A 72,089-nucleotide genomic window follows, 5' to 3' on the forward strand; every position below is an offset into this window, starting at 1 on the left:
ATTAACCAATCCTATATCTACACTAAATTTATAGCCCCCCCTCACACACACAAACAAACAAGCCCTCATCTTGTCAACCACATTTCAGGTGACACCTTATCATTGCTTTTTTTGAAGGATGTATCTAGCAGGGACCAAAGATTTGTCAATTTCCTTTTCATAAAACCACATTGGCTCTGCCTAATCAAGTTAGCACTTCCTTAATAATGAATGGGTTCCACCATTTTCCCTACTACTTATGTCAGGTTAACTAGCCGGTAAGTGACCTATTTTTTTTCTCTCTCCTTTCTAGACTAGCATCTTTACATTTGCCATCTAGTTCACTGACTGTTCCAGTATCTAGGAAATTTTGAAAGATCAGAAAGAGTGTATCAACCGTCTCCCTATAGCTACCTTTTAGAATCCTAGGATGTGGGCTTTCAGGTTCAGGGTATTTGTCAGCTTTCAGTGCTATTAGTTTTTCCAGTATTCTTTACCATTATTTACTTTAAAAGTTCCTTACTCCCAATAGACCCTTAGTTTTCCACCATTTTTTAAAAATGTCTTCTACTGTGAAGGCAGTTAGAACATTTAACATCTTTGCCATTTCCTAGTCCCATAATTTCTCCTGTCTCAGCCCCCAAAGGACCAATGTTTACTTTCGCTACTTACTTTGTAACAACTCCTACAACCTTTTATATTTCTAGCTAGTTTAATCAATTTTTTGGTCAATGTGTAAAAGGGAGAAATCATTTTTTCCATAAGTTGAACTTCCACAGATAGAAATTCCTTTCATTCCACACTGGAAAAGTGGATGGGGAGCAGTAGGGAAGTAAGCAATGCGAGACCTATCAACTCAATCTTCTTTCACCATTGACTCAGTTTTCTCCCAATTTCACTTTGCTTGACCTCATGGCCATTTTTAAAAATTGCACCTCTGATGTGCTTTGGGACATTTTTATACACAAAAGGCAACAAATTTGAGGGAGATCTTTTGGCAATGGAAGGGCCAACTCTTTCCCAATACATATGTCGCATGGGAAATTTGATAGAGGATGCCAGACTGCAAATGGACAGCAATACAACTGTAAAATGCTCAACCTTCTTGACTGAAAATAGTTGGCCAATGAGACATAAGGAACTCTAAATATTTAAAATAAAATTTGTGCCCAAGTAGCAATAATATAATGATAACTAAGATCAATACATTTGGTTCCAAAGGCAGTTTTACAGGAAAAATGCAAAACATGCTTTTTGCCCAATATATTCCTTATTACCCCAAATGTTATTTTGCATAAGATTACAGCTAAATATTCAAAACTAAAATATTCCTTTACAATGTCAGGCTTAACTCCAGAACCTGAGGAATCTGCTTTGAAAGATTATACTCAAATCAAATTACACTGACTAAAATACATGCAACACCACATCAATTAACCACTTTGACCAATGTATCTTTACTAAGATGACACTGCATACAGGTAAATTGTACATTTAATTGACAGTTATTAAATACAGATTTAGGCTAGTCAAAGGGATAGTGTCTGCAAACATTTAAGTATTCACATACAGTACTAAAGATACTCATGATGAAAGAGTAAGGCAGTTGTGGTTCTACAGATATTCATAGAATGCAAGTAACACTTGAGGTTTTTAATCAGTTTCCCCAGCATCAGAATTCTCTTCCAAATTTTAGTTCAGAATGCATCAATCAGATCTTTTGGGTCTGGAGAACTAAGTTTACACAACTGGCATTGTATGCCAGTATACTTGATAAGAACAGTTTTAAGAGTTTGGAGGCAACTAGGAAACATTAAATCTGAGGTGGTGCACTGCTGTTGATAAGTCATATCTAGACATTAGAAAACAGTATACATTCAACATTTAAGATACTGTAACCAGTTTTACTGATCAAAAACTCAAGCATGATGATTGTAGATTTCCCAACAAGTTGAAACTCCAAGGTGTCTGTAAATATTTTTCACATCCAGACTCATTAAAATATTTGGATCACAAAACAGTCATTTTTTTTTTACAAAAATATATAACTGAATTTCATTTACAATGAAAATGTAAACTGAAATGAAATTCATTTCAAATAAAAATGTACTCAAGTCAACATAATCACATCAAGTTTTAAAAACTGTTTAATTTAATGCACCTGTTTTTTTTTCCAGGGCCCAATGCCCATCAAATCTTAATTTGAAGTTGTAAATTATAAATTCTCCATTTTGCAAAATATTCCCTGAATAACTTCACTGCAAAATATTTTGTTGCACCATAGTTTATTTTCACAGCTTGCCTATATTTTAATTTTAGCAGTGATTCATTTTTATTGCTTAACTGCCAAATCTATCAATAGCTTCAGCATATAAAAATGCACAGTTGACTCCCATTTAATCAAGCTGCACACATTTAAAGTCAAATTTCCAGTATGTAACTGTACAGTTTGTGTTAACCAGATGCACAGATTCTCCCAATCCAAATGGAAATCATCCACACTGAACAAAATTGTAGCCAAGGCAAAATACTAAACTGACCATTACAAAACAAAATTAGGCACTATGAACAGACCTTCTCTGCATCTATTACTAGATGCATTACTGTTGAGTATTTAATTTAATCCAGTTAGCAGTGTAATTACCATTAAAAAAGGTTTAAGTGGTTTTGTCAAACAACTGTAAACATGGTCTAGACATCCAAGACAATAGATTTTTACCTTAGTATTTTAGTATTGAAAAGCTAAATGGTGACAAAAAGCCTCCTTAACATTGTCTATTGCTATTAAAGGCAGTGGCTTTCAACAAAAGTGCAATGATATAGATTTCACTCTTGAATAGTGAAATGGCAGTATTAACAGGCAGACATCAACACCAGGCTTTGGTCAGTGCAGACTTTAGCTGCATGCAAGGAGTTAAGAAAGCAGCCAATTTATATCTCCCACTGAAAATTAAAGCACACAATTTGGAAATCAGATCAATGTCCAAACCATGCTGTCTTACAATGTTGTACAGATCTAATATTGCTTTATTACTCTCATTAAATGCATTCCAAATAAACAGCAGTTTTTCACAAACTTTAAGGCATTTTTCTTTCAAACACTCACAAAGCCCAAATTCCAATCATCTTTGTCATGCTCTGCTCCATTCTTGCGTTTGATAGGCTTCTTACGAGAAGGCGACAACCTGTGCTCCTTCCCAAAAGGCTCTAGTTCATGAGCCAAAAGCAAGCTTTCTGTGCTATGAGCTGAAGGCATTGGCTTTATGAATTCTATTGTAGGAGACAGCCTTGAGGTAGAAGGTAATGATTGTCTAGTGTTTGTTAATGGGGAGCTATCACTGGTCACAGACGAATATCCTGAGCTAAGCTCCCCTCGAGCTTTTAGAACACACAATGCTGCAGATTCACTTGTGTCAAAATAAGCCTCATTTTTTGCTTTAGAAGGTCTCCATGATCCTGGCAGGAACTGATCATCCATCAATCTGTCATCTTCACTCTCTTCACTTGTAGCTTCACAACAGTGTTCGTAACTCCCATTGACAGTAGCCATATTCTCAACTTCACTGATCCCACTAACTGCAACAAAACATTTTCATGGTTTTCAGTCAGACTTCTTGTAAATAGCTGAAGTTAATTGCTTTAAACAAAATGACTCAAATAGCAGGCCTCATGTGGCTAACTACTGATCTGTTTAGCTAGACATGAGCTTCATTTACCAATTATGTTGTTATTTTACCTCTTTTCCCCTGCAAAATAAATTTCTGTGCACAAGGAAGGAAATTTGTAACGGGCCATATTGAATTCTTTATTGCAGAGGTCTACTGATTTACTACACTGACAGCAAAAGAAATCTTCCTCTGGATTTGTTATTCCTTCAAAATTAATCTGTACAGACATGACAATGCAAAATTGAGAAACAATGTTTTTCTTGGTAAATGCTCAAATACTCCTAGATTGTCCTCCTATATTACACCACAATTCAGGTTTAACTTAGGTGTTTAGCCTTCCCATGAAATTCTTGGAGTACAGTACAAGAATAATATCAGTGTCCATAGTTCCATTTCCCCATTGCTGATCTCAAGCAACATTCAGGCTCTGAAGAGAAGGCCTAAGTGTTCTAGAATGACAGTGCCTTGCAGAATTCTGTACCACCATCATTATTTACACATTTGTGGGGTGTGGGTGAAGAGTAATTCTCCAGGCATTCTCACTCAAATGTATAGAACAGTGAACGCTCTTTCAAGATATTGGAGTAATTCCACAAAATTGCAATCTGACCTGAAGCAGCTGAATGCAGAAAAATTAGAAGAGTGAAGTACCTAGTTAAGAGAACATGCACACATTAAACAGCAAACAAAAGCATGTTTTCATGGGACAGCCAAGAATGAAAGTCCACCCATTGCCATAATAACACAAACTTAAGAGCCCAGAAGTAAAATCAGTTGCATCAACAGTGTTCAGGGACAGGGCTGGAGCAGTGGGAACATAAGTAACATGTCCATGAAAGTAGACCTTAGACAGAGATCCCACAGGTAAGAGAGCATGAGAGTCAGGGAGGGAGATCGAACACACCTAAAAATAACAACAGAATGAGGGAAGGAGCTGATTGGCAAGTATTTGGCAAGTGATTTTTGATTGTTCAGACCTGCATCAAATCTTCAGTTTATTTCAGGTAAGCTTAGATAGTCTAAATAAATACAGACAGGGCAGGGCACTTCAACCCTGTCAAATACACATCCAGTGTCATGCACAACCACATATGCACAAGATGTCATGAGCTAGAGGAACTCTAGCAGCAGCTGGCATCACTGCAGTGCATCTGAAAGGCTGGAAACTAAATGGATAGCACATTGTCACCTTGTAGCTTAAGATTGTGTAGGCAGAGAGAACTGGGTGACAGCCAGGCAGGAGTCTTGGAGTGTGTCATGCTCTCTAACCAGTATTCAACTCTTAATATTTGAGAGGACAATGGTTCCCTCGCAGAGTACAACCAATGGCAAGTCCATGGTACTATAGGTAACTCAGCAGTACAGGGAGAGGGGAAGGCCATTAAAGCAATAGTGCTCGGGGATCCAACAGACAGTGGAACAGGCAGGCACTTCTACTGCTTCAAATGTGGTTCCAAGCTGGTATTTTGCCTTCCTAGAACCACGCCCAAGGATGGTCATAGAGTAGCTGCAAAACACTGAGGTGGGAGGATGAACTGCACGAGGTCATAGTCCATTTAGTTCTGTAGACATAGATAGAAAGGAGGATGAGGTTCTCCTGACAGGTTTCAGGGACCTAGCAAAGAAATTAATAAGCAGAGCCTCAGAATGGTAGTAATCTTCAGATAACTTCTAGTGCCATGTCCTAGTGAGCACAGAAATAAGAGGAAGCTGCAGATGAATGTGTGGCTGGAAAGATAATGAGGGAGGGATAGCTTTAGATTCCAAAGGCACTAGACTGGTAAAAGCTGAAACCAACAGTCACAGGGAGGTTTGCTAGTGCTATTGGGATGGCAGAGAGATAGGAACTTGAGCTTGGTTTCGGAAAGAAAAGCAGCAAATCTGAAAATGTAAGGCAAAAAATTAGTTAACAAGTGTGGAAGGCAGAGGAAACAAAATCTTGACTAGAAAACTGACCAAGGAGTTTGCCAGTGCTCAATGGTATACACTCCAATGCAAGGAGTTTAGTAAAAATAGCAAATGAGCTAAGGGCACTGACATTTGGAAGTACGACAGAGTCAGAGTCATTATAGGACAGGAAGCCTTTCAGCCCAATACCAGCTCTCTGTAAGCAACCCTGTCAGTCCCCAACCCCCTCCTCTATCTTCATAATCCTGTGTTTATTTCCCTCAAGTGCCCATCCAATTTCTTTTTTTAAATCATTCATGGTCTCTGCTTCCAGCAGCCTGGTAGACAATGAGTTCCATGTCATTACCATTTGCTGTACAAAAAAGTTCCTCCTCACATCCCCTCTGTATCTCTTGTCCAAAACATTAATTCTATGGCCCCTCGTCCTTATACCAGCCTTTTTGCCCACTTTATCTAAACCTGTAATAATCTAGTACACCTCTATCAAATCTCCCCTCAACCTCCTTCACTCCAAGGAGAAACCCAGCTTCTCCAGCTTATCCTTGTAGCTAAATTCCCTCACTCCCTGGAATCACTCCTCTGCATTATCTCAAATGCCCTCACATCCTTAACTGTGGTGACCAGAACTAGATGCAACACTTTAGTTCTGACCTAAGCAGAGCCTTATATATAAAAAAAAGTTTATCATAAATAAAGGTATTGACTACAAAAGCAGGGAAGTTATGAAGCCAAGATCCCATATGCTTTTAAAGTGGTAGGGTGTATTGAGTGGGTAACTAGTAAAAACTTAGGCACAAATCACCCAGGTCCCTCTGCCCTTACATAGAATTGTGCCATTAAGTCTATCCCTTCTGCCAAAATACATCACCTCTCTCTTCTCTGTTAAATTCCATCAGCGACCTGTCTGCCCATTAAGCTAAACTACCTATGCCCCATTGCAAGCATCTACTGGTATCACCCCTTTTGATTGCCACTCCAAGGGTCATCAGCAAATTTTACTCTGTATTCCAATGTCCAAGTTATTCATTATTCATATAGATTTAAAAAAAAGTAATGTCCTAGCACTGACCCTTCAGGAACAGCACCATCTACCTCCAAATCTGAAAAACAACCATTTAGCTCCAACTCTTTTTCTGGTCTTAAGCCAATATTTTATTCAAATTTACCCTCCTCTTCCATGAGGGGGGAAGAGACGACAATGGGCATCACAATATTATTTAAGGAAGCAATTGCAGCTTAAGGAGAGATGATATGTTAGATGGATCAAATAGGGTATATGGGCTTAACTGAGGGACAAAAGATATGGGAATCACACTAATGAGAGTACTATTGTAACTCAAGCAAATCGATCAGAAGGAGACAAAAGAACAAATATGTAGGCAAATTTCTGAGAAGCACAAAATCACATCAGACAGTAATCGTGGGGGATTTCAACTACCCTGCTATTAATAGGGATAGAAGGCAGAGAATTCTTAACACACATTCAGGAGAACATTAGCCAGTATGTAACAAGCCCACAAGTGAAGAGGGCTTAATTTTAGGGAACGAAGCTGAGTAGATGGAAGGGATATCTATGAGAGCACAGATGAAGCCATTCGGCCCAACAACCCCATGCTGGTTCTCTGCAAGGGCAATTTAAACTAGTTTCACACCCTGCACTTTCCCTATATGGATGCAACTCCTTATCAAATTCCTTTTGAAAGCTACAATTAAATCTGATTCCAAAACACTCAGGTAGTACATCCAGATCACAACCACTTGCTGCATTAAAAAGTTCTCTCTCATCTTGCCTTTGGCTCTTTTGCCAATCACTTGAAATCTGTGCTCTCTGATTCTCTACACTTATGTCAAAGGGAACAGTTTAATTCTATCTGTTCTGTCTAAACCACTCAATTTTGAAAACCTCATTCAAATCTCCTTTCAAACTTCTCTAAGGAGAGCAACCCTGACTTGACATAAGAAATAAGAGGAAACCGCATGGCTCCTTGAGCCTGCTCTGCCATCAATATCGATCATGGCTGACTTTCTGTCTCAGCTCCATTTTCCTGGAGTGTAGTGTATACCATCTACAAGATCCACTGCAGCAGCTCACTAAGACTACTATGACAGTACCTTCCAAATCCATGACATCTACCACCTAGAAGGGCAAAGGCAGTAGATGCATGGGACCACCACCACCTGCAAGTTCTCTTGCAAGTCACACAACATCCTGACTTGGAACTATATTGTCAATCTTTCACTGTTACTGAGTCAAAATCCTGGAACTCCCTTCCTAAAAGCTCTGTGGGTGTTCCTACAAATCATGGACTGGCTGCAGTGGTTCAAGAAGGCAGTTCACCAGCACCTTCTCAAGGACAATTAGGGATGGGTAATAAATGCTGGCCTAGCCAGCAACATCTTTATCTACCACAAATTATCCAAAATCTCATCCTTTAAACTGCTTTTTCAACCTGCCCTGCCACCTTCAACAATTTGTGCACATCTACCCTCAGGTCCGTCTGTCCTGCATTCCCTTTAGAATTGTACACTTTAGTTTACAGTATTTTGGTGACAGTGATCACAAGTCAGTCGAATTTAGCATAGTTAAGGAAAATGACAAAATCAGAAAATAGTTTTAAATTGGAGAAAGGAAAAGTTGGGATGTGATTTGGCAAAAGTGGATTGGAAACAACTACTTAAAAGGTAAGTCACTGCCAGACAATAGGAGTCATTCAAGGATGAGATAGAGAGAGTTCAGAACAAATGTTTACAAAAGGGGTTTTTCCAAACTAGAATCCCCTGAATCTTGAGGAGCACAGGGTAGGGTAAGGCAAGGCAAAAAAAAAGCTTATATTGGATGCTAAGTGCTCGATATTACAGGAAGCCCAGGAGCATAGGAAGTGCAGGGGAGAAATTAAAAAGGAACTTATGAAATCAAGGAGAGAGTATGTAAAAGATTGACAAGTAGTATCAAGGAATACTCAAAGGTGTTTTATGAATTATATAAAGAGCAAGAGGGTAACTAAGGCTTGAAGATTGTAGCACATTTTACATAGTCTACATGGATAATAGCAAGGCTTTTGACTTTGATATTAGCAAGTCTCATCGCCAAGAGTTAGCTGAAGCCAAGCATGACAGCAAAATGAGCACGTGGCAACCTGGGCACCTCATCCACTCTTTCCCCCACCACTATTTGACCTGCCTGTGACAGAGACTGTAGGTCGTGCATTGGACTCGTCAGTTGCCTGAGAACTCAATTTTAGTGTGGAAGCAAGTCATCCTCGACCCCCAAGGGACTGCCTAAGAGGAGAAGACAAGGCAAACTGGTCAGAAAAGTAAAAGCCCATGCGATCCAAGGGAAAGTGGCAAGTTGGATCCAAAATTGGCAGGAAACAAATGGTAATGCTCAACCAGATGTCTTTGTGACTAGATGACTGTTTCCTGTGGGGTTCCACAGAGCTCATGATCAGCTCCCTTGCTTTTTATAGAATAAATCAAATGATTTAGGTTAAAAGTAGGGGGTATGAGTAAGAAGTTATCAGGTGATCAGATTTTGGCGATATGGCTGATAGTGAGGGAAGCTGTTGCCTACAAGAAGGTATCGGGTTGGCAGAAAAATGACAAATGGAATTCAATTCAGAGAAATGTGATGTAATACATTTGAGGAAGACAAAAAAGGCAACGTAACACACAATAAATGGTGTAAAGGAAAGAGGGTTCTTGGATTACATGCTCAGAGATTCCTGAAGAAAGCAGCACAGGTAGGTGGTTGAAAAGACATTCATGAAAAAAGTTCTACGCCATGTCTAATAAACTGAGAACATGGAGGGTATACTGGAATTGAATAAAACACTAGTAAGGCCACAGCTAGAGTACTGGTCACCTGACATTACAGGAATGATGTGATCACAGAGGAGAGGATTCAGAAGAGATTTACAAGGATGATGTCAAGACTTCAAAATTGTAGCTAAGAGGAAAGATTGGATACAGTTTGTTTTCTTTGGAACAATGGAGTCTGAGTGAGATTTAATTGAAATGTATAAAGTTATGAGGGGCCTAGAAAGAGTGGATAAGGAGGACATTTCCCTTAGCAGAGAGGTAAATGGCCAGGGGTACAGATTTGAAGTAACTTGTAGAAGGCTTAGAGATTGATGGTTCTTTTTTCATCCAGAAGGTGGGAGCTCTGGAACACACCACTGCAGTGAGGGAGAAGTACTGAATATGCACTTGAAATTCTGTAAACTAAGGTTACAGGCCAAGATTTGAAAAGTAGGATTAGATTGGATAGCTCTTTCTCTACTGGCACAGAAATGATGAGCCTTCTGGTCCATCATTTTCAATGATTCTATCTTGGACTATTCATTCCAAGACAGTTATTTTTGAAGGTGGAGAGAAACAGGGAGCAGGGTAGGTGGAGGGGAGGAAGGAAAGGAACATGCTGCAGAGTTAGGCTCATTTACTCCCTTCAGGTTAACTAGGGTAACTAGATCAGATTGAAAAAAAACCTTGCATTTATAATCCTTTAACCTAGTAAAATATCCCAATGTGTCTAACAGGAGTGTTACCAAACAAAAGTCAAACCCAAATGGATGTGTTGCCTGGCTGGGGGGGTGGGGGGGAGATCATCCAAGTGAATAGCTTTGTAAGCAGTTTTGGTCCAGTCGTAACTTCTCCTTCCTATCAGTAAAATTCGTTATTCGGCATGCTCCAGTAACTGGAATTCTGGGGTCAGGTCTGTTTTTTTGACTGGAGATGTCTCTCAGCCCTCAGAAATCAGTGCTAATACTTGTTTCCCGTCAGTTCCATCCTCACACAACCACTAATAATTGTCAAACTCACTGGTAGTTATCATCGGCAGCCTGCCCTCACTCTGGTCTCAGCCTCCCACTGTTCTGCAGAACCATGTTCCCTTGACACCGCTCACTAGATTCACACTCCCACACCGTGGGACCTCAACACCTGCATCACCACAAGATCCCCAGGAGCTCTAATTGGATGAAAACGCAGAACTCACCTTACATCTTAGTTAACCAACATTTTTGAAGTAACCAGCATCTCTCATTCCCAGAGCATGCCAGATAACAGAAATGTTACTTTTTTGTTTTCTGAATAATGTGATTCATAATTAGGCAGTTCTCCAGTAATTCTTCCAAATAGACGTTATTCAGGTAGAAGGTAAGACAATAAGCATTAGCTGACTAATTTGCTCAAAGTGTCATAGTTGAAGCTGATCTATCCTCCGCCAACATCAGATAGCCACTTCCGAGCAGAGAGCACTAGATTGGGAAAAGGATCAGGAGCAGGAATCACAATTGATTTCACACTTCATCCCGAGCACCCAGACATATGGAGCAAGAAGCCAATTGTTGCTTCCTCGCTACCATGAACCCAGCAAGGGGCCACCAAAAAGTTGATAAAAAACAAAAAATTAAAATGAGTAAACTAGCCAGAAATATAAAGTTTGCAAGAACTTAAATAAGTATATAAAAAGGAAGATGGTAGCTCAGGTAAACATTGGTCCCTTAGAAGCAGAGACAGGAGAAACCATCATGGGAATGAGGAAATGGCAGACATTAAACAAATATTGTGTGTCTGTCTTCAAAGTAGAAGAACCAGATTTATACCAGAAATAAACAGTAACCTAGGGGTTAAAAAGAGTGAGAAAATTAGAGAAATTAATATTAGTAGAGAGAAAGTATTGCAGAAATTTAAGGGCCTAAAACCTGACAAATCCCCAGGACCTGACGGCCTACACCCTAGGGTTTTAAAAGCAGTAGCTGCAGAGAAATTGGGTACGCTATGATTTTCCACAATTCCTTAGATTTGGGAACTGTCCCATGAGATTGGAAGTTAGCAAATGTTACCCTCCTTTCTTAAAAAGCAGTGCAAATGAAAACAGTGAACTACAGGCCTTACATCAGCTTGTTGGGAAAATGTTGGAATCATTAAGGAAGTCTTAATGCACTTGGAAAAGCATAACCTGATTAGAACAAGTCAGCATAGTTTTACTAAAGGGAAATTCTGAGCGACAAATGTATTAATTTTTTGAGGATTTAACTAGTGGGGTAGATAAAAGGGGAACCAATGGATGTTGTATACCTGGATTGTCAAAAGGCATTTGATAAAACACCACACAAAACATTAATAGGTAAAGTAAGGGTTCATGGAGTTGCAGGTAATATTTTAGCATGGATAAGGATTGGTTAACAGATAGAAAACAGATAGTGGACATAAACAGTGCTTTTTCAAGTTGACAGGCAGTGAATAGTGGAGCACTGAAAGGATCAGTGCTGGGGCCTCAGTTATTAACAATCTACATTACACTGTTTCTTCATTTAAGTCATTAATGTATCGAAGTTTGCTGATGATGCCAAGCGAGGTGGAAAGGTAAGCTGTGCGGAGGGCAGAGGGTGCAAAGAGATATAGACAGGTTAAGTGAGTTGGGCAACAAGATGGCAGACAGAGTAGAATATAGGGAAGTGTGTAGTTATTAACGTTGGTCATAATAGGAAAGCATATTTTGTTTTAAAAAAAGATGTAAAACTTGTAAGTGTTGATGCTCAAAGAGACTTGGGTGCACTCAGAAAGAACAAAGTTACATGCAGGTGCAGCAATAATTAGGAAGACAAATGGCTTGTTGGCCTTTATTGCAAGGGGATTGAAGTACAAGAATAAAGAAGCTTGGCCTAAATAGCCAAGTGGTTATGGTACTGGGTTTGTAACCCTAAGCTCAAGAGTTCAAATCTCACAATGGCAAACTATGAAACAATGTAACTTCATCTGAAACAGATGGAAACGTGTTTGTACTCGAAAGAGTTACAAAGATACGTTAATTATTGCTTGGCCTAAATAGCCAAGTGGTTATGGTACTGGGTTTGTAACCCCAAGATCAAGAGTTCAAATCTCACAATGGCAAACTATGAAACAATGTAACTTCATCTGAAACAGATGGAAACAGGTTTACTCAAAAGAGTATCAAGAGTTCAAATCTCACAATGGCAAACTATGAAACTATGTAACTTCATCTGAAACAGATGGAAACGGGTTTGTACTTGAAAGAGTTACAAGAATAAAGAGGGCTTGGCCTAAATAGCCAAGTGGTTATGGTACTGGGTTTGTAACCCCAAGATCAAGAGTGCAAATCTCACAATGGCAAACTATGAAACAATGTAACTTCATCTGAATAGGAACAGATGGAAACATGTTTGTACTTGAAAGAGTTACAAGAATAAAGAGGTCTTGCTATAATTGCATAGAGTTTTGGCAAGACCACATCTAGAAAACTGTGTGCAGTTTTGGTCTCCACATTTAAGGTTAAGCTTACATTGCAGGCAGAACAAAAGTTCACTAAATTGGTCTCTGGATGAGGGGGTTTATCCAATGTTGAGAGGCTGAGTAAATTGGGCTTATATTCTTGAGTTTAGAAGAATGAGAGGTGATCTCATTGAAACCTACAAAATTCTGAAGCAGCTTGATAGGGTAGGTGCTGAGAGATTGTTTCCACTGGTCGGGGAAATCTAAAACACTGGGTCTTAAGGCAAGGGGTTGATCATTTAGGGCCGAAATTACTTCATTCAAAGGCTTGTGAATCTTTGGAATTCTCATCCCCAGAGGGCTGTGGATGGTCCATCATTGAATACATTTAAGGCTGGGATAGACAGACTTTTGACCTCTCAGAAAACTAAAGGATACAGGAAGCAGTAGTAAAATTGAACTGAAGCCAGGATCAGCCATGGTTGTATATAATGGTGGAGCAGGCTCGATGGGCCATACACGGGTCTACTCCTATTTCTTGTGTCCTTGCGTAGCTGGGATCACCAACAAATCAGATCAGGGATTGAAGCTGAGAGTGTCTCATACCACACCAAGCAGTAGATTTTATCCACTGAGTCTGCTGTTTTTTCTTCCTGAATTTGAACATTTCAAATCAGCAGTTGGTTCACAACAATTGCATTTGTGGATCATGGGCAATATGATGGCACAGACACACACCTGTCCTGCCCAAGTAACTGGATGGAAACAGCTGCACTTGGACCATAGTCAAGAACATCAGAGATTTAGGTCAGCATTTTTTGGGGGCTCAGGAAGCAATTCATTAGCTTCACAAAAGCCATTTTCCCATTAATGTTCTGTAATAACAAAAAAATAAACTTACCATCAGCATTTTTCTCCCCTTCACTTTCCTGGTCTCCTTCATACCCGGTGCAGGATAAGTCTAAACTCCAATCTAGGAAATCCCCCAGAAGTGTATCCTCATGGTTAGATAATTCAACAATTGGAGTCGCCACAAAGTTGCCTCTATCTTCTCGAAAACTATCCTCTCTTCGTCTAAATAGAAAGGACAAAAATTCTCAGACTAATTGGTAATAAGATTCACCTGTATCAGATCCTTTATTCTAGAAGATTCTTCTAAACCAGTGCAGGTCTGGTGCACTCAAGCCTCACTACAAACTTAAACAACTAATCTAATCTAGCAGTTCAGCACGATTGGCAACGTTGTCTGCTTCTCTCCCCATCACTGCCCCAGAATGCACAAGTCACATTGTAACACTTTAAAAGGAGACACTGAAAATCTTATCCATGCTTAATTCAATTTAAAACGACAAAAATAGTAAAATAACACTGTAATTATACTTTTAATATTTCATTCATGCATGCACCAGATTTAAAAAAGATAAAACACTCAAGTACATTAGTACCTCTTTTGCCAAACAAAAGGCAACCCATGCATCAACGGCTAAAGACACTGGATACAGCAAAGGCAATGGGCTCTGACACCATCCTGGCTGTAATACTGAAAACTTGTGCTCCAGAACAAGTCATGCCCCTAGTCAAGCTGTTCTAGTACAGTTAGAAAACTGGCATCTACCTGACAATGTGAAAAACTGTCTAGGTATGTTCTGTTAATAAAAAGCAGGACAAATCCAACCTGGTCAATTACCATCCTAACAGTCTACCTCAAACATCAACAAACAGATAGAAGGAGTTGTAAACAGCGCTATCAAGCAGCACTTACTCAAAAACAATCTGCTCACTGATGCTCAGTTTGGGTTTTGCCAGGGTCACTCAGCTCCTGACCACTTGCCTTGGTCCGAACATGGACAGAGTTGAATTACTGACATGAGGAAAGAGTGACTACCTTTGACATCAAGGCAGCATTAGACCGAGTGTGGCATTGGGAATCAGGGAAAAACTCTCTACTGGTTAGAGTCATACCTAGCACAAAAGGAAGATAGCTGTGGTTGTTGGAGGTCAATTAACTCAGCCCCAGGACATCACTGTAGGACTCCTCAAGGCAATGAACTAAGCCCAACCAATTTCAGCAGCTTAAATGACCTTCCCTCCATAAGGTTAGAAGTGGGGATGTTTGCTGAGATTGCAGTGTTTTGTACCATTCCTGATTCCTCAGATACTGAAGTAGTCCATACCTATATGCAACAAGACCTGGACAACAGTCTCAAGCAAATACCTAATAAAATATGACATTTGCAGCCATCTGGGGAATTCACATATCCCTTTGTTTAAGGATGGATCATCAACAAAACTAGAATTCTAGCTGGTCCATCTCTTTTTCACCATGATAAAAAGGAAACATCGAAACTCAATACGTGTAAGACAAATGTGAATTAACAATTCACCATTGCCACTACTAATTTAATAGATTCCCTCATTCAAACTAGGCTGGATGAATCTCAAGGTGTCAAACAACAACATAAGACGATTGGAATCAACAGACACATCACCCTCTATTTGGAAATAGCAGAGAAACTGCCTGCAGGCAGACAGAATTACACTGAAAGCCAAACAACCATTTGCAAGTCATCTATGCCGCAAAGGTAATAAACAGCAATATCCTGAAAGTGGAAGGACCTCCACCTCTACCAACCTGTTCCAACTTCAAGTTCACGTGAGCACCCGGGAAATTCAGCAAGAAACTTCAGTTTACTCAACCCTTCACTTTACAAGACTTTCACCTCAACTTTAAAGTGTCACGTTCATCTAAGAAACTATAAGCCTGCCACAAAAGAGACTGAGATAATTATAAATTGCAACCGTGTTGTTATATCTTCATCTGTATCTAATCTGTGTGCGTGAGAGGGCAAGTGAGAGATAAAAAATAAACCTTTATTTTAAAACTTACAAAAAGCTTGCTGCTGGAATTACTTAATTGGGACATTTACTGAGGCCAAGAAAAAACACACTTTTTATCCCTGCCAACATACTGATCATGGGCAGTAAAAAGAAACACATCAATTGTGTCCCATGACACTTCACTGGATCAAAATCCTGGAACCCTTTCCTAACAGCACTGTAGGCATACCTACACTGTGTGAATTGCAGTGATTCAAATGTGGCAGCCCAATACTACCTTCTCAAGGATAATTAGGGATGAGCACAGCCATTACAGCAAATGCTCGTATCCCATGAAAGAGAAAAAAAAAAAATCACCATTTTCCCCACAATCACAGTTATGAATCTGTGTAGCAGTGTTCTTCAGTAACCCTACTACATACTCCTGCAAGTCAACGCAAGTAAAGAGTGAGGAACCCATCTGCCCTAGGCATAATCGGGATCCAAACAAAATGACATCTACCCACCCTCCTCTCAAAGGTTAGGGAGACCCTGTGCACTACTGCTGTCCAGACAGCCACATACAAACACCTGTTTCAAACCATGTAGCCAACACACCCTTACCTCTTTATATATGGTGTTCAAAAAATGTAAACCAGTGGATGCTCTTAAAGATCCATGTAGATCGTACTCTTAGGAATTTCCCAAATAGCTTAATTTCTTAAAGAATGTCAACAGATTTATGGCCACAGCTTCTTGGATCAAAATGCATTTCATTACATTCCAGTTCCCTGATTAACCAACTTCTCCAAAGAAAACCCACTGAATAATCAAAGTTGACAGGAATAGTAGGCTATGTTGTTAACAGTTTGAAACTCTGGACGATTATGAAAATCAGGACAGACAAGGACAAATTGCAACAGAAGGGAGGTCTGATCAGCAAAATTTATTTGCATTTCAAAGCAAGGGAGACAGTCATTCGCAAGAAATTCAAAAGCTTGGAATATTCCTGTCATGCAAGGTAACTTGGATTTAATATTTCTTTAGCACCATTGAAACCTGTTCTAAGGAACATAAATCAGAAGATAAAAGGCTATGTTAAAAGTGACTGAATGCATGTTCTCTTACCTATAAGGAGAAGGGCAGAAGTCATTGTATCCAGCCACTGGTTTACAAGAGGAAGACAGTGGAGAGGAAAAGCAGAAGTTTCCAGAGCATATACTAAGTGCCTCAAGGACACAAATTTTGGGGCAAATGCACAAGAGATCAGAATAAGAGGGATTGTAGTATTAGAGGTGGTTAGAGAGCTAGGGAGAGGTCATGCCACAAATGAGATTATGTGAACACTGTGGATTTTAAATCTAAGATATTGGAATCCCATCCTTGCTAGTTTTGATAAAGTTTTGCATGAGCTGAAGTTCACAGAAAGGGAAGGATGGCTGGTTTCCCAAGAGAACATCGTCACCTCCGGACTCTATTCAAAAGACATGAATAATGCTTTCAGCAACAGGTAGTTAGGTGGGATGAAGGCTGGTGACAGTAGGGAAATGGAAGGCAGCTGTCCTTATGGCCGACAAAATAAGAGGTCAGAAGATCTGTGGGGTTACAGAAATTCCAATTCAAAGATGGCAGGTAAGGAATGGGATGGCACCAGTGACATTCTGTGAAGGCAATGGCTTCAAATCTTCCCAAATAAATAGGAAGGAGAACTTGCATTCTATGGCATGTTATAACTTCAGGGCACCCCAAAGCAATTTAGCACTATTTAAGTGTAGACACGAGTCTAATGTATGAAATACAGCAGTCCATTTACACACAAACATGTGCAAGCTGATCAGACATCTATCAATAATGCAGACACAAGGCAGGAAGTAGATGAGGAATAGGGAGCAGTCTGTGGACTCTGAAGGCAACAGTGAGGGAAAAGAATGCTGGAGATGCTCTGACTACAAATGACTAAAAGAGGTAGATACAAGACATCAAATCACATTAAACTACAAACCAGTTTTAGTTACAATGAGAATTTCCCCATGTAAATTAATTAGAACATTTTAACCATGCAAAATTTAAACTGGAATGCTCAGTTCGAGAAATTTACCCTAGTTTGTTGAAGCATTCCTGACAACACCCGACCCACTTACCCCATCAATTTCCTTCAATTTTCTTTATGCTGCAAACTCCAAGCTCTACTTTTGAGTCCCCAGGTATCTTAGATTTTAAAAGTCACTGAATTTTCAAACTTGTAAGCACCCTTTGTTTATTTCAATGCACTATACATTCTCAATTGCTGCACGGCTGCAGATCTTGGAGGGAACACTACCCCAGGGGGAATCTTTAGCTTAGGTTTACAAGTGGATTTCATTTCTTACCGTTTTGTTTTGTTGCCTGAAGGAGACGTCAAAAAAGTTTGAATCTCAGGATGAGTGTGAGCAGAAATTAGTGAAGATTCCTTTTCCTCTTTTATTCCAAGCAGACTACAGAGCTCACTGTAATCCATCACCTAACATCCACCACAATGTAAGGTTAATAGAAAAGAAATGCAATAGTCATATTTCAACTTCAACATACCATGAACTTGAACACTTAGCCTGAATTCAGTTAGCAGTTTACTGTTAAAGTGCATTCAGAAGAACTTCTAATATTTCCTGCCCCACAAAAAAGAAAGCATCGTTGGAGTGAATCCTGGGGACTGAAGTGGGTCAAGTGGAGAACGTCAGTGGGGAAACATCTCATGAAGTGGTCATGGTATTGTAAAGTGTAGTTATAGAGTGTGATAGATTAATCTAGAATAAAAATCCTGAACTGGAGGGCTAACTTCAGCAAACTGAGACGTGATCTGGCCCCGGTAAAATGGAGTCAGACTGGAAGGTAGAGATGTAATGGAGCAAAGGTAGAAGGCATAGTTTGGTACAATCCCACAAAGGGAAATGGGAGGGCAACCAAAGCCAGAGCTCCCTGGATAACAATAGAATTAGAATGTAGGATTAAGTGGAAAAAAGGGGTTTTACAGATTGACAGCGTTCAGCCTGAAAATAAAAAGCAGAGAGAAGTAAAAAAAGGAAATAAGAGGGACAAAGAGACCATGAGAATTGATTGGTAGGCAACATAAAAAGGGAATCCAAAGGTCTTTAGTTGTCAGGAGAAGTGGAGCTGATTAGAAACTAAAAGGCACAGTTGAGATACTAAATGTTGGAGTCGGACTAAAGTGTTTACTATGGAAGAGAACTTTTCCAAAGCTATAATAACTAAGACGGGATGAGATAAAATAAAGAGGTACTAAGAAGGTTGGCAGTACGTAAAGTCAGTATATCACCCTGTCTGTTTAGGATGCATTCTGGATTGCTGAGGACCAGGAAGGATGCAAATTGCAGAGGTGCTGGCCACAATCTTCCAATTCTTAGACATTAAGCTGGTGCTTTGAAAAGTTATAATCTTGTTCAAAGAGAGGAGAGAAGAATCAACTTGGCAGTTATAGGCCAGTTTAATGTCAATGCTTGGGAGGCTTTTAGAAACAATAATTCCTGAGAAAATTAACAGCCACTTGGACATGCACAGGCTACTGATGTCAAGGATAAAGTATTGACGAACATAAAATCATAGAATGGTTACTGTACAGGAGGCGGTTGTTCAACCCGCCACGTCTATGCTGTCTCCCTGCAAGAGCAGCTCACCTAATCCCACTCTACTGCCTTTTCCTCATAGTGCTGCAGACTTCAGATAATTTTCCAATTCCCTTTTGAAAGCCACAAGTGAAGATGCCTCCACCACACTCACAGGCAGTGCAGTGCAATGCAGATCCAGATCCAAACCACTCACTGTGTAATCAAGTTGTTCAAGTCACCATTGCTTTTTGTGCCAATCACCTTAAGTCCTCTGGTTCTCAATCCTTCCAACAACAAAAACAGCTTCTCTCTATCTACTCTGTCTAGATTTCCCATGATTTTGAAAATCTCTTTCAAATCTCCTCAACCTTCTCTGCTCCAAGAACAGCCCCAGCTTCTCCAATCCATCCACTTAGCTTAACCTCCTCATCCCCGGAACCAGTCTCATTATTTTTTTTTCTGCACCCTCTCAAACATAGTGCAACAGAACATAAAACTCAAGTTGAGGCTGAACAGCGTTTCATACAGGTTTATCACAACTTCCTTGCTTTTGTACTCTATTTATAAAGACAGGATTCCATACACTTTGTTAATGGCTCTCTCAACCTGCCCTGCCATTTTCAATGATTTGTGCATAAAAATCCCCAGGGGTTTCTGATTCTGCAATCATCCTCCCCTATAGAATTGTACTCTATTTTGTTTTGCCTCTCCTCATTCTTCCTACCAAAATGAATCACTTCACACTTCTTTGCATTAAATTTTAACTGCCACTTGTGTGCCTATTCACCAGCCCATATCCTCTTGAACTTTATTACTATTCTCTTCACAGTTCACAATACTTCCAAGTCTCGAGTCACATGCAAATTTTGAAATTATGTCCTGTACATGAAAGTCATAGTCATTAATATGGATCAGGAGAAGCGGGAATCCTAACACCAACCCTTGGTAAGCCACTGAATACCTACCTCCAGACCGATAAACAACTGTCTACCACTACTTTTTCCTGTCACTCAGGTAATTTTGTTCCATGCTACTCTTTTTATTCCATAGACTTTAATTTTGCTTAAAAGCCTGTAATAGGGCACTTTATCAAATGCCTTTTGGAATTCCATGTACATGACAGCAACATTACTCTTATCTCAAAAATACTCAAGCCATTTAAACTAAACACAATTTGTCCTTAATAAATCCATGTTGGCTTTCCTTAATTAATCTACATTTATCCAAGTGACTGTTAAAAATGATAATTCAGGACAAAATTATTTTTTTCCCCCACCACTGAGGTTAAACTGACTGGTCTGACATTGCTGGGCTTATCCTTATACCCTTTTTTGAACAAGTGTGTAACATTTTCAATTTTCTAGTCCTCTGCCAGCACACCTACATAAGGAGGATTGGAACATTATGGCCACCTCCTCTGCAAATTCTATTCTTACTTCCCTTAGTATCCTTGGATGCATCTGGTCCTGATGACTTAACTTTACAGATATATTAATACCTTGGTACCTTTAGTCCATCCAATGTCTCAACTATCCCCTCTTTCACTATGGCTTGGGCAACATGTTCTTCCTTGGTAAAGACAAATGCAAAGTACTCATTTAGTGCCTCAGTCTCAATGCGTTAATCCCCTTTTTGGTTCCTAACCAGCTTCACTCTTCTTTTGACCATGCGCAAGAGGAGCAGGCAAGAATGTGCGTGGGAATGAGTGTGTGCATGTCTGCCTGCCTTACTCCCAGCCTCAGACTCTCACTACCACGTACACACACTTACACCCACTTTCAGTGGGTGAGGGAGTGAGCACCCTGAAACAGGGACTGAGCCTGGCACACAATGACCCTCTCATACACTGGTCATTTTTATTAATGACTCTTTTTAAACCTTAATTTATTGCTATCACATTGCTTTATTTTTCTTAGAAAAATAATGGAAATGAAGTCCCACCAAGCAAAAAAGGTGGCCAAGCCTGACATATCTACATAGACTTTCAAAAAGACATTTGATGAAGTGCCACGTAATAGGCTTGCTAACAAATTGAAGCACATAGAATAAAAGTAGTAAAAGCAGCACAACACAAAATTGGCAAAAGAATAAAAAACAGTTGGGTGAAATTCCATTTTTCAGACTGGAAGAAGGTAATCACCGGTGGTCCCAGTGTTCAGACTAGATTGGGCTTGGGTAAGTACAGGACACAACTGTGAAATTCAGATGACATGAAACTTGGAAGTGTCCTAAAGTGAGGAAGATAGCAAAACTTCAAGAGGACACAGTGGTGAAATGGACAACCTATGGGAGACTAAATTAAGCACACTGCAACTGATACATTTTAGAAGAAAGAATGAAGAATTAAATGGCAAAATTTTAAAGGGGCTCCAAGAAGATACTTTAGGTTGTTTATGCATACATTTGTCAGGACACCAGACTAATGAATCATAAGGGATCCTGGGCTTTATAAAATAGAGCCATAGCACAAAAGCTGGGAAGTTATGCTAAACCTGTATAAAAACATCAGTTTGGCCCCAACTGGAATTTGCACTCAATTCAAGGCATCATGCTTTAGGAAGGAGCTGACACATTTGGGGATGGTATAGATGAGCAGATAAGATTTACCAAAATGCTTGCAGGGATAATGAATTACAGTTATGTGAATAAATTGAAGAAGTTAGGGCTGTTTTTCTAGGGCAGGGAAGGAAAGAGGATATTTGATATGCATTTAAAATTTTGAAGGGTTTAAATAGAGTAAATAAAGGGAAACAGTTTCTAACAGCTGAAGAGTCGAGAACTTGTAGGCATAGATTTAAAGTGAAAGAGCCAGAGACAACATGAAGAAGTACTTATATAAAAAAAAAAAATCATGAGTGGTTAGGATTTTGGACGGTACTGCCTGATAAAGCGAAGGAAAAGAGGATTCGCAGTAGCTTTCAAAAGCTAATTGGATAAATACCTGGAGATTTAAGTGATCTGGGCCAAGAACCAGGGAGTGATTAAATTTTGAAAGCCAGGATAGACTTGATGAGCCAAATGGCCGCCTTCTGTGCTGTACTATGCAATGATTCTGTGAAATCAAAACTGAAGCAAGAGAGACTTGCATTGCTATAGCACATATTTAAAATACAACTGACTTGAAATGTAGCAACTGTTATAGACAAGCAAGGCAACCATTGCAGATATAGAAAGGTATAACGAGCTGAATGACCAGTTAATCCGCTTTTGGTGGTGTTGGACAACAATGCACCCTGAACCACGATACAGGAAAAAATCCCTACACTCCAAATGGGATCTTTAACATCCACTTACACCACTGGAACAGACAGACAGGGTATTTATTTAATATCTCAGCCTTTGGACAATGCCTTTGATGATATAGTACTCCCTTTAGCAATGAACACAGGTGTCAGCCTGGCTTAAAACTGTTCAATCTTACGATTGAAGGCTTTGCTATCCTTATCTTCTTATGAATTCCCCTCAAGCTCTTTTCCACCATTTTAAAGTCTCTTTATTCTCCCATTTCCTCCTCAAATGACAACACTACATTAAAAAGATATTATACAAAGGTTACCTCAATCTCAGTATGAATAATGTCCCACATACTGAGGTTGGAGATTATGCTGTATGGTATGGTGGCAATTAACTGCTCCAAAAGTTAAATAAATTAACTTCATTTTAAAGACAGTAGAAAAGGATAGAATAAGCTAATATTTATGTAGGCAAGTGTCCATTTTACATTTTCCTAAGCCTTTAAGCAAATCACCTAAATTACTTCTTTCTTTAATACATCTATAAATGCTAGAAAGAGATTAAGAAACCAGTGCCCAACAACCCTAATCTTAACCTCTTCCCCATCACATACATAATGTCAGCTTTTAAATCAAAAGCCATGACTTGATTCAAAATGTCAGAATGACTGCATTCAAAGCAGCACAGAAGGCAAGAAGCTACAAATTAACCGGAAAATAAATGAAAGGTCTTGGTCTATTTTTAAGATGTAATTTGGCATCTAAACTTGTGCATCATTCTTTTTACTGGCAATCCGAAATGAAAGTACTAATTGCTTGCCTGATTTATAGCTAAGTAACAATTCCATGGCTATCAATGCATCACATTACAGGAATGTTAAGACATCAAGGCAGTCTTGCATCAAGGACAACGCACCTTTTCCTTGCTAATTTGCTGATAACGTTCATCCTCAAATCGTTGCTTTACAGCAGTAAGAGACACGTGCCTGTAATCCCTGGGTGCTTCATTATGAAAGCTAGTAGAAACAGTTTTAGAATAAATCAAAATGTAAGAGTTTGTTATCCAACACAGTACTAACCCCTTAACAGATAATTAAAAGAAAATGAGTGAACTTAACAGAACACAAAGATGATCGTATGCCACTATATGCCGAAGAAATTTAGAAGTTAATTTCTGGAAGATTTTCGTATAAGTTAAAGGATTGATTTTACATGTACCCAATAGCCATGGGAAAGCAGGAATGAGAACTTGTGAACTAAAACAAAGATTAGCAATAAACCTCTTTCCAATTGCTATGTACAGTTTCTTAAATGCATGTAACATGCAGATGTATACTGTACAGGAACATTAAAGTTTGCCTTTAGATTCAGTTAGATTAAATATTACAATAAAAAGCAATGCAGCACAAAGAGTCCCTGAATATTAATGAGACAAAATTAACACTGATTTGGTGGTACAGAACTTGAGTATTGCTGAACAAAGACATTTTGTCAAAGCTTTTCATCTTGCACTCATCAAGACAATTGCAAGAATACCAGTGTCAGGGAAGCAACAACTTTACACTATGGTTGGCAAGTGGGTTCTGACTGGTAGAGGCATTGCCATGGGGAATGGCACCAGTTAACGGTGACTGACTGTTAACTGCCAAGCATTGTTTGAAATTTAAAGCAGGCAGCTTGACTCTGGTCAAGGCTTTGCCCCAAGGAATGAACAAAGTAAGTGAAAGCCATTCGCTGGTTCATTCTTCAGGGCAATGCCTTGACCACAGTCAAGCTGCCTTGTTTAAAATTTCAAACAATGCTTGACAATTAACTGTCAGCCACCATTAACTGGTGCATTCTACCAGAGTCTGCTTCTCAACCAATCAGCTCTCTCTTCTCATACAGTATAAAGTTGTTGCTTCCCCATGACATTGGTACTCTTGCAATTTGCAAGACGAAAGGCTTTGACAATATGTCTCTTTTTTCCAGCAACACTGATTTAAGATTTCATTGATTCTGTACTAACATCTATCTCCTAATTCTTGTGCCCTCCCCACACAGCGAAACCAAATTATGCAGAAAGATTGTTCAGCATAAGGCTGGCATAAAAGCATAATATTGTAATTAACATTGAAAAGCAAAGAGAATTGAGAATTTATATGCTCACATTTGGGAAACTCCACACCACTATATACACATTTACATCCTATATAAGCTACACAGACAATTAGCAGTATATTATTTGGTAGCTCTCACCATTTTTTATGTAGATCTACTACACATGGAATTAGATTTTCTAATGTAAAACCAGTAGACTCTGTTAGCTGACTTGACCATGGGAGGACTAGAAAAGAGGGAAAAACAGCTTTCAAATCTGAATTACAGAAACAGCAGGTTCTGCACTTTCAATTAGAGTTGTTGTGGAACAATACAGTTCATGCTTTTAATCAACTGGACATTGGCAAGATAGACCATATTAGCGCCCGACCCTGTATAAGTACTATGCACACCCTGCATTTTTTGGACATTAGAAAAGATACATAAACATGGACTAAGACTGCTCGTAGAGTCTTCATTCTTCAAATTATACCGTCCTGCACAGCAAGCACTGAACTTAACTTGGACAGTTTTTTTCCTGTAGAAACTACTTGATGTTAGTACATGTCAGCATTGCCAAACGTGGTTTTCTGCACCATTGCCCTAAAAATGGCCCAGAATTTGCTCATTAATATTTGTTCACTTTGACCTGAAGCAAAACTAAAATTAACTAGCCAAAATCTAAGCCTATTTTGCAGGGCTGGACTGTGTTAAACCAAGGGGTTCATAATACAAGCAGCTGGCATGGCAGCTGCCATTTGGCTGAAGTCTTTGCTTGAACAATCTACAACAAATTCCAATGCCCTGTACTACCTGCCTTTGCTTCAAATATTTATCCATTTCCTTTAGAAGCTGAAATGCTTTCACCCAATGGATAGAACAATTGGTGATCTTTGAGGAGGAGAAAGCTCAAGTACAAACTAGGTACAATCTAACAAGGCCAAAAGTTAGGGCAACCAAAGCCAGGGCAACCAAAGCCAGGGCTCCTTGGATGACAAGGAAGATAGAGAACACGATTAAACAAAAAGAGGGTATATGATACATGCCTGGAGAATTTTAAGTGAAAACTAGGTCAAATACAATAGGTTGACAGGGGAAATGCAGGGGAAAATAAGATTTGTGGAAGATGATGAGAACAGAATGGCAGGCAATATAAAAGGGAACCCAAGAATCTTCCACAAGCATGTAAATAGTAAGCAGGTAGAAAGAGGTGTAGTGGATCCTATTAGGGACAATGAGGGCAATAAATGCCTGGAGGTTTTGGGCAAGGCTAGAATTGTTGATATTCTGTCAGCTCTCATCAATTGCACTGGTGATGGTACAGGTAATGGATGGTGTGAAAACTGAAAGGCTGTAGATACTGGAAAGGCTGGCTACGCTTTAGAGTGCATAAGTCACCTGGTCTGAATGATATGCATTGCAGATTGCTAAAGGAAGTGGTGTTTGAGGTAGTGGAAGGGCTTGCCATAATCTTCCCTAGTTACAGGAAAGATGCCAGAGGATTGGAGAGTGGCAAATGTGATATCTGGTCAAGAAAGGTTGTAAAGGCATCCTAGTTACACAGGTCAGTCAGTTTAACAAGAATGGTGGGTAAGGTTTCAGAAACAATAATCAAAAGGGAAAAAAAATTAACATGCATTTGGGGGAGATTTGTGTTAACTAAGGAGAGCCAGCATGGATTTGTAAAAGACAGATATTGAATTATCCAAGCACTAGAATTTTTTGATGAAGTAACAGAAAGTTGATGAAAGGAATGCATTGGATTTCGAGAAAGCATTTGACAAAATACCACCAAAAAAGGCTAATTAACAAAATTGTGGCATAGAGTAGGAAGGTCAGTATGAGGTGGATAAAAAAAATTGGCCAAGGACAGAAAATAAAATAATTGTGGTAAATGCTTGTTTGTCAGACAGAAGAATGGTAGACAGTTGTGTTCCCCAAGGGTCAGTGATAGGACCACTGCTTTTGTGATCTATGTATTCTAATATTCACATCATTTATAGAGTAAAATTTCAAAATGTGCTGATGATACAAAATCTGGAGGGGTGGTAAACAGTAAGGATGAAATAAATCAACTGCAATAGGCACAGGGTAGCAGAATGGACAGAATTTAATACAGAGAAGCATGAGGTGATGCACTTTGGCAAAAGGAATATGAAGAGGCACAGCTCCATACAGCATTCAGGGACAGGGGAACTTGGGGGTGCACGTGCATAGATCTTTGAAGGTGGCTGGACTATTGAAAGTAGTTAGCAAAGTACATGGGATCTTAGAGGTATCGAGTACAAAAGCAGGGATGTTATGCCGAACCTTTATAAAGCTCTGGTTAAGCCAGAGCTAGAGCATTGTGTCCAGTTCTCAACACACTTTATAAAGGATGTGACGGTCCTTGTGATGGTGCAGAGCAGATCCATCAGAATGGTTCCAGGGTGAGGTACTTTAGCTATAAAAGGTTAGGTTGGAGAGGCTGCAGTTGTTCTCCTTACAGCAGAGGAGATTGGGGAGAGATGTGTACAGAATTGACAGGTTTGGAAAAGTCAGACAAGGAAAAACTGTTCCCATTAGCTGATAGCACAAGATTTTGAGCAAGAATTGCAGGGGGCAAGAGGGAAATTTTTTTTTGTAAAAACACAGCCAGTGGTAATGACCTGAAAAACTGCCCACAAGGCTGGTGGAATCAGAGACAGTCAATGTCAAAAGAAATTGACTGAGCACTTGAAGGAAATAAACTTGCAGAACCTTGAGGATAGAGTGGAGGAATGGGATTGATTGAATTGCTCTACAGAGTCAGTGCAGGCTCAATGGGAAAAAATGACCTCCTCTATGCTGTAAATGACCCTATTTTGATTGGCAAGATATTTCATACTCAAATTAGTCTACATCATGGACCTTACTGCAAAATCCTCCATTCAATCTTGCTGACCATTTTAAATTCATGACCATGGTCAATAACTAACCTCAGGAAATAGTTTTTCTTGATTCACTCTATTAAGGCTTCAGAATTTTAACTTTTAAATCTCTTGCTTTCTCTGCCAAGTGAAAATAATTCTACTACTTAAATTCCCTCTTCAAATATGGTTCAATAGCATAAGCAAAGTCAATCAATTCAGTGCATTCTATGGCTTTTATAATGACTCCCTAAAAGGGGCATAGCATTCTGACCTACCTATTGTATACAATTTGTTACCTCTTTGCTCATGCGTTCTTATGCCTCTATTTCTAAAGCCCAAAATACAATTGGCCTTTTTAGTACTATAATCTACCCTCACTCCCACTTTCAAGCAAGTGAAAGACAGTGATCCCGATTCCCAAGTGTACATCAGCTACACATTAGAACAAGTGGATGCAGCACTAAACCCTGGGGTACACCACTTCCAACTTTCCTTGCTGTCTCCTTTCTCCTCTAAACCATTTCAGTGGTCCGGGACCAATTCTCAACACATCTGTATCCCAGCGCAGCAAGGGCCACACACTTCCAGTTTTGTGTCATCTAGCTCTGCCTATCCACAGCATAGGACCTTCACCCATGCCTTTTTTCACCTCCAGGTGCAATTACTGCACTGTCCTCTCAGCTAGCCTTGCACCCCACTGTCAATTATCCACCTGAGAGTTCAAAACACCTGCCACATCTATGTGTTGCATTTCACCGGCATACATCAAGTTCCTATTTGAAATAAATATGTAGACCATGCATCCTGTGACTAAAATTTTAAATCGCAGGCATGGGACACTGCTGTTTTGAGTGAATTTAATTCATAATAGACTGATTATACAAAAAAGTAGGAATCATAAATACACTTCTGCATATTAACATTTATAAGCACAGACCAAAAGAGGCTCATTTTAAACTGCTGCACAGAAATGTGCCATATTTGCTATTTCAGCACTATAACATGCTTGGCTCAGATAGACAGTAGGAAACTAGACACTGCACAGTACATTATCATCTACGTGCTAGTATACAAACCTTGTTTGTGAAGTACTCGTGCTAATAGTAAGGCAGCTGCAGCTGTCATAGCAGGCGAATAAACAGAGATGTCTGTATACAGTAGTGAAAGTTCACAGATATAGTTAAAGAGATGCATGGTGCATCTTTCCAGTGGAGAAATTGCTAATAGTACTTCTGCATAATCCAGAATGGTAGATATCTGCAAAAAAGAATCAACATGAACTATGCACTGCATTTTAATACAAATTAACATTTTTGCACACACTAGAATATAAGTCAAGCAGAGAAAATAGCATGTTATCTCCAGTCTCCATAAACCAACAGTCAAAAATGCAATGTTCTATGAATGAGACATAGGGAAGCACAGGAGACCAAATCCTTGGCTACTCCCTTTTTAAAGGAACCATTCCTGGCACCTGCTTGTTATCTTATGACATAACTGTCAAAAGAACAGAATTGCAAACAGAAACTCCCATCCCATGTCCCCTTGACTGTACAATGAGTTTAACCACCCTCCCCATCTCAACCACCATAAAACTTGAAAAATATCCACAACTGTACAGCACATTGTGGAACACAATTGCCTACAAATCACACAACATCCTGATGCAAAGCCAAAATACTGCAGATATTTGAAATCTGAACTAAAACTAAAAACGCTAGAAATGTTCTTGCGAAAGGTTATAGACCTGAAATATTAACCTTTCTCTCTCTAGAAATACTGCCAGACTTGCTCAGCACAGCCAATATCCTGACTTGGATATAACTTAGCGTTCCTTCATCAGCTGAATTAACATCCTGCGGTTCTCTAGCACACTTGTGAGAGCACCATTACCATGATGGTCAAGGCAGATCAACACCTCCTTACCAACTAAGAATGCAGGAATTTATTGCCAATCTCAAAAATAAAAGTTTGGTGGAATCTGGAAGAAAGCAGCTTAATATCAGAGTGGGCAACTTTCCCTGGTGATTCTGGTCTTGCCACAACACTACCCAGTGTATTAACTACTTAATTAAAAAGTTTGTTTCTAAGAAAACAATTGCAAAGTGTGTGTCCATCACCAGCTGTGTCACATTGTCCCTTCCTAATATCATTTACTTATTGGGTAGTAAAGATGTGCTCTAGTTAGCAGGGGAGACTAGGTCTTATGGAAATGCCCTGTGGGATCAAATACAAGAATACCTAGTGTGGACTTGGAAAATTTGTACCATTTAGTGAAAATTATTCAGTTTAAGAAATTGCAATGCCCAAGTTTGTTTTGTTAAATATATTGTATTTTTCCATTGTAAGAAAATGTCACCGTGTTCAGATCTACAAGCCCCTTGTAATCACTTACTTTAATTTTTCCTCGAAGTGCAGAAATGATCTCTCCCATCATTCGCACTAGATCCTCATATTTGTACGTATTGTCTGTAAGCCAGACAGCTTCACGAATTGTCAGGATTTCTTTACTAATAAACCTATGGAGGAGTGTATCAAAATGAAAAATCTGTAAAGCCTTAGAACCAAATAGCCCAAAATGCACTTGTTTTAGAAATAACACAAGTCCTATTCAGCTTATGCTGTTTCACCTTACCGTGTACAAATAACCATACAAGCTATCCCTAATAGCTGGAGTCGGCCTCTGGGTACAGAGCGCAGCATCAGGTACCGATCCACATTTGCCACTGTGACATGTAAGCACAAGCTGGAAAAATCCTTCATGCTGGTCACCTCCACTAACCAATCAATTAGAATGTATCTGCAGAGGTGGAGAGTTTAGTTACACCACAGCCATTTCAGTAGAGCTTTAAAAATCATTTGGTTCTACAAGCTTCCATTAAATCACAAAATGGCAAAATTATCATGGTAGATCTATAGATAGGGCTATTGGTCAGTAATTGCTAATTGAGCACGAGACCACCCTCAACCTCCAATCCATTGCAACCACCTCTATTACATATCAGCTGGCTGAGCTGCAAAGGCACAAAAGTCCCTAAAAATTTAAATTGGTCAGCTTGCTTTAAGTTCATCACAAACTTGATGCATATAAATTAGTCATAGTTTAAAGAAAGCCTTTTCCTTCCAGAAAAAATTTGGAGTTAGTAATTAGTTATTTCATGACTTCATTCTTCTCATCTGGTGGTTATGAATCCAATGCAACAGCCAGTAACAGGGCTGGACTTCAAGTTGCATTAAAGGTGTATCAATAAATACAAGATAAGGCAAGAAAGAACAAAATTAAATATATAATATCCTCAAATCATAACTGGTCTATTCCAACTTCATTTATCCAATGTTGATCCATATCACTGGATATCCTTACCTAAAAACAATATCTGATCACCTCGGTCTTAAATTAACTCAGCATCCATAACCTACTGGGGAAGTATGTTCCAGATTCTCATTACCATTTTGGTGAAAGAATGATTCCTGATTGTACTCCAGAATGGCCTAATTTCAAGATTGTGCCTCCTTGTTCTGGATTCCACAACAGAGGAAATAGCTACTCTGCGTCTGCTCTATTAAATCTATTTATCATTCAACACCTCAATTAGAGGACGTGCAAATTCATGAGTGCTTCTTATTCTTTGGTCTGAATGCAGCATAAATGTCTCCATAGGCTGGTTGGGCTGAATGGCCTGCTCCTGTATTGCATATTCTAGATCAGGTTTCAATCTTCCAAACAAGGGAACACAAATTAAGTTAATGCAACCTGTCTTCAATTTAACCTTTTCAGCCCTGGCACCATTTTGTCCTGCAACCCCTCCCTCAAAGGCCAGTATATGCTTCCTGAGAAGCAGTGCTCAGAACTGATTCAATCATTTAGATGGGGGTCAAGTACCAAACTATTCAGATCAGATTTCAGGCTTGATTCTGTGCACAATTCCCATCAACAAATTTTAATAGATGAAAATATTTGTACATTTACCTCATTGTGTCATTCATGCCCTTTTGCACTTGGAACATTTTCTGTTTGTAAGAAGGATGGGAAGACTGAAAAATTTGGGCCACAAACTCTTTCGAAGCTATAGACTTCATGCCCAACAGATTGGCATTTCCGCAGGCTTTCGCTAATGTTACCTGAAATAACAATTTTTTGATCAAATACATATTTGAGCATAGCTTCAAAATTATTGCAAGCAAAAGGTGCACCCTTTAGTTTTGTTAAGCACAGCTACTAGAACACAAAGTCAGAGACAGGCCAATCTGCATCGGATGTTAGAGGATTTAAGACAGAAAAAAGCCACTTGGCCCAACCACTGTTTTGGAATTTACCCTCCACAAGAGGAGTAGTCTATTCCATGTTCTACTGTTCCCAACATCCCTCACTAACAACCATCTATATCACCCATTTTTAAAGGCAGTCATGATTGCTGCTTCACTCAACTCTGGTGAAGACCTATGCTGAGAGTCATATGGACTTGAAACGTTAACTTTGTCTTTCTCTCCACAGATGCTGTCAGACCTGCTGAGTTTTTCCAGCATTTTTTGTTTTTGTACAAGTCTTAGATTTTGGCAGAGTCTTTAAACAAGAACAGTTTGTACATTTTCCTGTTTAGTGCATTCAGCACCTTAATTCTCATACTGTCCTGAGGTTACCTACTCAACTGCTATGAAATGAATGGGACAATGCCACCTCTGTTTCCACCCACACCCCTAAATTCCATACCATTCACTGAAACCACTGTCAGAGATCCACCCAAGGTACAGTTTGTGACATTGCTGGAAATCACAGATGGCAGAGGCAACGGTATCTTTTGAGGAGAACTTGCTAGCCAGGATTCTCACTTAGAATGGACATTCCCAGAATCACACCAAGTGTTTGATGTTTTCCAGCATTGCCTATCTTGCTAACTGAACAGGCTCTCACTGTGAAAGGGGAACTCAAGTCAGCTACAAGTTTTGAATTTCAGGCCACATTACACTCCTGCCATCCAGCCGTAGTAGACCCTGAAAAGTTCTCCCACACCATATAGAATACCAAAGGTTTCCAAACCTATTTGACTGATATCACTGAAGAGACTGTCAAAAGAAAAAAAAGGTACCCATCACCAGTGAAGATTTAAGTATAAAACCAGCACACAGATATTTTAGTTTTTTTTTTATTTCCAACCCTGCTCATCTTACATAACTGAATGGAATTTAATCAGGCAACAGGATGCCATATTTGGCATAGGTCACGAGCCCTAAACAGTAACTCCCCAACTAAAACAATACTTCCTACATTGATAGATATTGCCGTGAGCTTCAAAAGCCAAAAGGACAATCCAAAATTTAACTTCTCTATTGGAAGCTCTGGTAAGCTAAAGGAAATCAAATTATTACACCTGTTGCACATACCTGTGCTTCCCAGCATCCTTTAGTTGCACAATCCCTGAGTTTCCGAAGGCTCTGAAGATACCTGCCAGGATCAGCCGCCTAACAAAAAAAGTCATGAAAATTAACAACATTAAACATTTCAGGCTAGCATAAGGAAGCGGACTCAAAATGCACTTCACAAATTAATCTTATGTACATTTACAAAAGATTTGAAGGACCTGATCCAGGGTACAGAGCTTAAAAAGAGAAAATCAAAATGCTTAACTTCAATCCCTTAATCCCATCAGCCTTTCCTTGTCATTAAGGTTTACATACTTCCATATGTCCCACTTAACCCTTCAAACTACTGACTAAAACAATAAGTACTTTCTAAACTTATGGAATATGTGAATTCATTCAACACATTGAAAGTTATGTCTAATCCATGATTAATTATACAGTACTCTTGGTTTCACGGATTGCTGTTTAAAACTTCTTACCCAGAAGTAATTCTGGCTGCATCAATGATTGGGAGCCATCCCACACATCCTATGGCAGCTTCACTGAATATAACGGAGCCACAATTTTGGACTAACCAGAAAGTCAATATGCAATTGCACAAATCTACAAAACATTTGACTGATTATGCCAAAGTATAAGGTCTAAATTGGGACCATAATTCTAGGATTTCTTAACTGCCGTAAAATATTGAATAAATAAACTCATTTGGAGGTACTCAGAAACCTGCTTATTCAAAGCCAACAGGGTTGCCACCAAACTACAATGCTTCAAGTGGTAGAACCACTCCAGTCACTTGTAAGGTAGAGGTGACAATAGCAGGGGAAATGAGTTGGGAGATCCCAGGAGCACCCCCCCCAAAAAAATTAAAATGTTGCTTTGGGACCTGATGATGCACTCCAGCCCCCACAATGCCCATTGGTCACAGAAGGCTTCAAAAATGTACCAGTGGACACTATGTGCTCCCTCTCCAGGAACACCCAGGCACAAATGTAGCCACTGAAGAGGGGCAAACAGTCGAGCTGAAAGACCCTCTCAACTGCCCGTTGCCTGGACCTGTTAATGGCCATCTTGGCCAGGCCCCGCAGCAGACTATGAAAAAAGTGCATCTGCTCTTTTGTGGGTAATCATTCAGCCAACGTCTTCTCCCTGTCGGGAATTGAACAGTGATCTCATGCGTGACAGCTGGGGGTACTAACCACTATACTAATGAGGAGCTGTCCCCTATTTATATGTGCTCCAAGTACTTAAACAATGCCCTTCACCTTTGTATATTAATTGAATTAACATGCTATTAACTAGATGGATAGTAACTAGCACAATCAATCTTTCTAGCTCAAAAATCTTAATGGAGGCCTCGAACAAAGCATATCAGTTGAGCCGAAGCAAATTACTTCTTGAAAGGCTGGGTTTTTAAAAAATAAATCATTTCAGAATTTTCAGTCAAATCCACAGCATATGCCGAATGTTGGAATAGCAAAGAATGTTTCAGAAGTCTCCAACAGCAAATCTAAACTTACTGCTTCTTTGTGGTTTGCCTCCCACAAGTGGTAAGAGCTTGATAAGCATCCATGACGGGAAGATTCTTCAAACATTGCTACAGCCTGTTTCTGTTTCTCTTCATCCTAAATTTAAGTGAAAACTCAGTTAAATAATAGTTCAAATTTTGGGTGTGCTATATAACTCAGTTATGTAGTAAAACAGTGATTATAAAAAATTACATCAAGCCATATAAAGAGGCATCAGGACAAGTGGTCAAAAGCTTGGTCATAGGTGATAGGTTTTAAAGAAAGTCTTAAAAAGGAGAGGCAGAGGGGCTTAGGGAGTGAATTCCAGAGCTTTAAGTCTAAGCAGTTGAAGGCACAGCTGCCAAAAGTGGAGCAAAGAAAACTGGGGATGTGCACAGGGCAGAATTGGAGAAATGCAAAGATCTGAGAGAGTTCATAGCTGGAAGTGGGATTAAGTGTGATTGCACATTTATTTACCACAATACAAACCTCAAAGAGGCTGAGAACTTTGGCCAAACAGTAGGTTAATGAAGACTTCTTAGCCTAGAAAATGAAAAACACAAGTTGAGTTGGAAAAAACATACCCAGTTTTGTTACAAATAATTCAATGCACAGGCTCAATATTTTATGAATAGCAGCAAGATTATTCTAACCAAGACAAGAGGCTGGATCTTCCGGTCGGCAAGCAGGGGGGCAGGACCCACTCGCCAACATATAAAATGACTTGGGATGATGTCAGGCGAACTCCTGACATCACCCCGCGTCATTTCCATTTTCAGGTCAGCAGGGGCGCAGCAGAATCAGCTGTGCACCTGCCAACCTGTCAACAGCCTATTGAAGCCATTTAAAAAATACTTAACATAGTTAATGGGCCTGCCCGTACAACCTTAAGATTGGTGGGCAGGCCAAGAGCCCTGGCAGGGTTAAGAAAAAGCATGAAACCTCATCCACAGGCAGGATGAGGTTTCATGAGGGTTTTTAAATACTTAATAAAGGTTTCGCTAAAAGTAATGGACACGTCCTAACTCATGTGACAGTATCACATGAGGGGACATGTCAGAGAAATTTTGTTTTTGTCTCTAACATTTTTAAATTTGGAGCCAATCTCCCTGAGGCAGCACTTAGCCTCAGGGAGATCAGTGCGCTCTTTCGTGCTTCCTGGCGGATGTCACACTGGACGGGTCTTAATTGGCTCACCTACGTAAAATGGCTGCATGCCTCCGATTGGGGTACGCCGATCGGAGGCATGCCTGCTCGCACCTGCACTTAAAATTTTTCCCCAGGGGGTATTCAACCTATCAAATCTGCTTTTGCAGGTCAAGTGCAAAGATATTTATAGCTACATACCCAAAGTTCATCCACTCCTGTATGCCATTTAAAATCTTACAATTTAAAAAATAATTGGCTATGAAGCACTTCTGACATCTTTGGAAAAATGAAACATGCCAAATAAACATCAATGTTGTGTTCTTGGGAAAAGGTGCATTGATGAGACAATCAATTCATATCCATTCTTACTTGTCCACAGCAAATCAAAAGTAATCAGTGTGGGATTGGAATCACACATGCAGACCATGTAGGATTTGAAATCACTGACCAAATGCCATGATCACTAGGTTACCATACCCATTTTATTCTCATGACAGAAATAAATAATACAAAAGCACAGAAATAATGGAAGACCATAAAGGTGGATAGAGTATAACCCATTTGGATATTTAAAAACTACAAAACAATTTGACTTGGTTATCAAATGGAGATTTCCAGAAGAAAACAAAATGAACAGCAAGTACAACATTTACCAATACAAATCCCATGAATCAGAATACCATATATAAAGCAATCTAAAAAATGTTCTCAGATAAAATTGACCAAGATACTAAAAATATAAACATACTTACAGACTGTAACTGGCATTCACTTTTTAAACTATTATAGACAACTGCCTTACAGCAACTCCCAGTCAGAGACCAGGGTGGTCTAATGAACAGCCAAATAAAGGGGTTAGCATCAACATTCAGACTTTCAGCCAGATTGAAGAAGTGGGAGGCCTTCAGTCCATTCACTTCAGCACGGCCTTCATCAGAAACAGAAACTGAAAAAAAAACGTGCCCACGATTATTAGAGAAAAAGAAATGGCACTTGCACTAGTACATTAAGAATGCACCTCATTTTATCAGACCTTCAAATTAATTTGCTAAGGGTCTTATGTTATTTAATTTCAAATCCTTCTAAAGAAAGCATTCATTCAATCTAAACATCTAAATAAAACTCAATTACTTCAAATGAGCAAGTGCTGTCTGTTCCACACTAAATTGCATCACTCTAAAAAGTATCTAATTTTTTATTTTAAATCTTTCATGGGATCTGGGAGTCACTGGCAAGGTCAGAATCTGTACCCAATCCCTAACTGCCCTTGCAAAAGTGGTATTTAGCTGTCATCTTGAATCGCCCATGTAGTGTAGGTACACCCAGTGTTAGGGAGGGAGTTCCAGAATTTTGACCCAGTGATAGTAAAGGAATGGTGATGTATATCCAAGTCATGATGGTGTGTGATTTGTAGGTGGTGGTGTTCCCATGCGACTGCTGTCCTTGTAGGTGATAAAGATCGAGAGTTTGGGAGGCGCCGAAGGAGCCTTGACTAGTTGCTGCAGTGAACCTGTAGATGGTAAACATTGCTGCCAGTTTGTGCTGGTGGCAGAGGGAGTGAATGTTTAAGAACATAAGAAATAGGGAAAGTAGGTCATATGGTCCCTCAAGCCTGCTCACCATTCAATACAATCATGGCTGATCTTCTATATCAACTCCACTTAAGGGGGTGGGTGGGGTGTCAGTCAAACACCCAACTTTGTCCTGGATGGTGTCAAGCTTCTTGAAGTTTGACAGAGCTGCACTCATCCAGGCAAACAGACAGTATTCCATCATACTCCTAACTTGTGTCTTGAAGATGGCAGACAGGCTTTGGGGTCAGAAGTGAGTTAGTGATTGATATTTGGCTTTAAGTATGACATACACAAATCAGATTTTGAGCTTCTATTCCATTAATTTACACTCCAGATGGCCCTCCCTTACCACTAGGATTCAGACAACCAGCTTAGGCACAAGATAACCAACAACGGTAACTAGGCCACTCCTTAAAAAGAACATGTAATTTGCTACAAGGTGACAGCTCAAATATTGCAGCTTCTCAAGAAAAAGGATTACAGAATTTTTGGTTATTATTTTTCCACTCTATTGAGAGATAGAAATCAGCCAATACCCATGCATTTGATGGAGGAAAGGGAAATGGCAAGTAATTGGGCACCACCCACTGCAGTGGCACATTTTCTACATAAGTATTCTTTTTAAAAAAAAAGTACACAGAATACCCAGTGACTTGTGAAATAGCTGATTTGACATACATATATACCAGTGAACCACATGTGGCACATTTAGCAATTTCACAAATGTTAGCAAATCTTCTGAACCAGGGTCCACAATTACTCTCTAGCTGAAGAGCCTTTTTTAAAAAATTTGCCTGAAATAAATACTATTGGGAACTGCAAGATGAAAAGCAATTAAAAATGAAGCAGGAGAAAAAAAATTGTATGGAGAATCTGAGAAACATTATGCACTTAATTGATGTCATAAAAAGTCATTTGCTTTTAACTTCTAAGAATGGCCAGTTATGAATTTCATGTAGTTTTACTCTTGTATATGGGTTAGGCAAAAATTCAGTTCCTACAATCCAGGAATAGGTAAAAAGTTATTTTATTTTAGAAGTTGAATCCTGATGCTACCCAATTCTTAAATTCGTCTTCAACTTTATCAACTTTTTCTTGGAGAATCATAACAGCACATTTTCTTTCTCTCAGTGGATATTTTCAGCTAAGGTTTCAAGCCTGCTAACAATTGCAGGGCAGTATTCGATTTTTTAATCATGAAACATTTCATCCCAAGTCATGTCTGGCTTGGTAGCAAATAAAATCTTGTTATCTCAGCAAGGGAGACAGATCCTGTGCGCGATATTTCATCTAATATTTATACAATTTAGTCATTTCTAGCATTAAATAATTGACAATGCTAAATTCTTTAAAATCAATGAATAGCAACATAAGATAAACTGTCAAAGAAAAGGAGACCACCCTAAGGGTAGTTTGACTTATCTTTAAGAGCACAATTACCATATATTTTCCAAAATGATTCCTAAAAATGCTATTTTGAAGCCAGACAGCATAGAAACTAAATTTGGTTAAGCAATTAATAACTCAATAAGGTAGATGGCGTTGTTGTCTGGTTCTTCGATTTGTAGTTTTGACAAATTTTTTAGGCTTTTTTCAAGATAATATAATCCAATTGGAAAAGGTTGGGAGCAACAAATGAGATGTTAAAGAGGTGCAACTTTTGAACCATGGGTTGCTGATCCCTATTCTAAGCACTACACACAATAGTCACTGGATGTAATGTTTAGATGTCAAGATGCAAGGGTGTTTAACATGGTCTGTCAACTGAAGGCCACCTTCCCCCTCCAGCCCACCCCCAAAATCCTTATCCTTTTCAGGCAGTTGGAAGGCGGTACATGTGGAGCACCATTCCAGGGAGGCTCCTGCCAAGGTTTAAGATTGCTTTTGGCTTTAAGTGGCAGTTGGAGATGGAGAGAAGGAAGCATTCTGAAAGCTTACTTTTATTTAAGCAGCACATGAGACTATTTAATGCAGCCCTTTTTCCAAGCAGGAAAAACCTTGTAAGGTATCTAATGGCACCCAGAGGAATACAAAGCAGTTCACCAGTGCTGTATTTAAAAACTCTATCCTTAACTGGAGAAAAAAAAAGGCCAGGAAAAGTATTCAAAAGAATGAGGATCAAATCATCTCTTTCAACAGCAGTCATTTAGCAACACTACCTCCAAAACTTGGTGCTGATGTTTTGGATTAGAAACTCAACCATGTACTACAGTACAGAAACAGACTATTCAGCATAATAGAGCTACACTGCTGTTTCTCACTACATGAGCCACCTAGTCAAATCGCATTGTCCTAAGTACCCAAATCATTTATTCTTTTCCAAGAAACCAACCAATTCCAATTTACGCGAACCTATGGTCTTTGCTTCACAGGTCCGTGGCAAAAAAAAAATCCAATTTTAAATCATCCAAGATTTCTTTGATGTTCCCTTGAATTATTTTGACTTATGTTTTTAAAAAAGCGTTGTAAGGCAACAGGATGAATACTTACGTCCTTCATTATAGAGGTAGGCTATTCCCAGCTTTACTGCAGCCTCAAAATTTCCACTTTCTGCAGCCCTAGAATAGAGGGATTCATTAGAACTGCAGCAAAGCTTTTCTTCTACCTCATCACCAAAAAAATGAAGATTTAGAACAAAAAAATTGCCTCTAGTTAGCTAGCTGAATAAAATAATTAAAAGTCTATATTCCCACACATTTGTAAATGAAATTACCAGTTCAAGAAACATTGCCCAAATTATGAAAGCAACCTTCCTCATTTTTCAAGCATTCACCCTTTCATGAAGGGCTGGGGGGGAAGAAATAAGGAACTACCAAGGTTTTAAGAAATTCATTCTTTAAAAGCTAGGTTCTATCCCACACTCTATTAGAAATGGCACCTTTGCTCCTGAAACCGTGTGTAATGAGAACAATGAAACAAAAAAAAATCAACTGCAAGTTGGAAAAAAAATCAAAAAGAAAACGGAGATGGTTTTGTGGTGATTGAGTGGTTATCTTTATTCGAAAGTTCAATCTAATTCTGGAAGGCCCATGTATACTTTTTATTCCTGATAATTCAAGTTGTTTTGTGCTAGTTTTACAACCGCCTAGCACCAAATCCACATAGTAACAAATGGCCAATGAGGAAATATTTGCAGATTTAGCACATTAGAGTTGTACTAAAGGAATGATGTAACATAAAATTAAGAGAAGCAGAAAGGAATAATTACATTAATGGTACCTACATCCCAACAGGACAACTAACAAGCAAGCAAACTAGGGCTAGATGAGCCTCTGAAAATTAGTCAAACAGAAATAGCAGAGCATCTTACAATGTACCTTTCAAACAGCCACCGATTTAATGGCGATGGCCAGATCTCCTGAAAGTTTGCATGGGCCCAAACACTAGAGTGATTATCTACAAGGGATCGGAAGTGGGAGTGCACCTGAAGGAAAGAAATACAAGATTTCAACTCTGAACATCTTAAATAATCTATATTAAAGTGGGAAGAAAATTGTAACTCAGTTTGAACACAAGCAGGCCCTGAAGTTCACTTTACTTCAGACAGAGGTTCCTTTCCCCTGAACATAACAGTTGTAATCATTCTGGATAGGTTAATTGTCTGCAATCTCAAGTAAGCACAAGTGTCCACTTATTTTGAGACAATTGCCACCAAGGCATTGGAGTATTGACTGTGCAGTCCCAGTGTGCCTAGTTTGCATTATATTTAAATATCAAATATGAATCATGTTGTCCACTGCTAGAAGTGTCCTAACCAAGGAATTCAGACAGATTTGTCAACCAATTAATTAGTGAATAAGGCACACGTCTGGTCACGTAAAAGAAACATTCACACAGTTGGTGTTTACGACAAGATAGGAGTGGTGCTGATCTACAATAGTATGAAAGCACATCAGCTACATGGAGCAAGTTGTAAAAAGTCTCAATATTAAGTTAGCAATTGGTAAATATAAGCAGCCTAATATGAATCCTCTGGATATGGACAGAGGTAGCAGAGAACAATGCATGGCAACAATTAAGTAGTTTGCCAGTCAGAAGAAACTGCTCATTAGCACAATTCTTAGCTAATATCACCACCATCAACACCTCTTTGTCCTTTTGTTTATGACATCTTTTGGCAATCTCCACCTATCACAGGCCCTCTATCCAGCTCTACCTGTCCCACCCCCTTAAACCAGCTTATATTTCACCTCTCTTCTATTTTTCCTTAGTTCTGAAGAAGAGTCATTCGGACTCGAAACATTAATTGTGTTCCTCTCGGCAGATGCTGTCAGACCTGCTGAGATTTTCCAGGTATTTTTGTTTTTGTTGTAGAAGAAACTGCTGTTTGTATTCCCTTGTAATAAAATAATTTGACATGGTGTGCAATACAAATAACCAATTATAACCATATCAATTTGAACTTTATTGCTTCACTGGAGGAATATCACCAATCTTGTCACACCAGGTGCATAAATGATAACTAACTCACCGCTCTGAAGTGCAGGATATCCTGAGCAGGAAGGCATCCCAATACATAAAGCAGAACATCATCAGGAAGACTGAGCAGCGTCAAGACAGGTGAACGTTTCTTAATTTTCTTTTTCGTGAGTTGAGAGAAACATTTTGCGCATTTACAATGAAACACTGGAAGTAAAAAAAAGTTTCAGAATGATCAAGTTAGATCTAGATTTTGTATAAGCCATTATTGCTCCACACCCACCACCCCCCCTGAATCATCGTGAGGGCCGGAGATCTCCCACCACTCTTCTTTCAAGGGCTCGGAGGCCGCCTGCCCCCTTCCCCACCCACCATCCCGGGGCTCCGAAACCCCCTTCCCCGCCATCCCGGGACTCGGGGCCGCCTCCAATCCCGGGGCTCAGGGCCTCCCCTATCCACTCCTTCCCCAATCCCGGGGCTCAGGGGTCCTCCTATCCACTCCCCCCACCCCCCCCCAATCCCGGGGCTCAGGGCCCCCCCTATCCCGGGGCTCAGGGCCCCCCTATCCCGGGGCTCAGGGCCCCCCTATCCACTCCCCCCCCCTCCCCAATCCCGGGGCTCAGGGCCCCCTGATTATTTTATAAAAAGCCCCCATTCCACACGCTGCTTCAGCCAAATCTTAGTCGATGAAAAAAAAACTCACCACCTGGTTTCATCTTCAAATAATCCGCGCTCCCCCCCCCCCCACTTCTTCAAACCGAGAATTGCTGGATCAACTGCTGAGTCTGAGTGTCAAGGTGTGAACAAGCCAGGTCTGGGTCACTCTCTCTCTCCTGGTGTGAGGGTACCGTGTCTAGGTATCTCTCTCGCTCCCGGTGTTACAGGTCTCTGTCCGTGTGTGTATGTATATATATATATCTATATATGTATGTCTCTCTGTCTACCGGTATATGACGAGTCCGCTCCTCTACAGCTCGAGCTTTGGCCGTGGCGCTACTGAAAACCTGTCCGCGCGCCCGACCGTTTCAAACTATCCTCACGTGAACCATTTTCAAAATCGCCTGCATTGATTGGATATCTTCAAGTCCCGCCCGCCCATTGGTTTTCCTACCAGTCAGTCACCAGCCTTGCCGCACAATTCTTCATCACAATTGGTCGATTCCACATCTTTGCTGCGTCGCCAGCGTTTCTAATTGGTTCAAAAGGATGCACTTTCCAATCGAACAGCAAGCGCAACGCCCCCGGTGGGCGGGAGGGGGAAGCGCAGCGCTCCCTGTGGGCGGGAGTGGGAGCACAGCGCCCCCTGTGGGCGGGAGTGGGAGCACAGCGCCCCGGAAGCCTGGAGGGGGAAGCACAGCGGCCCCATTGGACGGGAGGAGGAAGTGCAGCCACCCGGTGTCTGGGGTCTTGAGCACAAATTGACTTTAGGTAACAGGTTTTCGTGCACCCCTGTACTCAACAACTGGGTCCTGTTGCTTTGGAAAGAATTCCTCAACTTGTATCTGTTCGATTTTTCTAAAATAGGTGGTGGACCTCGGTTATTGTCTTTTTATTCATTCCTGAAATGTGTGTGTCACTGGCAAAACCAGAATTTATTGCCCTAATTGGCTTTGAGAAGGTTGTAATGAGCTACCTTCTTGAACCACTGAAGTCCATGCGTTGTCAGTACATCCACAGTGCTTTTAGGAAGGGAGTTCCAGGGTTTTGACCCAACGGTATTGAGGGATAACAAAAACAGAATTACCTGGAAAAACTCAGCAGGTCTGGCAGCATCGGCGGAGAAGAAAAGAGTTGACGTTTCGAGTCCTCATGACCCTTCGACAGATGCTGCCAGACCTGCTGAGTTTTTCCAGGTAATTCTGTTTTTGTTTTGGATTTCCAGCATCCGCAGTTTTTTTGTTTTTATCTCTGGTATTGAGGGATATACTATTGAGATAGTTCCAAGTCAGGGTGGTGTGTGGCTTGAAGGGGAATTTGCTGGTTGTGATGTTCCCATGTGTCTACTGCCCTTAATAAAAACAAAAAAATGCTGGAAAATCTCAGCTGGTCTGGCAGCATCTGTGGAGTGAGAAATAGAGCTAACGTTTCGAGTCCAATATGACTCCATCAGAGCTGGAGAGGTAGAAATGTGATGGGTTTTATGCTATTGAAAAGGGGGGAAGGGGCAGCTGGAGCAAAGTAGAAGGTCAGGGATAGGTTAGGGGGTTAGGAGAGATTAAATGACAAAAGATGTAATAAACCAAGACAAGGGAAGTCGTAATGATATACTAAAGCAGGTGTTAATAGTAAAATAAAGGTCAGCACTGTCTGAAAGCAAAATAGCAGAATGTGTTAATAGCAGAAAAAGGGTCAGTGCTATCTGAAAGCTGTCTGCTGCCCGTATCCTTCTAAGTGGTAGAGATCACCAGGAAGGTGCTGTCAAAGGAGCCTTGATGATTTGCTGCAGTGCATCTTGTACATTGTACGCACTGCAGCCACTATGCACCAGTGGTGGGGGGAGTGAATGTTGAAGGTGGAAGATGGGATGCCAATCAAGTGGGGTGCTTTGTTCTGGATGGTGTTGGGCTTCTTGAGTGGAGCTGTACTCTTTCAGGCAAGTGGAGAGTATTCCATCATACTCCTGACTTATGCCTTGTAGATGGTGGACAGGCTTGGGGAGTCATGGGGTGTGTTACTGATCACAGAATTCCCAGCCCCTGAAGTGCTCTCATTTCACAGTATTTACATGGTTAACCCAGTTAAGTTTCTGATTATTGGTAACCCCCCCAGGATGGTGATGGTGGGGGATTCAGCAATAGTATGCCATTGAATGTCAAGTAGAGATGGTTATATTGTCAGAAACCAGATAATATTGCTCAGCAAAAATGGACATTACTTAAGTAATTACTCAACCTGTAACTTCCCAACAGCTGTGCATTGAGGAGCCCAGCCAGGGGATGCTGATTTCAATGCCAAAATCTTAAGCCTTTCTTGAGTTCATCTAAATCCCTGCTGCCTGTGTTCTTACTCACACCAATTCCATGACCCTTGTGCTTGCTGACCTACATTGGCTCCTGGTCCAGCAACACCTTGATTTTATTATTCTTATTTTTGGGTTCAAATCCCTCCATGGCTGTCCCCACCCTCCCTTTCTCTGTCATCCCTACCAGAATCTCAGCTCTCGAATCTCAACTGCTTCAATTCTGGGCTCTGGCAGATCCCCGAAATTTAAATCTTACCATTGGTAGCCATGCCTTCATCTACCTAGGACCCAAATTCTGGAATGTTCTCTCAAAAGCCCTCTGTGTCTCCACATCATTCTCCTTTAAGACACTCCTTAAAACCTGTTGACCAAGCTTTTGGTAACCTGCCTTAAAACCTCCTTGACTGGCTCAATGTCAAATTTTATTTTATAATGTTCCTAGAGAAATGCCTTTGAGCTTTTACTACTGTTATGATCCTAGATCACACCCCTAAGTTTCTGGTAAGATTCAGTTAGAGACCAATAACATTTTGTTTAAAATAGACAACATTTGAGATTCAAGACACTTGCTAAGAGAATAAAGCCACCAGAATGCATGAGTTTTCAACAAACAAAAATAAACATTACAAGTTCAAAAAGATAAAACAATTTACAATATCTATCTTATAGATATTCTAACATTCAGGGTTAATATGAGGTACATGTGAATTAACAAGCAAATTGTGGTTGAACACACCACCTGTAAAATAAATAGCAAATACGACCTGGACAGATCCCACAGTTTTCTCAGCAACCCACCCAGATGTCAGTAAACACTATAAGTCAACCAATCTCGTTGAAACTCTGTCTCCCTCACGAGGGACTCCAAACTTTTCACTTTCTAAGGTCAAGCCTTTGAATTCCCTCAGAGATACTCCAACTCAGACTGCCTCAATAACTGCACACCTTCCAGGGTTTCAATCCCATCTCCCAAGACTCCATTCTCCTGGATTTTCAAGTCTGCGCTCCAGCCTTTCCTTCCTGCAGCAAGTTCAGCTCTTTACTAGCTGGCTAATCCCTGGATTTCACAAGCTCTAATCTCCCCAGCTACACCAAGTTGTAAATAGCTGCCAGGGCTTCTTCTGAACCATGACCCTTTCTAGCATAGAGCCAGTGACCTTCTGCTATCTTCTCAGCTCCCCAGGACTTTTTCTGAGCCCTAACTGCAAGGAGCTGTCAAACAGCTCCTGGGACTTCTCCTCAGCCCCAACTACACAGAGCCAGCTAACAGAAACACTTTTGCTGCCTGGAGCCTACTAGTAGCAGCACCTTTTCGGCATGGCCTTTTCCCCTGCTGCAGAACACTCACTTTCCCAGCAAGCACACAGGTAAATTGAGACTCTAGAACTTTCTTAAGTTCCACCCTTTTGCATGACGATATAGCCTTCTAGGACTCACTGAATGCTTTGAAATTAACTGTAGCTCTAGCTCCCAAAACAAAGCAACTCTCTAGGCTGCATTTCTTTGCAAGCAGTGGAGACACCTCATCTCCAATTCTCCAGCCAGGTAAGCCCACCTGCTATTTTATCATCTTTATCATATAGCCATTAATCCCTTAGGTCAACATAGCCCCCAACTGTTACAATGCCCGCTGAGATTACCCCTGGACAAACCTGATCCCAGAGTGGAACCCAGCTTGATAGATCCTAACTTTCATTTGTTTGTTTAGATATGTGGAAAGTAGCTACTGAACAGAGTTACAGGAGTCAGCTGATGAGCTTTTAACAAAAGAATAAAACATTTATTGAACAAGAAAAGATGAACTATATTACAATACTCCATCACCCACAACTATACCTTTCCAGATATACAGATTTGTAAGGATAACACAAGTTACAAAAGCTATCTTAAACTCTAATGTCCACATAAGTACACAGTCCAATAGGCACCCTGTGCTCAGACACACTACACTCTGAAATCAAGTGACAGATGCCACATCAACCAGCTGCTATGGATCTCTCCTCAACTTCCTCCAGACACTTGTCACACTGTGTGCCAACTGGTCTTACTGCACTCCGTCTTTCACACAACAGTTTCCAATCCCCACTCTCACTTTAGAATCTTCTCCCAAATCAACACTGTTTCTCAGACACCTTCCACAAGGGTTAACCTCTAGGGTTTCAAACTCTTCTTCTGATGTTCCTCTTCCCTGAGTCACCACATGCATTCAAGATGTCTTCCATGCACTCTCTCTCACTGACTCAGCCTACAACAGTACCACTGCTTCACATGCCCATAGACAACTCTTTGGACCTTCTTGCCTCTTGCAAGCTGTCCTCACTTTAAGTCTGCTTTATGCAGCTTTTGTCTCTTCAAATCTAAAGCTTGGAGCCTTCCTCTCTGCCCCTCACTCTTAACTTCACTTAACAGGAACTTTTCCATGTTCCTGTCCTTCCTTTGACTAGAAGGTCTGCTTGGGACTTTCTCCTGTTCCACTCCCCTGGATTTTTGGGGCTTTTCTTTATCTTGGGACTGGCTATTTGTCTCCTTTGCTCCAGTCTCTCCTGGCAGCTACTTTCAAAGCCAACTGAACGCAATCAGCTTCCAAAATCTAACTGCTGTTTTTCTTGTGTGTGTGTCGGTGGTAGGGACCTGCCTCTCTGGACCCCTGTTGCTAGGCAACAGCACTGTTTTTTTCTACTCTTGTTTGTTTAACCTAGTTTACAGTCATAAAATTCTCATTAGAAATGCAAACACCTTTTAAAGTAAAACTAAAACTCAATTTGACCTTTCTTAACAAACAGATACAGAAATACAAATCAAACTTAAACTTTAAAGCTAAATCTCATTCCTAACACCCACAAATACCATTATAACTTGCTTAAACTGTCTCTATTTCCTAACACAACCTTTTAAGTGTAATTGTCTTCAGGCTGCTTAAATTGCATTTATCCAATTTTCTACAGTTAAATATTAATCTTCTCAGAACTAAAAATGATCTCTAAAATATTACTATTATTACATGAACCATGAACTAGGTATTCATAACACTATGTTAAGTGTGCTAAATAAATATAACTTGTTGATATTGTTGAAGACATACAGAAAAGAAAAAGAACTTGCACTTGATAATAAGGGAAATTGCAGGGTTAACTTGTACATGGCAAAATCCTGATGATGTAAATGACCAATTAAACTGTTTTGGAGGTGTTGATTGAGGCACATTTATGGCCTCTTTGCTGAATCATTCTATTTTGTTATGATTAACATTTCTTTGTGCAGATGTTGATACAGGAAAACTAATGCACCGTTATGTAGAATCACAGAAGGAGGCCATTCAACCTATCATGCCTGTGTCGGCTCTTTGGAAAGAGCGATCCAATTAGTTCCACTCCCCTGCTCTTGGCCCACTGTCCTGCAAATTTATTCCTTTTCAAATATTTAAACAATTCTCTTTTGAATGTTACTATTCAATCTGCTTCCAACACCCTTGCAGGCAGTGAATTCCAGATCACAACTACTCACTGTGTAATAATTTATTTCCCCCTTTGTTGTATCTTGCTCTTTTGCCTCTGGTTATTGACCCTTCTGCCACAGGAAACAGTTTCTCCTTATGTATTGTATTAAAACCCTTCAAGACTTTTAACACCTCTGTTAAATTTTCTCTTAACCTTCATTGCTAGAAGGGGAACAACTCCAATTTCTCCAGTCTCTCCATAAAACTGAAGTTTTGATGTCTGGTACTTATAGTATAATGGAGTATGTCGGACCAAGTCCCATAAAGGGTTAACTGTAATAAGTTTTTTTTTGCAAAAATATACTTTATTCATAAATCTTCAAAAACATTTCAAACCATTTCAAAATCACCATTACAAAAATACAATCTGGTTCAACTTTTACAACATGAATCACAAGGTGTATCAGTACAAACAATGAATATTACAATCATTGGCAGACATTCATTTTAAGCTGTACAGCCTGAGGGGCTCTTTACAGTTCCCAGCCCCCCAGTGCACTGTGGCAGAAAGGTCTTAGGCAGCGACCCTTCCCCATTACGCCTTTGTGGCGGCTGCCCCAAGCTTAACTGTGTCCCTCAGCACGTAGTCCTGGACCTTGGAATGTGCCAGTCTGCAACACTCGGTCGGGGACAACACTTTGCGCTGGAAGACCAACAAGTTTCGGGCAGACCAAAGAGCGTCTTTCACCGAGTTGATGATCCTCCAGCTGCAGTTGATGTTTGTCTCGGTGTGTGTCCCTGGGAACAGCCCGTAGAGCACAGAGTCCTGTGTCACAGAACTGCTTGGGATGAACCTCGACAGAATCCACTGCATTTCTCTCCAGACCTTCTTCGCAAAGGCACAATCTACAAGGAGGTGAACAACAGTCTCTTACCCACCACAGCCACCTCGAGGGCAACGTGCAGAGGGGGTGAGGACTCCTGGCATGTAGGAAGGATCTTACAGGGAGGGCCTTTCTCACCACCAGCCAAGCTACGTCTTGGTGCTTGTTGGAAAGTTCTGGCGATGAGGCATTCTGCCAAATGACTTTGTCAGTCTGCACAGGATCCACCCTCTCCTTTTCCCTCAGGGCCTTTAAGACGTTACATGCCGACCACTGCCTGATGGACTTGTGGTCAAAGGTGTTTCTCTGCATAAATTTTCCCACGAGGGACAGGTGGTACGGCACGGTCCAACTACTTGGAGCGTTCCGCGGCAGCGTGGCCAGACCCATCCTTCGTAACACTGGGGACAGGTAGAACCTCAGCATGTAATGACACTTGGTGTTTGCATACTGAGGGTCTACGCACCACTTGATGCAGCCGCACACAAAGGTGGCCATCAGTATGAGAGCGATGTTGGGCACGTTTTTTCCCCTATATCTAGAGGCTTGTACATCGTGTCCCTGCGGACACGATCCATTTTCGACCTTCAGAAAAAGCGGAAGATGGCTTGGGTGATCGCCACCACACAGGAGTGTGGAATGGGCCAGACCTGCGCCACGTACAGCAACAGCTTCACACCTGATGACCAGGTTCTTACCCGCGATGGAGAGGGAGTGTCGCTCCCACATGCCCAGTTTCCTTTTCACCATAGACACTCGCTCCTTCCAGTTTCTAATGCGTGCCCTGGTTCCTCCAAACCATATCCCCAGCACCTTCAGGCCGTCAGCCTTGACAGTGAAGGGGACAAAGGATCGGTCAGCCCAGTTCCCAAAGAACATGGCCTTGCCCTTCCCACGATTTACCTTGGCTCCCGAGGCCAGTTCAAACTGGTCGCAGATGTGGATCAGTCTGTGCACCGACAGGGGATCCGAGCAGAAGACGGCGACATCGTCCATGTACAGGGAGGCTTTGACCTGAGTGCCTCCACTGCCTGGAATCGTCACTCCTCTTATGCCCGGATCCTTCCTGATGAACTCAGCAAAGGGTTCTATGCAACACACAAAAAGGACAGGGGAGAGGGGGCAGCCCTGCCTGACTCCAGATTTAATAGGAAAGCTTTCTGATTCCCACCCATTGATTGAGACTGCACTACTGATGTTAGTGTAGAGCAGTTAGATCCAATTGTGAATTCCATCCCCAAACCCCATTTTGGAGACCACATCCACCATGTAGGTGTGCGATATTCTGTCAAAGGCCTTCTCCTGATCCAGGCTGATGAGGCAGGTATCCACACCCCTGTCCTGTACATAGGCAATCGTATCCCTGAGCAGCGCGAGGCTGTCAGAGATCTTCCTGCCCGGCACAGTGCAGGTCTGGTCAGGGTGGATCACCAATTCCAGAGCAGATTTGACCCAATTGGCGATGACCTTGGACAGAATTTTATAGTCCACATTCAACAGTGAAATGGGTCGCCAATTTCTAATTTCCTCCCTTTCCCCCTTGTGCTTGTAGATGAGGGTGATAATGCCTTTCCTCATGGATTCTGACATACTGCTGGCCAGGAGCATACTCTCATACACTTCTAGCAGGTCTGGGCCGATCCAGTCCCACAGAGTCGAATACAACTCCAACGGCAAGCCGTTGCTTCCGGGAGTTTTACTCTTCTCGAAGGACTCAAGGGCCTCAGTCAGTTCGTCAGGAGTTAGCGCTTTGTCCAGACTCTCCCGTGTACTGTCGTCTAAGACCTCCGTGATAGAGGACAGGAAGGACTGGGAGGCCGTGCTGTCTGTGGGCTTCACGTCATACAATCCGGCATAAAAGGATTTGCTGATCCTCAAAATGGTTAACTGTAATAAGTCCGTGATTTCTTAGAAGGTAATGACATATGATCTGAGAGAGTCTAGGAGAAAGCAGCATAGAAAGTGTGATGACTGTCACTTTAAGATCAGTTCAACTGAGTAGGGGGTCACTTGATTTGTTCAGTCAATGTGTGGCTAGCGGTTGGGGGTATTAAATTCTAGGGAGGGGTTTCCTAGCAAAACGTGGCTATATGAGGGGCTGGCTGGCTACAAGCAGCCATGGAAGCTCTCATATAAATAAAGTTCATTTTGTTTGACTAAGAAGCTTCCAAGAATATGTTTCTAGAGAAAGAAATTAGTGTAAGGGAGTGTTCACATAACTGTAAATATGTTACAATAAAGTTGCAGTGTCCTCGGGAGTTATTGAAACTTCTCCAACCCAACAGCACAATAATACATGGTGGCAAGCGGTGAAAGGATGGCACAAGAGAAATCTCTACCTCTACCAGAGCACTTCAAGAAAGTTGCTGGCCTAAATCAAGCTGAAGCGTGGCCAAAGTGGTTCAAGAGATTCACTCAATTTCACACTGCTTTGAGTCTCACAGCTAAGCCAGACTGTGAGCAGGTCAGTATACTTTTGTACACAATGGGTGACTCTGCGGATGACATTTTAGTTCCCTTGGGCATTGATGAGGGTAAGGCCACATATACTATAGTCATTGATGCAGTGCAGACATATATCAGTCTCTGCAAGAACATCATTGTGGAACACGCAGTGTTCAATAAATGTACGTAGAGACATGGGGAAAGCATTGACACATTTGTTAATGATTTGTACCAACTAGCAGAAGACTGTGAGTACAGTAATCTGAAAGAGGGGCTAACTCATGACAGAAAAGTAATTGGAGTAATGGATGATGCATTATCACATTATTTGCAATCCCAAGAAGACTTGATGCTGGCGAAGGTGATTCAGCTAAGTAAGCAAGCCGATATCAGGAGGCAGAACCAATCAATAGTCAGAAGAGAGAGAGAGAGTCAGCTCGTTTCCCAAAGTAACAAATACAGTGGAATTTGTCAGACATAAAAAGGGAAAATAGAGAGAAAGTGATATAGAACCATAGAAAAATTACAGCACAGAAGGAGGCCATTCAGCCCATCTTGTCCATGCCAGCCTGAGGACACCCAGGTGCCCCTTCTAAATCCCACCTTCCTGCACCCTGCCCATAGCCCTGCAGCTTACAGCACTGAAGGTGCAGATCCAGGTACTTTTTAAAAGAGTTTAGAGTTTCTGTCTCTACCACCAACTTAGGCAGTGAATTCCAGACACCCACTACCCTCTGCATAAAAAAGTTCTTCCTCATGTCCCCCCTACACCTTCTGCCACTTATCTTGAACCTATGTCCCCTGGTTCTAGAATTCTGCACCAAGGGAAACAATTTTATCCTGTCCACTCTATCTATTCCCCTCATGTGTGATATGAAAAGCAATTAATGGTGATAGTCTAGACTAGTTGTTTCTGGTGTGGTAGAGAAAGGCATAGGCACTGGAATTGTCCCACAAAAAATGTGCACTGCCATTGGGGAAAAAAAATGATGGAGCATTTTCGGGCAGTGTGTCACAGTAGAGAAAATGGGCAGAACATTCAAAAAGAAAAGTTTTAAAAGGAAGCAGAGTCCATGGAGTTGGATATTCACAAGACATTAAGATACCCTTGTTAGGAAAGATTTAAAAAGTAAGTGGAAACAATTGGAGTGCGGGGATCCTGGTAGAAAGTTACAGGACACACTATATGTAATTCAAGATCAGCGTTGTTCACTTTTAAGCAGAAAGGCACGTATGGAATTGAATCTAATCTGCAGAATAGAAGAAATAAAGAATGGTGCAGGTCAATCAGTAGACTTCAGAGCAGAATTCCCTTAATGTTTTTTGAAATGATGTTTTTAGCTCTCCCAGTCTTGTAAATAACTAAGTCCAGAAGCGAAACCAACATACTTGTGTAAACCCAAAAAGGTTCCACACCCTATACTTCCAAAGGTAAAGAAAGAGATTGACTTAATTATAAGACAAGGAGTCAGTTCACCTATTAAAGGGCCAACAGGTTGGTACTCAGCGATGCTGCTGGTTCCAAAGCTGAACGCTTCCGTTATTATGTGTGTTGATCCCACACAACTCAATAAAACTGTGGAAAGAGAAGCCCATCTAATGGTATCAGTAGATGAGAGTTTAGCTAAATTAAGAAAGAGCTCAGTATCCTCTACGTTAAATGGCAACAGCAGATTCTGGAAGAGGAATCCAAACTTCTCATGATGCTCATAACACCATTTGGAAGATTCTAGCTGGAATTGTCCGGCCCTGTTGGTGTCAGGCATCGTGGCAGGCAGGTGGGGTTGGGGGTGGGAAACACAATATGGTGAGAAGGCCAAAAATCGGTTTCATGCCATTGTGAAACCAGTATGCGATCATCCGCTCCACCTGTCAATGGTGGAACACCTTTCCCACTGCCGCTGATCAGGAACCACATTTCAATATTTTAGCATCTTATTATAAGCCCTGCCTGCTAGAATCATCCCCCACGCCAAATTTACCACCCATGTCAGCATGACTTCAGAACATTGTGCTTTACGACTGCCTTTGAAACAGGTGCATCTGGTGACCTGAACTTTGAGGGGAACTCAGAGGTGAGTGCACACAACCTTGCACAGTGCTCACGAGCATCACCCATAGGACATCAAGGAAGAGACGCCATGCATTCGCACGGGGTGTGGGGCACAGGCAAGTCGCTTTTTTCTGGCTGGCTTTCAATGTGGTGCTGGGGCAAGGGCTCCAGTGTGTGTCAGGTCGGGTGGTGGGGACAAGGCAGCACAAACAGACTGAAGGAAATACTCAAGCACATGCCGGGGATGTGGGGGGCAAGGCAGCACAGACTGAAGGAAGCACTCAAGCACATGCTGGTAGAGGGGGTTCTTGGGGCGAGGGGTAGGGGTGAGGGAAGCGGCCACACACTTGGAAAATCTTATCAAAAGTGAGCATTCTTCCACAGCTGAGACGGTTCAACTGCAGCTCCATTAAGATACTTGGAATTGGGCCTCTGAAACTTTTCTGCCTTCTCAAGCAACTCAAAAGCATGAAAGTGCAACCTAATGCTCTGAAGCTTTTCAATCCTCGGGCGCAGACTGCAAATTAATGCGAGTTTTAGGGGCAGCCGAACAATTGGCTGACTGGGCAAGTTGTACAATCCCCTTGTGAAAGGTGGCCATGGCGCAGTCACTGAGATGCTCACAGCCTCTTGCAGTGTCTTTGTTAAAGTTTGGACCAGTATCCATCGTGGTTCAAGCTAACAGCACAGCCTTGCAGTGCGGGTTAGGAGAATACCTGCGCCTGGGCTGACAGCACAGCATGCAGTCCAGTGGCCAAAGCTGCCGCCAATCGGTCAAGGGGACTGGGGCGGAGGTGGGTAGGGTTTCGGTCAGCCAATGAGTGCACTGGCCATCCAAGCAGGGGCCAGCACTCCCTGGGATGCGTGAAGGGGCCTTCAGGCTTTACCAGGAGAGGTTCTTAGGACACCTATCTTAACCCACATGTCTCTCTCTTTGATCTGCAGGAGGAGAACATCAGGGTCATGGAGCCTGGTGATTTAGCGGTATGCCTCATAGCTTACAGACACCAAAGAAGAAGGTGAGTGGTGGAGGCCCCCGGTTCGGCAAAGGGAGGAGCACTTCCCTCAAGGTGAAGGGGTGGCAGGGCCTGCTGCGCATGCAGCTCAAGATCCACAGCAAGCCATTGCTCGTAGGCACCTCCCTAGTCCCAGGCTCTATAGGTGGCACTTGTCATTCCTGCAGATGACTGAGAACCAGTGACGCGAAGACTACACATGTCTAGGGAACTGGTCAGTCACATATGCCACCTGCTGCAGATTTGGCACCACGGGGACATGGAGATCATCCACTGCCAGTGGCCATGAAAGTGACTGCGGCACTCAATTTTTACACCACTGGCTCCTTCCAGGGCTCCACAGGTTACTTGTGCAGGATCTTACAAACCTCGAAGCACAAGTGTATCCAGGAGGTCATGGATGCCATCTTCACAAAGAACCTCTCTTGGTAAAGTCTAATTGGCTGTCTGAAACCCCACCCACCTCCACCCCACTCCACTTGACCGATTGGCAGCAGCTTCAGCCACTGGACTCCATGCTGTTGTTATGACCAGGATGGAAGGAGTGCACAAATTATCAGGCCCGCTACTCCACAGGCGTACCATTAATTTAAATGTTTAATTCTCTCACCAAAATGGCCAATTGTGTACCTATACCCATAGTACCCAGAAGAAAAGACTCTAACCAGTCTTTTTACAAAAATTCAGAATGATTAATTTATTTCAAAACAAAACTTCTTTTAACAAGTTGTAAATACTGGTTATCACACAATTGCAATCAGGAAATATAACTAGCTGTCTCTTCCTAAAGAATTCCCCCAGCACACACACAAACAAATAAAGGACAAACAGATAGAGTCTCTCTGCAGAGATAGCTTTGGAGAATGGGCATTATAAAATAAAGTCCACAGGGTGTTGACCTGGCATTCTTTCGTGCGGACTGGCCGCTGGTCCTGGTGGAGACCTGGAAGTTCTCACCACTGGTCTCAGCTTTGCAGGTCCAAATGCAGACTAGTTACACTCAGATGAGGGTTCTGTGGCTACAGGTTGATAGCTACACACAATTTTAGGCAAGGTTAAGAGAGGGAGATAGTCAAGGTGTCCTTCCTTTCTCAGCTTGTTCTCCAAGAAGACTGCCTTCAAAACAAGCAGGTTCACAAATTAAGTATTTTTTCCTCTCTTCCATGTGATTCCCTTTTTGCCTTCTAGCTTCATTAATAAAAGTTCTTTGCAGTTCAACACAAACAAACAACTTCTTCTCAGGTACCTTATAGGGAGGTGATTACTTGGAAGAGGTTTACAGTTCCAAGGTGAACTTATGAACTTTTTAAAAAATCCCAGGTTAGGATCCACATGTCCAGATCATGCCAAATCCTTCCATTTTGAAAAAGAAAAAGAAAAGATATGATCCTAACACCGCTCTCAGCTCAAGCGCAGGCATTCTCCTAATCTGCACTGCAAGGCCACGCTGTTAGCTTAAGCCACGATGGATACTGGTCCAAACCTTAATAAAGACATTGCAAGGGGCTGTGTGCAACTCCACCAGTGACTGCGCCATGGCCATCTTTCACAAGGGGATTATACAGCTTGACCAGTCAGCCAATTGCTCTGAGGTGGCCTAAAACGCACATTAATGCACCCGAGGGATGAAAAGTTCTGGAGCATTTGGTGGCATTTTCATGCTTTTGCGTTGCTTGAGTGGGCTGAAAAGCTCCTGAGGCCCAACTCCAAGCATGTCAATAGAGCTGCTGCTGAACGATCTCAGAAGAACATTGTGCATTTCGCTTGAATCGAGAAAGCCAGGAAGCAAGAGTGCTGGGATTTGCACAGATCTCAGGTTTTCCACAGGTGCAGGGTACCACCAATTACACTCACGTGCCGCTTAGATCTCTGTGGCAACAAGCAGTCAACCACATCAACTGCAAGGACTTCCACTCACTGAATGTCCAGCTTATAGAAGGATGTGATTGCACTGGTGGGGGTGCAGAGGAGATTCACCAGGATGTTGCCTGGGATGAAACATTTAATTTATGAAGAGAGGTTGGATAGACTTGGGTTATTTTCGTTGGAGCAGAGAAGACTGAGGGGTGACCTGATCGAGGTGTACAAGATTAAGAGGGGCAAGGACAGAGTGGATAGGGAGCAGCTGATCCCCTTAGTTGAAGGGTCAGTCACAAGGGGACATAAGTTCAAGGTGAGGGGCAGGAGGTTTGGGGGGATGTGAGGAAAAACTTTTTTACCCAGAGGGTGGTGGCAGTCTGGAATTCGCTGCCTGGGAGGGTGGTGGAGGCGGGTTGCCTCACATCCTTTAAAAAGTACCTGGATGAGCACTTGGCATGTCATAACATTCAAGGCTATGGGCCAAGTGCTGGTAAATGGGGTTAGGTAGGTAGGTCAGGTGTTTCTCACGTGTCGGTGCAGACTCGATGGGCTGAAAGGCCTCTTCTGCACTGTGATTCTGTGATGTGCGATCACCATAAATGCATCCTAAAGATCTGTGCACGATTCCCAGGAAGTGTCCACGACTCCTACATCCTTAGTAGGTCTCAGATCCCTGACACCCCCCAGGGTCCAGAGAGGCTGCAGGGTTGGCTCCTCAGGGACAAGGGCTTCTCACAGAGGATATGACTGATGACGTCCATGCAACGGCCTCAGACTGCACCAGAGCAATGGTATAACAAGGCTCAGGCAGCATCCCAGACTGTGGTGGAGCAAATGATAGGCATTTTGAAAGTTAGGTTCCGGTGCCTCAACACTTTAGTCTGAAGGTTCCGGTGGAGTACTGCAATATAGTCCCCAGAGGGTGTCACATATCATCATTGCTTACTGCACGCTTCACAACCTGGCGCTGCAATGGAAGGAGGACCTGGCCGAGGAGGAGATGGAGGAGCTGCACGTCTCCTCTGATGAGGATGACGTTGAAGGGGATGATGATGATGAGGTCCTTGATGAGAGGATGCGGACAATGAGGCAATTGCACTGACCAGATGAGACAGGCATGGTCATAGCTGCAAGATTCATGGAGGATGATGACAAGATGCAGTGAGGACAGTCCTGACGTCCTCCACCTTGCATCTGTGAATGTTTGACTACTGTGTGTCTGACGGCAGTGCAGATACCCTCAGTGCTCAGGCTCATGCCATGGAGATGCAGCGGGGGCCCGATTCCAGGAGGATGATGACAACATGCAGCGAGGACACTCCATTGATCTTCACATAGCCTCTGTGAATGTCTGACTTCTGACTGGCTGAGAGCAGCTAGCTTGCGCTCCGTGATCAGGGTCATATCATGGAGGCGCAGCAGTGAAACTTTAAATGCGCCTGCCTGACCCTTTGCCAGTCTTCAGTACCTGACCCCTTCAGGAACACAGCATCACTGGTCAGAGATGCTGAAGAGACTGGAGGGGCCAGCCTCACCTCAAAGGTGCTGAGAGCACACAGAGAGAATGATGGAACTCCGTGACGCCTGCACACGACATTCTGGCAGTTAATGACAACACCATTGATGTGCAGGCTTCACTAATGTGTCCAGTGACTGTGAAACCAGCCCATCACTTTAGTCTGAACGTTGCACACTGCACAGGGAAGAGGCCCTGGACAGAGACACCTGCCTTTATCTTGTGCAGGAACCAAGTTTTCACGTTTGAGTGACACAAACACTGCTCATCATAACAAGGAGCCATAGGCAAGGGATGTTTTTGGGAGTTTAATGACAATAGTGAATATTATGTAAAAGTGATTAACACCTGTGCCCAGGCTCTGAAACCATATCATCTTAACTTTCCTAAACCTCCCTCTTGGTGATCCCCTGACATCCACAGCAGACTTGGGGGCAGCCTGCTGACTGCTACGCCCTGTTTCCGATGACCTTGGCAGGCATTCTCTGGAGGACCAAGACCTGAAGGGCTCCAGCCTACTTTCAGGGTCCTGCTGTGTGGCAGTGGCACCCTCCTCTAACTATGGAGCTGAAGCTGCTGGGGTCACAGGAAGAGACACTCCAGGACACTCCAGGTGTCACCTGGGTAGATGGCCCCAGGGTGTGCGCCTGCTGATCCTCCTCCCTATGGGTGCTGAGGGCCCAAGGCTGACTGCTTGAGGAGAAGGGGATGCTGGAGTGCGACTGAGCTGCCCAGCACCCCTCTTGCATTGACACTACTGGAGGCCAACAATGGCGTCAGTGATGGAGTTCAGCCCGCACAGCAATGCAGGACTGATGTCCTGGACCAAGGCCTTTATGGCAGTCACTATCCTACCATTGTTGGCAAGCTGGTGCTTTCACCTCAGACCGAAGGCAGATGGATTCCTCCATTGTGCCTTTCAATCTGAGGAGTGCAGTGGACATCCCTTCCTGATGTTCTAGAGCTTTTGCAGCCCCAGCAATTGAGGCATGACCGAGTCCAGAAGCCCCTCAACTGACTTGGACTCAGCAGATTTCTGGCCTCTAGCCATTCTCCGAATGCTGGAAACCTGGGAAATCCCTGCCTCCACCTATTATGGATCAGACAATGCAATGTGCTCATCAAATTGTGACCCTGAGGCTACTCTAGAACTAGGTCCCACTGAGGTGTGTGTCTCTGCACTGGTGGAAAGTGCGGGTGAGTGCTGTGACGGGTCTTCAACTTAGATGTTATCAGATTCTTCTTCCGAGTTGTCTTAGGGGCTTGAGTGGAGGACATGCCTCATGGATCCTCTTGGCTGCTTCCTAGATGTACGTGCAGAAGCAAGGAGACATAATTAGTGCATGGCAGGGAACTACGGAACAGGGGAACTCACTCACAGCATGGTTGTCTGGTGGATGTTGCACTGCTGGATCCTCACTTGGTTGAGCACCGTTGACCTGACCGTCAGTACAGGAATGGTCCAGATCGTCGTGGGCCAGCTGGATGATTCTATTCTCAAAGTCTGTGAGGATCTTGATGTCGGGCATTCCTCCACTATCTTGCGACCTCTTCCTTTTGTTGTATGCGAGCTTCTCCTGCATGAATAAAGAAGAAGAGAGTGTAAGGAGGACGCCTGCCAGGCCAGATGAAAAGGATGCCTGGCATGTGTGAGTGGTGAGTGGTGCTATGGATGGGATGAGGACACAATCCACAGGGCGGATGAAGGTGTGTGTGAGGGAGTGAATGGTGATGTCCCTTGAACTGGCAATGAGTTAGATGCCTGTGGATGTGTAATCGGTTTGTGAGTGTGAGTTGAGAGTGATGAGATCAATGACTTACCCTGGAAGAATGGAGATCGTTCATCCTCTTTTGGCACAGGTTGGCTGTCCTCTTTTGCAGGGCATTGGTGCTGACCCCGGCAGCCAGCGACCCCCCCCATGCTGGATTGGTGACCTTGCTTGCTGGTCTTCGCCCATAGCAAAGGATGAGAACTTCATGGCAGGCCTTCACTGCTTCCAGTAGGCGCCCAAGGGAGGTGTCACTAAATTTGGGGGCAGCATGTTTCCTCCCTTTGGCAGCCATGACTTTCCAGCAGCTTCCGATCCCTTAGAATGTGCTCGTTCTGTGCAGGGGCACCTTTTAAATGTGGCACCGGGATTACTGAAGTCTTGAGGTGACGGCAGGACTGACAAATCAGAGGCCCCTCCACCAGTGATCTGGTGTGTTTCCCGGGAATGCATTATTAATGAGGTGGGATGCACCAGGAATGGGACAATACTTAATGGAAATGTATCATTGCAGCCTGCAGTAAAACAGCTTTTTTCATGCCCGCTACCACAGTTAGTGCAAATTTGGGATGATTCTGCCCTCTGCTTAAACAGATTACCCTTTGGAATAACATCAGCATTAGAGATTTTTCAAAACACAATGTCAGATCTTTTAGAGGGCTTACACATAGTTGTTTGCCACGTGGATGATGTGTTGACATATGGATCCACTGAGCATGACAGAATGAGTGTAGTGCTGAGAAGACTACAAGAGGCAGGATTAACACTTCACAGCCAACAATCAGGTCTCTTGATCACATAGCAAGTGTATCAGGAATAAAGGTTGATCCACGTAAGACCAGAGTTGTAAAAGAATTTCCAGCTCCAAGGAACATCATGGAGTTACAAAAGTTCACTGGAGTGGTGAATCAAACAGAGCTCAACGAGCCACTATGCCAGTTGCTATGACAAGACAATAAATGGTGCTGGGAAAAAGTACATCAGAAATCATTCAAAATAAATCAAGGAGAGGTTGTTGTCATCAGAGATATTAGCGCATTACAATCTGAAGTTATCTACAATAATAGCCGTGGATTACAGAATTGGGCACAGTACTTTTTCAGGTACAAAGAGATGGAAAACGTAGACTAGACTATCAAACATCACTAACATTAACAGATACAGAGAATAGATATGTAGTCTTCAAAAAGGAAGCATTATCAGCCACATGGGCATGCAAGAAATTTGCTGACTATGTCTTAGGTCTTCACATTACGATAGAAACAGGCCATAGCCCTTTAGTCACACTATCGAATTTGAAAGAGCTTGGAATGATGCCATCAAGAGTTCAAAAGTTTAAATTGAGATTGATAAGATTTGATACTCATGTGGTATATGTTCAGGGGAAACAACAGAGCACAGTAGGCCATTATCACACATTGAAACATAGAATCCAGAAAACCATGATATTGAATTTGTCGAAGAAATCGAGGAGTCTGCTATAGAGACCAGCAGCCACACAAAAATTGAGTGAAATCAGTGAGACTCAAAAATCAGGCATGGAATGTAAGCAGATCAGAGAATTTTGTATTAGAGGATGGCCAACATATATACTACATAATTCTAACTTGAGACCATATTTAGAGCGGAGATTATATCTGACAGTGATCGATGATTTACTGGTAAGCGAAATAGCATAGTAATCCCAAGAGTATTGAGATTTGAGCTCTTACAATGCCTACATCAATGTCATGTAGATATTACCAAGTACAGAACCAGAGCATGATATTCAGTTTGGTGGCCTGTCTCTTGAAGTCATTGGAAGAAATAATATCCAGATGTATCACATGTTCAATTCACAAACAGGAATCAAAAGAACCAGTAAAATCATCCTTGTTTCCTGCAAGGAGATTAACAAGAAACAGAAGAGCTTTGATCGCAATTGAACAAGTGTGTTAAACAGAGACCAGAAAAGTCACAATCATAACAAATGAAAGAAGACACCGAAGCAGGTGATCCTAAACCATCTTCTAGTTTGAATTCTGTTCAACAGCATCCGGCCAGTGCCTAGCCAGCGATGCCACATCCCATGAACAAATAAAAAAAAATCAACATCTGAATGAGAATGCCTCATTCCCTACAAATGAGAGGAGAATTAGATACAGTAGATTCATGAAGGCACCACAACACTTATTGTTGTAAGGGAGCATGGAGGAGAGAGAAAGGATGAAGAGAACATGGAAAGAAAAAGATAAGCAAAATTTATCCGAGTGAGCAAAAAGAGGCAATATGGGACTACAAAACACTGAAATATTCACAATGACTTGGAGATTGAAGCATTGAGTTTCCAGGAACGTCAGAGAATGCTGAAGTCCAAACGGGGGGGGGGAGGAGATGTCGTATAATGGAATATGTTAGACTAAGCCCAATAAAGGGTTAACTCTAATAGTCTGTGATGCCTTAGAAGGAAGTGACATATACTCATGTGATCTGAGTCTAGGCAAAAGCAGCATGGAAATAAGCTAGTGTAAAGGACTGTTCTCATAATTATAAATATGTTACAATAAAGTTAGATTGTTTGCAGACAACATTCTTCAGGAGTTATTGACCATAAGACGTAGGAGCAGAAGTAGGCCATTTGGCCTATTGAGTCTGCTCCGCCATTTAATAAGATCTTGGCTGATCTGATAATCCTCGACTTCACTTTCCTGCCTCTTCCCCATAACCCTTGATTCCCTTACCAATTAAAAATCCGTCAATCTCAGCCTCGAATATACTTAATGACCCAGCTTCTACAGCCCTCTGCGGTAAAGAATTCCACAGATTGACTACCCTCTGAGAGAAGAAGTTCCTCCTCATCTCTATCTTAAATGTGTGCCTCCTTACTCTAAGATTATGCCTTCTGGTCCTAGACATTCCCACAAGGGGAAACAACCTCTCAGCATCTACCCTGTCAAGTCCCCTAAGAATCTTATTTGTTTCAATAAGGTCACCTCTCATTCTTCTAAACTCCAATGAGTACAGGCCCAACCTACTCAACCTCTCCTCATAAGAAAATCCCTCCATTCCAGGGATCAACCTAGTGAAACTTCTCTGGACTGCCTCCAATGCCAGTATATCTTTCCTTAGATAAGGGGACCAAAATTGTTCACAGTATTCTAGATGTGGTCTAGTGCTTTGTATAGTTTTAGCAAGACTTCCCTATTTCTATACTCCATTCCCTTTGAAATAATGGCCAACATTTCATTTGCCTTCCCTATTACTTGTTGAACTTGTATGTTAGCTTTTTGGGATCACGCACAAGGACTCCCAAATCCCTCTGTGCTGCAGCCTTCTGCAGTCTTTCAACATTTAAATAATATTCAGCTCCTCTATTCTTCCCAACAAAGTGCATAACTGCACATTTTCCCGTATTATATTCCATCTGCCAAGCTTTTGCCTACTGACTTAACCTGTCTATATCCCTCGGTAGACTCCTTGTGTCATCCTCACCACTTGCCTTCCCACCTATTTTTGTGAAATGACTGCAACCTAACAACACAACAATATAGGGCCATTTTTGTAAATCTCCTCTGCAGCTTCTTGTAGGTCTTGACATCCTTCCTAAATCAGTGTTTTATGAAGGTTTAGTATAACTGCCTTGCTTTTATATTTTGCTGAGATCACAGCATGCAGTCCAGTGGGCAAAACTGCCGCCAATTAGTCAGGTGGAGTGGGGCGGAGGAGGGTGGGGTTTCAGGCAGCCATGCAATGCACTAAACTCTGGCCATCCAAGTGGTGGCCAGCATTCTCTGGGATGTGTTAAGGAGCCTTCAGACTTAACCAAGAGATGTTCTTTGTACACCCAAACTAACCCATGTGTCTCTCTCTTTCATCCTGTAAGAGCAGTACATCAGGAGCATGGAGCCTGACGACCGAGCCGTATGCCTCATGGCTTACAGAAAGTGGAGACGAAAGAGAAGAGAGGGATGGAGGCACCTGGCTGGGTAGAGGGAGGCGCAGCACTCTCAGGAAGAAGGAGCGGCTGGAGCTCCTGCACAGCCTGCTGAAGAGCCACAGTGAGCCATCGCTGTTCGGTGCCTATCTAGATCCAGGGTCTGTTAACAGCACTTATCATTCCTCATACTCGAGGACCAGCGTTGCTGAAGACTGTGAATGTCCAGGGAACTGATCATTCACATCTGCCATCTGCTGCAGAATTTGGTGCCACAGGGATATGGAGGACATCCACTGCCAGTGGTCATGAAAGTGACCGTGGTGCTCAATTTTTATGCAGGTGACTCCTTTCAGGGCTGCACAAGTGACCTCAATGGGATCTCGCAAGCCTCCCCACACGAATATATCCATGAAGTCATGGACATCATCTTCACAAAGGCATACAACGTTGTGCATTTCGCCCGGGATCAGGAAAGCCATGATGCAAGAGCACTGGGATTCACCCAGATCTCAAGTTTTCCATTGGTGGAAGGTGCCACTGACTGCAATCATGTGGCGCTTGGATCTCTGTGGCAACAAGCTGTCAACTACCTCAACCACAAGGGCTTTCACTTACTGAGTGTTCAGTATTGACACTGGACTAGTAATCCAAAGACCCAGGATAATGCTTTGGGGACCTGAGTTTGAATCCCACCACGGCAGATAGTGAAATTTGATTTCAGTAAAAAAAAAATCTGGAATTAAAAGTCTGATGATGACCATAAGACCATTGCCGATTGTCATAAAGATCCATCTGGATCACTAATCTACCATCCTTGCCTGATCTGGCCTTCATGTGATTCCAGACCCACAGCAATGTGGCTGACTCTTAAAAATGCCCTCTGTACAAGGGCAATTAGGGGTAGACAATAAATGCTGGCCTAGCCAGCGACACCCCCATCCCATCAATACTAATAACCTGTAGCAGAATGGTAGCTGGTCAATTGAGAATTTTCCAACACCTATTGCTCAACCATCACAAATTTAGAAAATTCTACCTGACCACAGTTGATCAACACTATTGGAATTGTGGCCACAGAAATACCCTCCAGAACACATCTGGTCCTGTTCTCCTACCCTCCCCGCAATTAGCCTCATACTAACAGGGCAAGAAATCCCTACTGCTCTCACACTCAAACTGATCTCACTCCTGGCAGGAGGAAGGTGCAGCCACTGTGAGGGCCTCTAACCAGCAGGTGGTCAGACCACAAATGAGACATCTGTCAGTCAGAGTGAATAAAGTATGGGCTGAGCATGGAACACCAGGAGATTCAAGACCCCCACCCTGGGCTAATCTCTTATCCATGTTTCCCGCCCCCAACAATCCAACAAGCTCCAGGGCTGCCTACTGAAGACAGATCTCAAAATGTCCAACACCAACTACAGGTCTGTTGCTTTTGTAATAGCTCATTCCCTCCCCACAAACCTTTGGAGATAGTGATGGGTCCTATTATTGTAAATTCCTCAACCTAATGTATAGAACACTATACCTATGTACTAACTTCACCTCATTCCCTTGGTGCATATTCTCAAACAATGGACTATAACATGCACTCTGTATGAATACCTGATTTGATGCCATAATCTAGAAAAATATTATTTAAAATCAAATCAGTAAGAAAGGTCCTTAATGGCAATGATTCCCCCTTTAAAGGGATCGTGTTAATGTATTTGCCCAAGAGAGATTTTAATTGCAAGAGCCTCTCTTGAAATGATGTCTTTTTTAAAAAGACCCTCTTGGCAAAATGCCACATTAAGTTAATTTACAGGACTAGAAACTCTGGTTGAAAATGTTTGGCAAACTAGTCAAGCATTTCCTGCAGCTCAACTCATTGCAGTCAGCACACTACAGCACACTACAGCTTGAAAGATTGTGTTTACTTTCAGCCTGGAAATAGAACATGCTTGTTTAAAGCAGGCTGCCCTGTGCCTTGTGCTCTCCCCTTTCCCTTGCTTGTTGTTGTCTAGACTAACTGGAGTCTGCATAATCAATTTCCAGCTTGGCCTAAATAGTCAAGTGGTTATGGTACTGGGTTTGTAACCCCAAGATCAAGGATTCAAATCTCACAATGGCAAACTATGAAACAATGTAACTGCATCTGAAACAGATGGAAACAGGTTTGTACTCGAAAGAGTTACAACAACACAACACTCCAAAAATAATCAATTTCAATAGCTGCAAAATGCGCACAAATAAAATACAAAACATTTGCCACTCAAATGAAAGATAACCATAGTCAGCAAGCTGAAGCATTCTGCTGCTAATGTAAATCTTTCCAAAAAATCTAGTTACTGTAATCTGTTTTGCAGCCATGCAACATGAGGATTAATTTGATGCAAGTGAATTTTAACTCTCAATTCTCTCCTGAAGTCAATGGTGGTGATTTTATGAGTCTACAATGGCAATAGGACAATTGTGAGTGATGCATGCTTGCATTTGTAATTGGCACTGCTGGTGGGTCAGGCAGACCCAGCTCAAATATAAAGACTTACTCCAAGAGCTGGTATTTTCCACATTTGGCAAATGACTGTACAGAAAATGCAGTGATAGTACATGCTGTTTGGTAATGTGGAGAAGGGTTGAACGAGTCCAATCAGCCCTAGTTAAACATTTACACTAAGTGATCTCCTGATCTGTATTGAGCTTGGTGCTAGGTATCATCTGCAGTTGGGATGGAGGTGGGAGGGAATTTAAAACATGCAGCTGCACAAGGGAAGTGGATGTGTACAGTGTTAAATGTTGTTTCAGTTTTTCTTGAGATTGTAGATATTTTCTAGTAATTTTCAGTCTTTCCAAAAGCTGCATTGTAGCACAAATCTTAAACCTGAATCATTAGAGAATTGTAGGTATTAGTTTAGCTGTGCATTCAGTTCTAATCGTTGAGGTTTATATGATTGCATTTCTTATGTTTAGCCTTTTTTGCCACTTTGGGCCCAGCTTTTGTCTTCTCTTCCCTGAAGGGGTTTGTTGACAGCCATCTGGTTCCCCATTGAAGTGGCCATTCTTTGAGTATGAGGCCAGACAATAATTGGGAGGCAATTCACCATCTCCTTGGACACTGTTCTGTTCTAGCTCAATGCAGTCTTCAGAAACAGCATATGGATTTGATTAAGGTTCCAATCCATTCCTTAAATATCTACAATCCTCAAATCTCCATCCTTAGCCTGCTCTCCCTGTGCACGTGGTTCCCTGTTAAGTGTGCAAGCTCACGAAATTACTCTTGGTATCTCTTTTTTTTTGAGCACTTTTCAACCACTTCAAATCCTAAGTGTACAGGTAATGTAATGGTTCTGATTGGTAGCCTGGTATAGCTTTGGTACTGGTCTAGCACCTTAGAACTTATGGCCTGAATTTTCAGCTCAGCGGGCGGGCGGAATCGGTGGGCTCGGGAAACGGACCGCTGACCGCAATCGGCCCCCAACCGCGATTTCACACTGGCTGGCCAATTAACGGCAAGCCAGCGTGAAATGCACTCTTAAAAGCTCAGCGTTGCCAGGGTGGGGGTGGGAAGAGGGCGGGCGATGATGTTTCCGCAGGCGTGGGCAAATGCTGAGAGAAAGCTCCCTGAAGGCAGAGAACTACCGCAGGGAGCTTCAGACCCGAAAGCCATAAAATAAAGTTTTGAAAATCAGGAAAAAAATGTCCAAGTATCACAATCAGGCACCTGAACATATCGATGATAAAAATGCTGCCCATGGATTTTTATTTTTGTTTTATTTAATAAGGGAAACCTCATCCCACCTTTGGATGAGATTTCATGAAAATTGCAAAGTCCGCCTGACCAATTCGCCTGTCTGCCAACAAGGTTGGACGGACCATGAAAAATCAGAGACAATTGCACCGGTAATGGGCTTAATTGCCCTCTTAATTGTCGGCAGGTGCGCTTCCGACTTTTGTGTGCGTCCGCTGAGCGTAATATCGCACAAGCGCAGGATGATGTCGGGATGCTTGCCTGATGTCTTCTTGCATAATTTTACACCCAATCAGGTCAGGCACGCACCCACCTATGGTACATAAAATTCTGCCCTACGTATTTACAATTCTCCCATGGCAAACTGTGCAAATTCAACTCAATAAATCTAGTAATGTTTTATCTGGCAGAAGGAAAGTGCTGATGAATTGTAACAAATCCAATGGCTTCACTAATGTCCTGTTCTATAGTGTGTGGTTGACTCTCTATGACCCCCACAAAGTAGCCCTCCCACCTTCTTAGAGTAACTAGGGATAGATAATAAATGTAACATTGTCAGCAACACTCACAACTGAAGAACAAATTAAAAATAAAAGCTGGAAATCAGTGTATCAACACTAGTGAAGTTTACCTTTGCTTCACTATGAAGCTGCTCTTTATGTGGACACAGAGGACATCTTCTCCCTTTGTTGATGAGCTTTTACATCAAATGGCCTTCCTCCTCTATACTTAAATTTGTGAGATAGACCACCATGGACATCCCAGAGATTTGACCGTTCTGCAACAGAAGTACTGATCTATCTAACTACTAGCCTTTAAAACAGGAAAAACCTAAAAAAAAACTGCTTTGACTGATGGGACCCAAAGCAGATTCAGCAGCTCAAAACTTATCTCAGTACGTTAAGATCCTTGATATCCTCGCTGGAAGAGCATAGAAAGCTTTTAAAAAATCATCCCAGGTTGCAGCTCTTTCAATTTGTAACAATGACTAACCAGGGTCTGGTCTGACAAACACTGAACCTTAGTCACGATGTACAAACTGCTGTAAGGAGCACATTAAATGTTGAATATATGTTGGGCTTGGGTGATTTTAAATAATTGAACAGAAGGCTCTTCACAGCATCATGAAACAATTTGATATTTAATATGAAAATATCAAAAAGCAATCAAAAGTTACCCAAATCATGAGACATTAGAATAATTTTCACTTTCTCATCAATTGCTCAGACCACATTAAAGCTATGGGGCTGAATTTCCATATACGTTTCCCCACTTCTTCATTGTAAATTCACCGGAAGAGTTACAGAAACTCAGAAAAAAACAGCTGAATGAAAGAACTTGCATTTCTGTAGAACCTGACATTCCTTCAGCATGCCCCAAAATGTTTTACTGTCAATGAAGGACTTTTGAAGTGTAGTCAACTACTGCAATGTAGAAATGCAGCAACCAATTTGTGCACAGCAAGCTCCCACAAACAGCAACGTGATAATAACCAGACTGTTTTTATGATGTTGCTTGAGAGATAAATGTTGACCAAGACCAAGGAGAGAATTTGCCCTGCTGTTCTTCAGAATAATGCCATGGGAACTTTAACATCCAGCTGAGAGGGAAAATGAGGCCACAATTCAATGTGTTGCCTTAAAGAAAGAACCTCTGACAGTGCAGCACCCCCTCACTACTGCCTACATTTTGTGTTGATGTTTCTGGAGTGGAAATTGAACCTACAACTTTCGGACTTGGAGTTGAAAGTGCTACCCACTGAATCACAGCTGACACATGAATGCCATTACACCAATTTTCAAGGGTTTCTGAGCCTCTTCTGTGAAAGTTTGCTAAATGAGTGGGAAAAAGCAGACAGGAATTCACCATGTGTTTCTCTTCCAGTGACTATCTTTGCTCCTTTTGTCCTCTAATAGTGGATGGAGTCCTGGTTTTCTCCCGCACCAGGTAGAATTATCCCATATTTGCACTAACTGCGGTAGCGGATGGGAAAAACAACACTTTACCCGCTGGATGCAATAGTGGCTTTTCACGCTGTATCGTTCCAATCCCGCCTCATTAATCATGCATTCCCAGGAAACACATTCCACTGGTAGGCAGCCTCCAATTCACCCACCAAGCCATCACCTCACCATTTCCTCACATCAGGCACCATATTTGAAGGGCACCCATACGCACACCTCTCAGTCCTTGCAGCCCAGGACTGCTGCACAGAAAGCATGGATCCAAAAGGCACGAAGACTGCAGCCCCCCTGATTCAGTGACGTGTTCCTGGAATGCCTTTTGGACGGCATGGAAGCCTGCCGTGATGTCCTCTATCCCCGCTCCGGCTGCAGGAGGGGCAGCAACACCACCATTCCAGCTTGGGAGGCAGTGGCAGTGGTGGTCAGTGCCAACACCCTGCAAAAGAGGACAGCCACCCAGTGCCGAAAGAGGATGAATGATGATCTCCTTTCCGCTCTCAACTCACACACTCACAAACCCAACACATATCCACAGGAATCTCACTCACTGCCATTTCAAGGGACATCACCATTCAATCTCTCACATACACCTTCATTGTCCTCATCCTGTCCATGACACCACTCACTACCCACATGTGCCAGGCATCCTTATCATCTGACCTGGCAGGTGTCCTGCTTACACTCTACATCTGTATTCAGGTAGGACAAGCTAGCACACAACAAAAGTGAAAGGTCGCAGACCGGTGGAGGAATGTCTGAGTTCAAGGTCCTCATGGAGTTTGGAAAGAGTCATCCAGCTGGCCCATGATGATCTGGACCGTTCCTGTGCTGATGGTGAGGTCAGCGGTGCTCAACCAAGTGAGGATCCAGTGGTGCAACATTCATCAGACAGCCATGCTGTGAGTGATGTGTCCTGTTTCACAGGCCACTGCCATGCACTAATTATCTCTCCTTGCTTTCGCACACACATGTGGGAAACAGCTGAGGGAATCCATGACCCAGGTCCTTGACTCAAGTCCTGAAAATACCTCAGAAGAAGAATCTGCTGAAACACTCATTGAAGACCCGTCACAGCGTTCACTCACACCCTCCACCAGCGCAGAGACAAATACCTTGGTGGGACCAAGCTTTAGAGTAGCCTCAGAATCACAATCTAGTGAGCACATTGCACTGCCTGATTTACAGCAGGCAGAGGCAGGCACTTCCCAGGTTTCTGGCACTAGGGCATGGCTGGAGGCCAGAAATCTGCTGAGCCAGATGAGGAGCCTCTGGGCTCAGTCATATCCCAGTGGCTGGAGCTGCAAAGGCAGGTTCAGGAACGTCAGGAAAGAATGTCTGCTGCAATCATCAGATTGCAAGGCACGATGGAGGTGTCTGTCTGCCTCAGTCTGAAGTGATAGCACTGATATGCCAATGCACCAATGTCAACACTGGTAGGATGGCAGCCGCCATGGAGACTTTGGTCCAGGACATCGGTCCTGCACAGCTCTCTGCGTCGAACTCCATCATCGACGCCATAGTTGGCCTCCAACAGTGTCAACACAAGAGGGGTGCGGGGCAGCTCGATCTCACTCCAGCTTCCCCATCTCTTCAAGGAACCACCCAGGAGTCCTCGGGCATCCATAGGGAGGAGGATCAGCAGGTGAACACCCCGGGGCCATCTATCCAGGTGACTCTCGAAGTGTCTGGCCCATTTGAATCCCCTCCTCCTGTGACCCCAGCAGCTCCAGCTCCACAGGCCGAGGAGGGTGCCAGTGCCACACAGCAGGACCCCGAAAGCAGGCCATGGTCCTCCAGGTCTTGGCCCTCCAGAGAACACCCATCAAGGTCATCACAGACAGCGTGTAGCAGTCAGCAGGCTGCTTTCAGCTATGCTGTGGATGCTGGGGAAGTACCATGATGTACCAGCAGGTTTAGGAAGGTTAAGAAGATGTAGTTGCACAGCCTGGGCATGGGCATAATTCACTTGTACATAATGTTCACTTTGTTAGTAAACTCCCAAGATGTCTCCTTGCCTATGGCTCCTTGTTCTGATGAGCAGTGTTTGTGTCGCTCAGATGTGAAACCTTAGTCCTCGCATAAGATAAAGGCAGGTGTTTCAGTCCAGGGCCTCTTCCCTGTGCTCTGTGCAACCTTCCCAGCACACTGATGGTGCGCCTTCACCGTCACTGGTCACATCAGCCATCCCTGCACCTCGATGGGGCTTATCATTGCTGCCAGAATGTCCTGGACCAGCGGCACAGAGTTCCATCATTCTCTCTGTGTGCTCCCAGCACCTTTTAGGTGCGGCTGGCTCCCCATCCAATCAGCATCTGTGCCCGGTGACGATGTGGTCCTGAAGGTTCAGCTCACAAAGGATGCCATAGGATAAGGACAAGTTAAAGTTTCCCCACAGTGTCTCCATGATACGACCCTGGTCACAGAGTGCAATGAGGTTCCATCAGCCAGACAGGGGTCAGACATTCACATAAGCTATGTTAGGATCTATAGAGCATCCCCACTGCATGTCATCATCATCCTCCTGAATGTAGGGGCTATGGGCATCCGCTACATCTCCATGACAGAAGCCTTATCATAGAGGGTATGTGTGCTGCCATCAGCCAGACAGGGGTCAAATGCTTACTGATGCAACGTGAGGATCTATGGTGTCTCCTCACTGCATGTCATGTCGTCATCATCCTCCATGAATCTAGCAGTCATGAGGGCCTGCCAGGTCCAGCTGCCTTGTCTGGTCAATGCGATGGCTTCATCACTGTCATTCTCACCTTCGAGGATCTCCTCACCCTCATCACAGGAGACATGTAGATCCTCCACCTCCTTCTCAGCCAAATCCTCTCCCCGATGCTGCACCAGGCTGTGAAGGATGCAACAGGCAATGACGATGTGTGACACTTTCTGTGGACTATATTGCAGCGCTCCACCAGACCAGTCCAGGCACCGGAACCTCATTTTCAACATTCCAATGGTTTGCTCCACCAAAGTATGAGATGCAGCATGAGCGTCATTGTACCTTTTCTCTGCTGTACTCTGTGGCCTCTGTACAGGCATCATCAGGTATCATTGCCCTAAAATAAGATCTACCCTCCAAATGCCTGAGCTGATATGGAAGGAAATGCCACT

General features: G+C 42.2%; 1 protein-coding gene across 2 annotated transcripts; it reads right to left on the reverse strand.

Moving 5' to 3' along the window:
* Positions 1–1,417: 1,417 nt before the first annotated feature.
* On the reverse strand, positions 1,418–42,443 carry ccnf (cyclin F). Of its 2 annotated transcripts, XM_041206224.1 has the most exons (17): positions 42,122–42,443; positions 41,471–41,625; positions 40,317–40,423; positions 39,490–39,557; positions 36,178–36,371; positions 34,766–34,819; positions 34,289–34,393; positions 32,793–32,870; positions 31,381–31,532; positions 30,046–30,210; positions 29,806–29,929; positions 28,487–28,667; positions 24,679–24,766; positions 23,357–23,456; positions 17,975–18,105; positions 13,690–13,862; positions 1,418–3,555 (listed from the first exon to the last, which is right to left on the reverse strand). In XM_041206224.1, the coding sequence occupies exons 1-17, from the start codon at positions 42,132–42,134 to the stop codon at positions 3,074–3,076; spliced, it is 2,370 nt and encodes a 789-aa protein (XP_041062158.1). In that variant the 5' UTR covers positions 42,135–42,443; the 3' UTR covers positions 1,418–3,073. The 2 variants fall into 2 exon arrangements, with proteins under 2 accessions (XP_041062158.1, XP_041062159.1); XM_041206225.1 differs by lacking the exon at positions 13,690–13,862 and having other exon boundaries at positions 3,523–3,555.
* Positions 42,444–72,089: the final 29,646 nt, after the last annotated feature.

The sequence above is a fragment of the Carcharodon carcharias genome, chromosome 15 (genome assembly GCF_017639515.1).
Source record: "Carcharodon carcharias isolate sCarCar2 chromosome 15, sCarCar2.pri, whole genome shotgun sequence".
NCBI classification, from domain to species: Eukaryota; Metazoa; Chordata; class Chondrichthyes; order Lamniformes; family Lamnidae; genus Carcharodon; species Carcharodon carcharias.

Coding starts and splice junctions, on each gene's coding strand:
- ccnf (XM_041206224.1), bottom strand. Junction 31,533..32,792: donor AAGGATGCTGGGAAGCACAG/GTATGTGCAACA, acceptor TTGTTATTTCAG/GTAACATTAGCGAAAGCCTG. Junction 30,211..31,380: donor GGCATGAATGACACAATGAG/GTAAATGTACAA, acceptor CCACCTCTGCAG/ATACATTCTAATTGATTGGT.